Here is a 72,089-nt window from a genome sequence, read left to right as displayed (position 1 = left end):
AATGCTGATGTCAATATATTGATTGTTGCATAGAAGTAATAATGCTTTAGCAACAGCCAATTATTCGTCACATTAGCTTCCTTTCTAACCCTCTTCCACATGAGTAGCAGGCAACAAACGGCAGTAAGAGGAACAGTGAACCATCAAGTTTGACGAGAATCAATAATATTTGAGATGGTTGGAGATTGGAGTGGAAGGAAAAATATTTCCCTTTTAAAATGCCTGGGAGATGTTTATTCACGAAGTATCACTTTCAAAGTGTATGCTTATTCACAGGTATTACTATCTTTTGAATGGCTGGCCCAAATTTCACTAAAAAAATTGGGAGGTTGGTCAAGTAAATGTTCATTCACAGGTACTATGAAAGCTGGAGGCATATAAAACCACCTACAGGTGCGAGTACAACATATTAAAATATCAAAAAAATTCAGAAATTCTGAGATAAATGAGGAGATAGAGTTTTTCCTAATTACCATTTTTTTTTAACGAAGTATTACGAGCTACAGGATTTTCATTGATTTTCATAGCAATATATCTTAACGGAAAATTTTCTTGATTGTATATACGTATTATATTAATTTGAAATAAGAATACATGCCAAACTTTTAATTTCACATTTTCTAAATTCATAGGCTTTTGTTTTCAGAGCGATGTCAGTTTTAAATGCTGTTGTTCGATATAAGTAACAATTGAGAATGTTTCATTCTCCTCTTCATTTTTGTCCTTTTATTTTAATTTTAGTAACATATTTACGTTTAAAATATATTATTATACCTGATAAATCATAATCATAAAAGATATGATAAAACATAATCATAAAAACCGTACCGGTTTTGATTAAAACTTTTAAATTCACTAAAAATTATTTAAATTATTTACTAATTTAAATTTATTTTAACTTTAAATCTATTAAAGACTATGGGATTCATTTTTTTTGGTGCAAATTTTTTTTTAATGTAAAATTAGGAAATGTTTGCACCTCGAGTGATTTGATGTCTCTCATTACTTTATAGATCCAGAATTAAGATGGATCTAGAGTGGTTTCAGTAATGCACGATCACATAAAATTTGTTAAACATTTAATTATTCTGATCATTTTAAATATGCTAAATATGTGTATTATAGATCTGACCATTTTAGTTTTAAATTTGCTCAGTTACCTCAGTTTGTCGAGTTGATGGAGACTATTAATAACTTGAATGATGAAATAAAATTTTCGAATGCAAAGTGACAATGTAACAACGTTGAATGATAGAAAATGTGAATAATAAGGATGTAGTTAGTTATAAATAGATTTCATTGTGATAAACCTCAAACTATTTTCTTCTTATGTTCTTATTGCCATATATGATAGGTTTTCCATCTTTTCATATCGATCATATAAAAATGGTGTTTGAAATCATAGGCCAATCAAACCTTTAACTTGAGCTATTATAGTAAACACCATACCTTGTCTTTGTTGTTCTCCAATATTAATAGTAGTCTTCTCCAAAGTCAATCATTGTGACTTATGGAGTTTTAAACACCAAGTAAGTTTCAATGTTAGTTGTTTTCTATTGCTTAGTTTGAATGCAAAGTAACTAACAATGTTGAATGATAAAGAACAGGAATAATAAAAATGTAGTAAATTACAATAGTTTATAGTTTCAAGAAGAAAACATTTAAGGTAAGTGAACATTTTATTTAAGATGAAAATTGAAGTATTTTATTTATGGATGAAAAACGTAACACGGAAACCAAAGCATGTCATCAATAATTTTTTTGTGCTTGCACTAAATTCAATGCACACTATTAATAATATACAATGGCGAGAACATAAAAAATCTATACACGGAGATTTTCCGCTCGATCCCAAAACCAGGACTATCAGATTGATTTTTCATTATATTCCTTTTAATGTCACAATACATATATACATGCCGAAGCATTCATAAACCCCAATCCATTAACCTTAGATTAGAACATAATTGTAGTTTCCTTGACCAGATATACAAAATAACATGGGAAGAAAATCATCATGCCCAAAATCATGTGTAGGATATATGCACAAAACCATGTGTAAAATCCACGCACAAAACTATGGCTAGGTCTGCCCACCATCTTTGGGTTCGCCCACCATTCTTGGGTCCCCCAACTATTATTGGGTTTGCATATAAAAAAATCTCAGGGTGCTACCTAGGAACCCGGGGCAAGGGGGTTACTGCCCCCCTACAAACCCCCTTGGGACCCTCCCACTGCGCACAGATCTACAACAACCATTTGAAATTGAGACATACTCCTCTGACCATGCTATTAGTGCAATTCTTACCCAGCAGGGGAATATCACAATGAGGTACTTTCAGATACAGTCTGAAAGTATCCCATGTATGACAAAGAGATGTATTCTATTGTTCAGGCCTTCCGACAATGGAAGCATTACATTATGGAGAAGGAAATAGTCATCCACACACCACCGACCCCCGCAATTCATACAGACACACGGGAAGTTAGAGAACAATTGCCATTAAAAATGGTCCACATATCTACAACAGTTCCATTTAAACATCAAGTATAAGAAGGGAAACACTAATAATGTTGCAGACTGTCTCAGCGGACCACCGATTATGGCGCTGACCATTGTGCTCGACTCCTGTGGACACGAGACTTCGGGGTGGCCGCATCTTTACAAGAGTGACCCAAAATTCAGCAACACATACCAAATGCTCTTGGAAGGCAAACAAGTTCGAGATTTTCACCTCCAAGGCGAATTTTTATGCCACTTTGCACACCTTTATGTTCCTACAAGTGGGAATTCCAAGATGATTTTGGAGGCGCACTACATTTGGGTCGTTGGACATTTCAGAGTAGAGAAAATAGTGGCAGTGTTGCAGAAGTATTTTTATTGGCCGAAACTTTGACGGGATGTTGGGAAGTACACAATATCAAGCACTGCCTACACCATTGTCAAACCAACAATCAAGAAGCAAGGCCTATATACACCCCTGCCTAATCCTAGTAGGCCTTAGGAATCCATCTCCATGGATTACATGTCCGGCCTTCCTTCTACTAAGCATGACAATGACTACATGTCCGTGGTCATCAACAAATTTTCTAAGATGGTCATTCTAGCGACCTACAAGAAGAGTATCATAGCACAAGCCATTGTTAAGCTCTTCTTTGAATGAGTGTGGGTACATTTTGGGATCCCAACGTCCATTATCTTAGATCAAGACAATAGGTTTATGAGTACGTTCTGGTCAAGCCTCTGGTCGATGTTGGATACCACGCTCACTAAGTCCACAACCTTCCACCCCCAAACTGATGGCCAAACATAGGTCATCAATAGGATGATTGTGAATATTTTGAGCTTGTACAACTCGAAGCATCCATGCACATGGGATGAAAATCTCCCCTATGTCCTGCATAGCTACAATAGAGCTCTCCATAGCTCAACTTGCCATAGCCCCTTTAAGGTGGGGTTGAGATTCCAGCCACTATGTCTCAGTGATGTGACCATACCATTTGCAGTTACTCAAGCAGATTCAGCTCATGTCCAGTTCATGTTGAAAAGTGTTCAACAGGAAATGCTAAATTTAGAAAGTGCTAAAAATAGAACTCCTAAAAATAACACTTCTAAAAATAGCAATTTGGCGATTGAGCATTTTGGCCACCTTGGGTGAAAGGTGAAACTGCTAAAAATAGCATTTATGGGTCCCTTCCTATTTTTAGCAGTCCCTGGTCTAACTATAGGAAGTAAAAACAAATTTAGTCTTAACAACAGATTAAAATATTAATTAATTAATCTCCATGAGTTAATTAGTTATGGAAAATTAAACTTGAAGTCTTTGTGAGATCATGCAATTATTTTCTCCCTTGATTTAGGAATTTATCCCTTGATTAAAGGAGATAAGGTTCAGTTCTATATTGAGAGGATCAGTTGACTTAGTTTAACTTAGTCAAGTCCAGTTAGATTATTTGAACAAGTTGTTAAAATAATGAAATATAGTATGTTAATGCTTGCATGCATGTGACAACTAATATTTCAGATAATTGAGCATTCCCTCATGGATCACTGATGCATGTCAGTTCAGACAGAGACCCAGTTGAGATCAGATGAGGGATAGTGTACTATCAGATGCTTGGATATTTCTAGTAAGTATTCCTTGCATGGAGAAGGATCTATTTCCAAGAGAAATATGTATTATAGGAGACTGGAGGATTTGTGGCCTATATATTGAGGCCTAGGTAGTCTATGATATTCATCATCATAGTACAGAGAGAGTAGTATAGCTTTTGAGCTGATTCTTTTTGTAAGTTGTTGAAGATTTCCACTTGATTGATAATACAGAGTTGGGGTTTTATGCTGGTGCTTTCCCCTGTGACATATTCTGTGTTATGTGTGATTGATTCTGTCTTATGAGTTATATGTGTTCATGCTTGATGTTGCTCATGTTCAATTAAGCTTCTGCTAAGTTTATGGTAGATGTAGATCTAGTATTATGCTTCAGTACATTGCATATATCAATTGGATCTGCGGGTGAAATTTCTACATGATATCAGTGAGCTAGCTGATTTGTAGAGAAAATTCTACATGGTATCGGAGCACAGGTGATCAAAGAAGAATAGTATACAAGAAGGAATTCGAAGTTTATTATTCGGGATATAGATCTCAAGTTCTTATCACATCCATTTCACTAATGGCGTTCTATGGTTTGAGGTTTGAATATGCCCTTGATGGCAACTCAAACTATATAGCTTGGAAGGATTGCATGGAGGCCGTATTGGAAGATAGCGGCCTTAAGGACTTCATTGATCAAGAAGTCCCTAAGCCTATTGATGCTACTCAACTAGCATAATGGAAGAAGTGTGTGGCTATAGCTAGGAGAATTCTCTCGGAGGGAGTGCGAGATCACATTGTCTCGAGCCTCCATGGGAAGAGACTCCATTTGCAATGTGGAAAACATTGAAATATTTATATCAAAATAACAGTGATTAGAGGAAGCTGGCACTGAAGGACAATCTTTGAAAGATCAAGTGTGAAAAGGATGAAATGATCTCTATGTATCTGACCAAGCTCATCACATGCAGGGATGAGCTTGCAAGTGTAGGGGTCGTGACAGCTGATGATGATATGGTGAGTCTAGCAATCCTTGGCCTTCTTAAGAGCTGGCATAGCTACCAAGACTCAGTTAATGGAAGGGAGAAACTGCCAGATTGGGAACAACTATGGTTGGATTTGATGCAGGAGGAGATCAGACATAGCACCAGAGACAGTTCTTCATCCATGGAGGATGAGGAGAACTGTGCCTTAGCGAGTAAGGCAAAGAAGGGGAAGGAGAAGGTTTCTCTTTCTGAATCTAGTTCTTCCAATGGTGGGAAGAAGGTTGACAAATCAAAAGTGTGATTCTTTCGTTGTCATGAGGTGGGCCATTATGCTACAAATTGTCCACAAAGGAAATCCAAGAAGGGATCCGAGGAAGGATCTGAAGGTGAGGCACTTGCTTCACAGTTTGAGTTGGATTTCACACTCTTCGCATGCATGGTTTCATCCATGGTGGGAAGTGGTTGGTTTCTTCATAGTGGAGCTTCTTTCCACATGACCGACGACAAGAGTTTGTTCAGTACTTTGGAGGAGAAAGATCTCCATATACTCATAGTGATGGGTAATGATAAGAAGTATAGTGTCTCAAGTGTAGGCACGGTTATTTTTTAGAGGAAGCATGGAGCTTGTCTTACCTTGACCGATGTCAAGTACGTACCAGGATTGAAGAGAAACTTGGTGTCGATCACAATGTTGGACGATAGAGGCTATGATGTAGTCTTCAGTAAAGGAAAGGTTTTCCTTATACACATCATCACTAGACAGGTGAAGCAGATTGGTTCATGGGTCAAGAACATGTATGCTCTTGAGGTTCAAGATGCATGCAAAGCCTTGAGAAGCAAGGCAACTGATCGAGACTTGGTGGTTGAGAGGGAGGGTATGTTACCTCTCAACATGAAGCACCAGAAGAAGTCTCAGAAGATTGTGGAGGAGCCACGATTGGTGCAGCAGCTTCAAGAGGTTGTGGAGCAGCCACAACAGGGGAAGCTGAGAGGAGATCGAGTAGAGACATATACTCATGTAGAGGCCTCAAGTAGGGGGAAACATCGAGCCAAGTGGGCAGAGGGATCACATGCAGCCATACCTCCGGGTAGGAGGTGGGGTGATGTGGATTGATCATCCCAAGGAGGAGGGGTAGGATCCTTGAGGTACCCAACCTCTTGGATGAGAACTTGCTACGAGAGCCCCGATGTGGAGTAGCAGGAACTGACCGATTGGGTAGAGATAGATGCAGATGGAGCGGCAGAGAGAGCTACAGTGCAGGGAATCCCAGGACAGCGCATAGCATGCAGGATACAGCAATGCGAGAGGCACAAGTGTGTTGCACAGTGCTAGGTGGCACAAAGAGGTGTGCAATGGTGCGAGATGCATGGAAATGTTGCAGTAGCGCAGATGTCAGAGAGGGAGCACTTGTTAACACCAAGTAGAGCTTCAGCATCAGAGTATGTTTCTAGCCCAACAGAGTGGTCATTTGAGAGTGATTTTTGTTCCAAGAGTTGTTGGAGCAAGTGGACCTGGTGGATGTGTTGCATGCAAAACATTCCAGAGTTACAGGATCGGGTTTGAGAGGAAGACTTTCTTGTTGAGAGGGAGTGTTGAAAAGTGTGTAACAAGAAATGCTAAATTTAGAAAGTGCTAAAAATAGAACTCCTAAAAATAGCACTTCTAAAAATAGCAGTTTGGCCAATGAGCATTTTGGCCACCTTGGGTGAAAGGTGAAACTACTAAAAATAGAATCTTCTAAAAATAGCATTTTTGGGTCCCTTCCTATTTTTAGCAGTCCCTGGTCTAACTATAGGAAGTAAAAACGAATTTGGTCTTAACAACAGTTTAAAATATTAATTAATTAATCTCCATGAGTTAATTAGTTATGGAAAATTAAACTTGAAGTCTTTGTGAGATCATGCAATTATTTTCTCCCTTGATTTAGGAATTTATCCCTTGATTAAAGGAGATAAGGTTCAGTTCTATATTGAGAGGATCAGTTGACTTAGTTTAACTTAGTCAAGTCCAGTTAGATTATTTGAACAAGTTGATAAAATAATGAAATATAGTTTGTTAATGCTTGCATGTGACAACTAATATTTCAGATAATTGAGCATTCTCTCATGGATAACTGATGCATGTCAGTTCAGATAGAGACCCATTTGAGATCAGATAAGGGACAATGTACTATCAGATGCTTGGATATTTCTAGTAAGTATTCCTTGCATGGAGAAGGTTGTATTTCCAAGAGAAATACGTATTATAGGAGACTGGAGGACTTGTGGCCTATATATTGAGGCCTAGGTAGTCTATGATCTTCATCATCAGAGTACAGAGAGAGCAGTATAGCTTTTGAGCTGATTCTTTTTGTATGTTGTTGAGCATTTCCACTTGATTGATAATACAGAGTTGGGGTTTTATGTTGGTGCTTTCCCTTGTGATATATTTTGTGTTATGTGTGATTGATTCTGTCTTATGAGTTATATGTGTTCATGCTTGATGTTGCTCATGTTCAATTAAGCTTCCGCTAAGTTTATGGTAGATGTAGATCTAGTATTATGCTTTAGTACATTGCATATATCAGTTGGATCTGCAGGTGAAATTTCTACATGATATCAATGAGCTAGATGATTTGTAGAGAAAATTATACAGTTCAAAGTTAACCGGGATAACAACTTCATTAAGCACATTCAACACATCCTCCAGCAGGTCCATGACATATTTGACAAAGTCAATGCTAGGTGCAAGTAGCATCATGATCATCATCGAGTGCAACACAAGTTCCAAATGAGTGACAAAGTTTGGTTATATTTTCAGAAGGAGCGACTCGTTGGGCCCCACCGCAAGCTTCACCCACTTCGATATGGGTCGTACACCATCACCAAGGTTTTAGGAAGCAACATCTTTGAGCTCAACATTCCATTGTTCCTTGGTATGCACCTAGTATTCAGTGTGGACCGACTGCGACCATACTTTCCTTCATTGTTGGACACATCTGATGTTTATGAGCAACTGACATCGACAAAGCTCAATCCAAGCTGCATCGAGTAGGCCATAACTGACAGGATCATGGACACAGAGAAGTAGAACAATTTCTAGCAGAGGATCTAGCTATATCGAGTTGTCAAAGAAGGCCAACTCCTTCACCAGTGCAAGTGGTTCACCAAGGACCAAGTTCAACAGAAATTTCCTCACCTCATGGAGGCTTTGCATGAAATGGGGACCATTGCTTCTTAAGGGTGGAGGACTAATCCAGGTGGATATTGGTGGCCACCTTCCTGTTCCACCTAGACCTCCAGTCGGTTTCATTCGTTTCCTTGATTATAGCAGCATTTACTATTTTTAGCAATTTTTTGGGCCCTGAACTTCCAGAGTTGTTTTGACCCCCTAAACGACATTTATTTGAGGTCTCTAGCAGGCCTGTATCCATATGGAGAGGAATGCGGTAAATCTTGTAGCACTAAGAGAGATATTTTCAATGAGGTATCGTACACGCCAAACGAAGTTCATATGACCAAGTTACGACCCTAGGAAGTTGGTTGCCTAACTAACCCGAATGGGGCCCACAAACTCTTTGAATTTCATCTCCTAGGGTTAGGATTTTGGGTGTTTAGGGTTTTCCTTTGTTGTTCAATAATAAAAATACCCTTGAACCTCATTGTAACACAGTTCATAGGCATGTAGCCTCCACATCTCTTCTCAGAGATAAGCTATTATTGCTTGAGCTAGTTTATTTCCATTCTATATGTAAGCATTTTAGTTCTTTAATATTAATGAAACGAAGTTGTGTTTCTGTTACATCTCTATGTTTATGTTTATATATGTATTTTGTTGCATTCTTGCATAAGTCTGTATTAATTTGTCACTGTAAAGCTCAATCTCAGTGGTAGCAAGCACAAAGACATCAAATAGGGATATTGACATGTCCACTAAGAGTATTACAGGGTCCACTATGAAGCAGTATGAGGAAGAGCTACAAGTTGTAGTGGGTTGATCGTGATATGGAACCATATAATTTATTATATGAAGAAATAGATGAGAAACTTGATGACCAACATGTTATTAATAACAAGTCATAGGGCGCTAATAGTATTGATGGCAAGTCAGGGGTTACTGGTGGTAAGAATAAGGTTTTTAGGAGAAATATGGGCATTAAGTCAGACCTGGTTATTACCAAGTGTAAGTCAAGAGAGAATTGGACTAAGGTCACAAATAAGCCCTACTTAATTAAATTTAATATGACCCATCTAGAATATGGTGTTGTTTCCTTAATAAGGAAGAGAGTTGTGGTATCAAAATGTGCCAAATCTAAAAAAAATCTGGAAACACAGGAGACATCTACGTTTTTGCCAGAAATTTTTGAAGATGAAGATCTTACTGTCTCAACAGATCCTTCCTATGTTGTCTCCGTGTCAACTCAGTGTTGTAATGTAAAACAATAAGATTACCCTGAATCTGGAGATATTTTGGAACCCCGTGAGCTATCCACATTTTCAGAAGTTTTGGAAGATGAAAATCATGGTATCTTATCAGGTTCTAATGTTGTTTCATTTTCACCTGATAAGCATTGTGAGGCAAAGCAATCAGTTTGCAAGGAATCTGAAGAATTTTTGGAACCCCATCAGATATCTACATCTTCACTAAGGAAAATATTTGTACCATCTCAATGGGGAACTCAAAAAGTGATGTTGTTGCATAGTGAACTTACATTCCAAATGTGGTGCAACAGTATGATAATATGTTATGGGATAAGTAGGAAATAATTTGAACCCCTTAAAAAACCATGGTTATCATAAATTTGTGAAATTCTCAAGGATTGTGACATCGTTGCACATAATTCATTTTCAAGCTCAAATGACAAGTCAAATTGGAGGCCCTTGGTGATAGTAAAATATGGCATAAAAAATTCCATTCATGTCATTCATATACACATTGCAATTATTGTAGGTAATGGAGAAACATCAACATATTTAATAGAATTATATCAAAGAGACTCAAAGGGAACAACTCAAAGTTCTACTTTGAAGGTTATGGATATCACCAGGTTCCTTGAGAAGACAATTAAGGTTGAGGTGAAGGGACAACAATTGCCTGTCAATACTTTTCAAGACTATATTGGCCTATACTTGCAAACAACTTTCAAATCGAAGCCAGAGGGTTGGGAAGAAGGCCAAGGCTTGGGAAAAACATAAACAAGGAATCAACAAGCTTGTCAAGGTTAAGAAGAAGCAGGACACAATAGGTGTAGGTGTAGACAAGGCTGCAATTAATTGGACATTCAATACTTTTGAATTTGGTAATATCTTGAAAAAATTGAAAGTACAAGTTGTCGCTTCAAAAGTTGAAGAGGAAAACAGGGAGAAACAGGAAGTAAAAAAGACAAAAACAACTATTACGATCTCAAAAGCAGCTCGACCTTAAGGAAGATACAAGAAGAGAGATAGGGGAAAACTTGTGTGTGGATACACATAGAAAGATCTTCATGATATTTTTTGAAATCGATGTGAATCATCTGAGCCGTGTTCTAATATGGAAACTCTAGGGAGAGAAGTTGTGAAAGAAGAATCCATGTTGGTAGAGAAATATAAAAGAGTGCAGGTGGTTAAGGGCACTATTAAAGGACATGTTATCCTTGAATCAACATATTCAGTGGATCTGACAAAAGCTTTGTTTGAACACCAATCAGCTGAATGGTGGGGGCATAAACATGGGTTCGTCTAGGGTGGTCTTCTTGGAGCCAAGTTCGCAGTGAATAAACCTGTAACATTGAGAGAAAGTTAGTATAGTGACGTGGGAAATGGTCAAGTTTCAATCATCAGAAATTCATTTTGTGAGGAGGACAAGGAAATTATTTATAATCTTGTACAAGATAAATATACAATAGGTAAACAAAGACTGGGAATTAGTGACAAGCCTAAGAGAATTGTAGGTGTTCACTGGAAGGGATAAAAGGTCTCCTTTTTTATACAAGTGAGGACAACGAGGAAGGGTATTCTGATGAAGAAGATACTCAACAAGCTTTAGTGCAAGATACACGTTTGAAAGGTAAAAGGGATACTAATCATATAAAGAATATTGAGACTGTAATTGAAAATGATATATCTAAGGAAAAGTCTTGTGTTGTATTTGAAGTAAATAATGTCTCTAGACCTAGGATTAAGTGGAATAAAATGTGTAAAAAACTACTTCAGGAGGTTCCAAGCCAATCAATGAAGAATAAGCACTTGAAAAAGTGCATTTGGTCACAATCAAATTCCTTCTTATCTGATTTTTCTTCCAGCCGTGATGTTGCTTTGTGTTTAAGAAAAGGGCTTGAAAATAGCTCAAAGTTTGTTGTTGAAGAGGCAAATGTTGTGACTATTGGTGATATTGATGCTTGTGTGAAAGATATTAACACCACCAAGTAAAATACTAAAATCTCTGAGCATGGATTGGATAAACAATCTACAAAAGATGCTATATAAATTACCCATGGTGGTGACTCTAAGTTTCATGGCTATGATGATGAATTTGAACTGTTTCTGATTGTGAAAGGGGTTGAAAATGAGCTTCAAGTTGAAGAAAGGAAACAAAGTGGGAAACAACAAAACTTGTCATCGTTTGAGGACAAGCAATGTTGGGAAGGGGGGACTATAATATTCTCAAGAAATTAATTTCCTAAGAGACAAAGTAGCCTATCGATCCTTGTAGGCTATAGTCCTTGATAAAGTGGAAAACCCAAAAATACCCAAGGTTTGGGAAAGTTTTGGGGCAACTGGGCAAAGAAACCCGAAGTTGGGGGTTTTGAGTGAACCTCACTCAATCAATTAAGGAAGAAGATCCCCTCAAATAAATCTATATATACAAGAGGATTGGATTCATTTAGATCATCATTTGATTGGATCATTTATATTTGTTTTTCTTTAGCCTAAAACTCTTAGAGTTTTAAGACCCATTTTCTCATAGTGAAAAATTTCACCTTAATTGATAACATCATTTTATCATTCTTGTCTTGGTTTTGGCACATGGATTTCTCTCTATCAAGGAAGCACTGAAGTAGTTTTATGAGTAAGACGGTAGCAAGGCCAATTCAAACTCCTAAAATTGGGCAAAATTATCTGTAACTAATCTTCTGACCAAATCGAAAAAGAACATCTTATGAGCTAGATGTCACTTTCCAAAGATGAATCTTGAATAGATCGAAAAACATGAGGCTAAGATAGGGGATCGCCATTCTTTCTTGAGGCTAGATAATGCGCCAATGAAAAATGAAGGTTTAATCCCGAAGTAGGCTGAAGTTCAAAGGTTACATCCATGCCATTTCTCCTTAAACGAAATTTCTCTGACATAAGTCAAAGTAGCATCTAAAATCAGATGTCTTCATTAAGGTCACCTTCATTCTGTCATGTAGCCATTCGAGAGGCTGGCCTAATCTATAGTAGAATCTGAAATCGCTAAGTGTATCAGACAAGTGTTGAAGGTTATTAAGGGATTATACACTGGAAAATTTAAAATTCACGGTGACATGTGTGTAATATGTGCAGGACTCATGTGAGCATTTGCTACTTGGTTAGGAAATCTATCATGGAATTTTCTTATCTTATATTATATAAAAAATAAAATATTAATTTTCAATTTATTTATATATATATATATATATATATATATATATATATATATATTTAATTTAAAAATATTTAATTATAAAATTAATAAAATTAAATTATAAAATATATAAATATATAATAAGCCATTAGTAAAATTAAAATATAAAAAATATTATTATTTAAAATATTTTGAAACTTTAACTCTATTTTCATAATCATTATTTATATTTAAAACCATATCCATTTTTTATTTAGCGGTTCATTTCCATATAGGTTACCCTTTTATAAACTGCATGAGATTTTATATCATAAACATTAAACATAATTTAAAATTTTAAATGATTTTTTTTGAAAAAAGAAAATTATAAAATTTAAGTTATTGGTTGGTACTTCGTAAGAGGGTAAAATTTCATAGTTAAATATATTTATATTTAGATTAATTAATTTGTTTTTTCTGCATTCTATGATGTTAAATATAATTTAAAATTTCTGAATTCAGTAACTAAGTACTTAATCTAAGAACAAAAATATAGTGTAAAGATGTTTCAGAAAATTTAAAGAAAATCAAAATGATAGATTAGAAAGTAAAGAATATGATGATGATGATGATGGTTAACGTCCGCTGAGACCAAACATTGGTCTATCAGACATAAAGAAACAAATTATCGATTCTGATTTAAGATTTTATTCCTATACTCAAAAAGCTTGGAGAGAAGCCTCCCGAGCTCACAATAATTTTGACATTGTAAAAGGCTAGGAAGGTCAGTATTGTAACAAAGATTGTGAAACTAAGATCTAATGTGGTTGTACACGAGACACTCTAAGAGGAAGTGGTTTTCATCCTCGATGTTCCTATTCTCACATATATGGCAGATCCTTTCCATCCATGGTGTTTTGGGAACTGCGGAACGACCTGTTTCACTATGGAGCTCATGAGAATTCGTTATAATCTTTGCTATATTAATTTTCTTCTTTGAGTTAGTTAAAATAGAGAGATACTTTTGATCTTCTAGGGTGGGGTTGATGACCTTCTTATAATAACTTAATTTTCTTTTAGTGGCTAAATCTTTCTCACACCACATTTTTTCTTTTAACTTAGAAGTAACAATATCTTTAATGTTTTTAATATTTTGCAATGCATCATTCTCGTTGATCTCCCAATAGCTTAACCAGGCCATTGTGTCTTTATGCCACCCCCGATTGAGCCTTAGGTGATTTTGGCTGGAATTTAAAGTTAGCGTAGGAAGTCTATGATCGTCTATGTTATTGAGTTTGTGCTTGTACAACAAAAACCTCTCAATAGGGGAAAGACCTGCTTCTATAAGGAGAATAGGATAGGGTGTATCACTTTTAATTTTCAGGTTATAAGTTATAAAACGCTTCTGGATTTGCTCAATATTTCGCCATGATTCTCTGGAGATGATGCAACCCCAAACCTTACAGTCATATAAGATAACAAGAGTGACTAAAGTTTCAAAGAGGAACTTCTTTTTATCCCACATTACGAGGTTTGTTGTTTTACAATTATTTTCAAGACCAGAATAAGCTTTCCACCCCCATTAATCTTTTTCTCAATGCTATGGTTCCAGTTGAGCTTGTGATGAATATCAATTCCTAGGTACTTGTAAGAATACACTTCCTCCAAGTTATTATTGTCATACATAAAATTAGCGTAAGTGTCCTTCTTGGATTTGATAATCATAACTTTTGTTTTGTCAGTGTTAACAGCCATACCCATGGTAGAGCAGAAATCCTTAAGAAGCCTAAGTTGCTTATCAAGATCAGATGGGCACCTTGCGAAAAGAACAATATCATCAACATAGAGAAGAAGGATGATGATTATCCCAGCTAAGATCGTACCATCGCATCCTGCTTCCTCTAAATAGCCTTCGAGCTTATCGATATAAAACTAGAATGATAAATTAGAAAAACAAATTAAATATATATTTTTTTAAATAAACTAAAAGATACGTGAAAATCAAATTAAAAAAATAAATCAAAAATAAATAATTAATTAACCACTAGTTTATTTAAACGTTAAATAATATAATCAATAACTTAAAAATAAAATTGGAAAGAATAAATAACAACCAAAGAATAAATAACCAATATATTATTATTGGTAAGAACATTCTTTAAGATATAGATATATTTATAATAAAAATAAAATGAATAATTTATTATGTCATTTAATTTTGTTTTACTAAGTTTTTGACTTCTTTATATTTTTTAATTTCCAATTAAGAAAATGTTTTGGGTCCTAATAATATAGGAAAAAGTTTTGCTCGAGAAGTTGAACCATTATCCGTTTATTCTTCTAATTTTATTTTTAATTTTTTGATTATATTATTTAACATTTAAAAAAACCAAGGGTAATTTTTTTTAATTGGACTTTCTAACCTATCATTTTAGTTATTGGTTTTTTTTTTAATTGGACTTTCTAACCTATCATTTTAGTTATTTATTTTTTGATTTTTTTTTGTTTAATTTGATTTTCTAACGTATCATTTTGGTTTTGGTTTTTAAATTTTCTTTTCGTTTAATTTGACTTTCTGACATATTGTTTTGATTTTCTTTAAATTTACTGAAGCATCTCCACACTACACTATATATTTTCTAATAAAGAACTTGGAGGGTTCCAAACGTTTCCTAATATGTGATTTCAATCTAAAAAGGTCATCTCTAAACAATTTAAAATTTCTGTATTCAAGCTTTTATGATCCATAATGAATTAAACAAAGTCTTTTAGTAGAAATCACATGAGAGAAACAAAAATTGGTCGAGGCCTTTCGAATCAACAAGTGTGGTTATCATCAAACAAAGTCTTTCAAGTAGAAATCACATGACAGAAATTTTTTTGGCAGAGTTTCGAACCAACAAGTGTGGTTCATCATCAGGGCGAGATGAAGAGGCAAACCATGGCAAAGGCTTAAATAGAGAGCAATGTAGAGACATAGTTTCAAGTAACAACCATATTTGAACAATAATATTTAAATTATAATATTAATTTATTAATATATTAAAAACAAATATTATTAAGTAAACTAGTTTTTGAAAAAAATATTTAAATAATGATATTATTTCATTAATTTATTAAAAATATTAATAGGTAATGGCTATATTAAATGGCTAGTTTTTGAAAAGTAATATTTAAATAATGATATTAGTTTATTAATTTATTAGTTTTTGAAAAAATAATATTTAAAATGTGATATTAGTTTATTAACTTATTAAAAACAAATATTAATAAGTAGCCGCTATATTAGCTAGTTTTTGAGAAATAATATTTAAAATAAATAAATAAATGCAGTTGTCTTTAGTGAGACTTTTTGGAGGATTTTCCGGTAGGTTTTTCTCGTCAAATTTCTCTAAACTCCGGTAGCAATTTATTGAAATCACAAGGTTGATAGGTAATTTTTGCACAATCAAAGCGTCCTAGCGTCCTAGGGGTTTTTCAGGGTGTTGAATCCAAATATGCAGTTAAAAAAGGGTTTTTCAGGGTGCTGAATCCAAATATGCAGTTAAAAAACCATTTTAAATAATACAAATCAAGATTTAACCTCAATTTTTTCCGCCTGATTCCGTCACCGGAATCTCCAAAAAGTCGCACTAAAGACAACTCCTAAATAAATAATCAAAGTCAAACTTTAAAATAGGGGAGTAAAAAATTATAACAACGAGGGAAGACCTTAATCGAGACAAGATCATTTGATAAATGAAATAACTAATCGAAATAAAATAAAATAAAATAAAAATAATTAATGAAAAATAAATAAAATAAAACAAAAATATACACAAGTATATATATCCAAAGAAAAACTAATCAATAAATAAAACAGGGTCAACAATAAAATATGGGGCTCAGGCCTATTAAACAAATAACAAAAATACATAAAAAAAACATGAAGGATCAAGAAAATAAAATCTAATGAAGAATAAATTATCAACAATTACCATAAAAAGGATGCCAATACCTACATAGATAAACAAACAAACAAAATAAATCCAAAAAAGAAGCCTAAAAAACTAGGAGGACAAGACACTGACCCAACTTCCACTAATATTCCAGCCATCATCTTTATTCAAATTATTGGGTCCTTTTTCAATTTTTCTCATGTGATTTCTACTGAAAGACTTTGTTTAATTTAAAATTTTATAAAAATTTAAATAATTTCCTTTTAAGAAAGAAAGAAAGTATAACATTTAGGTTATTAGTTGGTAGTTTGTAGGAGGCTTTAACTTTTTTTTTCTATTTTCTATGTTGTTTTTATATTGATGTTTTAGGAGGAAAGGGAAAACCCCATAATTTTTCCTAGTCTTTGTAGATGTTCTCTATGTAATCTGTTTTTCTAATATATATATATAAAATGTGAATTTGACTTCAAAATCAATATTTTTTTGTGATTTTTATTGATATATATATATTGTGAATTTGACTTCAAAATCAATATTTTTTTGTGATTTATATATATATATATATATATATATATATATATATATAATGTGAATTTGACTTCAAAATCAATATTTTTTTGTGATTTTTATTGATTTTATGACGTCTAGTAAAATCATATCAACCTTATCTTTTAAATAATATTCCCTATAATTTAACATTTTACCTAAAAATATATGTGAGTAAATTGATCTAAACTCAAATGATTGTATAATGAAGTATTATGTTACTTACCTAACTTCTAAGTTTTCATGTTAAGGAATTGATCAAATTCCAATTATTGTACAATGGAGTATTTTCTTATTCACCTAACCTCTATGTTTCCATGTTAATGAATTAATGAAACTCAAATAATTGTACAATGGAGTATTATCCTACTTACCTAACTTTTATGTGTCCATGTTAGCGAAATTATCAAACTCAGTACAAGATCCTAAACAATTAATTAATCAATAGATCTGGCAAATTTAAGTGTGTTAATAAAATACTTTCAACAAAACACCCAACACCGAGGAATCTAGAAAGAAAAATGCAACCACTTATTTAATTAATTATGCAAATAATACATGCCATATTGATAATATAGAAACCCTTGCCAATGGTATGCAAGGCTACCCCTCAAATGAGAAATCAATAATTGTGAACACCGAGGGATCTAGAAAGAAAAATGCAGCCACTTATTTAATTAATTACTGCAAATAATACATGCCATATTGATAACATAGAAACCCTTGCCAATGGCATGCGAGGCTACCCATCAAATGAGAAATCAAGACACTGAAGTGAATTCGTGGACCCTATATGAATCCAGCGCAATCGTGGACCCTGTATGGATCCACTTGACAAATCACACCCACTTTCGTGGGCCCTGTATGGATCCAATTGACAAATCACACCCACGTGGACCTTGTATGGATCTAGCGCAATCGTGGACCCTGTATGGATCCACTTGACAAATCACACCCACGGGGTTTTCGTGCTACTCAAAGTTCTCAAGAAAAACACAATAAGATAGATAAGTTCCCCATGACCCAAATGCTTAGCTCATATCCTGTTGAATCCGCTTGGTGGACTCTCTAAAAACCTTATTTTATTATTTTCCCTAGAAAAACCAAGGCAAATCTCATAGGCAAATACCATGAGTAGATCAATGCATTTTAACCACATCAAAAAAAATATTATCCTTGTTCATCTAACTTCTATATTTCCAAATTAATATAAAAATAATTTTTCATTTTTTTTACTTAAATTCCGATCTTCTTTCAAATTCAAATAATCAAACATATTGTGATGAGAATAAAAATATAGAATCTTAGAAAGTCAAAGCTCCAATAATAAAAATATTTTATAAACTAAAAGTAAAAAAAATAATAATAATTTATAAATAAATTTTATATTTTTATAATTATTAAATTATTATGATAAAGTTGAAAAAAAATAATAATTTAGAATTAAATTTTATATTTTTATAATAATGATTAAATTATTATGATAATATTAGGATACCTGTATTTTAGTTTTGGAATTTTTCTAATCGTATTTTCAAGTCAAATGTGTTTGCTACAGATTTACTAGAATCACAAATTGAAATTGCTAACTCTTTATTTTTCGCTCCACCAAATTCATATATAATATAAAAACACATTTTAAACCATTAAAAAAAAATGGCGATCTGAGGAAAGATTTATTTGAATAAATCAGAAAAAAAAACTCATAAACACTTATAACATAAGACAACTCCCATTAGGTTAAGCCTCCGTCAGTAGGGAATCTTTTTGACAGATTAGCTTGGCACTTTCCCGGTCTCGGTTCATGGCAGCTTCACCTGGCACTTTCCTCCAGTGTCTTTCTTGTCCTCTCGGGATATTAACGAGAGCTGTAAAATTTACATATGTCTGGCGACTATCTTAAAAGAAGACTCGTATATATATATATATATTCATGTACAGGTAAGAAGCGTATGGAAGCTGTGTAACAAATATGGCGGACTCTCCGTGCTCCCCATTGCTCGCGACTGAAGACGAGGAGCAACAACAACAAAGTGCGAGAAGTAGCGACTTACCGCCCATCACAACATTCCCACAGTTTGCAAGGGAGAGTTGGATTGAATCCAAAAAGCTGTGGGCTATTGCAGGGCCTGCTGTCATCACCACACTATGCCAATATGCAATCGGGTCCATTACACTGATCTTTACAGGCCAGCTGAGCAGCCTTCAATTGGCTGCTGTATCCATAGGAATCAATGTGGTCATGGTGTTCAGCTTCGGATTTATGGTCAGTACTGCTATCAAAATCTTTTTGGTTTATGTTTTCAGATGGTGAGATATGGTATATAGGTTTTTTCAAAATATATCGCTCTCTCGCTCGCTGTTACATTTGGTTTGTGTTTTCAGATTGTGAGGTATGGTATATAGTTTTTTTCAAAATATATCGCTCTCGCTCGCTGTTACAAATTAATTTAGATAGTTATAACGCGTGGTAATGGGGAATCGAACACGTGACCATTTATTCCAGACAGTGCACTTCTGTAACTCAAACCATCTTACGGCCGGAATATATTAGATACTCATAGCACAAATTCGGCACACTAATCGGGAATCGAGCCGATTTACTCAGAATGGGCACTTCTGGAAGTCTAATCATCATACTTGCCAAAAGAGGTTGGAGTCTGGAAATCTCATAATACTGCGACAAGAGGTTGGAGTCCTAGAGGCGGGAGGAATGGTATGGGCGATTAAAAGTGATTAAAATTTGGGTAAAAAAATTCAAAAAATATTATAGATAAAATGTTTGAATGTTTTTGATAATGGAAATAGATTCAGTACCATTAAAAACTTCTTAAAAACCTAAAATTATGACATTTAGCAACTTTTACTTAGATTTACAAAAACCTAAACCCATTTTTTCAAAAAACCAAAATTTCAGTAACTTTTAAAACAAAAAAAACATAATCTTTAAACTACAGCAAAGAGAGATTAGTTATCCGTAACAAAAATATCACAAATGAAAAAGGAAAATAATTGCAAAAAGTACTGCCTTCGATCTATATAATGGTAGTTGTAGTTCCTCCCTGTTACATTAAGGGAAAAGAACTGCAAAAAGTGCTGCCTTTAGATCTATAATGGTAGTTCGTCCCTGTTACATTAACGGTAGTTTTTTAACTGTTAATATGAAATACACTTTTTAACTGTTGTAACCAATATGTCAATTTAATAGAATCAATCACACTTTTGTAGGATTTTATGTCTATTTTAAATACAGTTTGTAAAGCAGTGATGGCATTGTTTTTGTATTAGATCCATCATATTTCTTAAAAGGTGTGAACTTGTTAAGTCATTATGAGAAAGTCCTTATTGCAATAGATAGCAAGGACTTGTTTTTTTCAGCAGCCACACATAATTTTTTTTGGTTATATTTTAAAAGTTATTATGATTGGACTCTAGATTTTTTGTTTAATCCAACTCTTGCATTAGATCTACCAGCTTTCTTAAAATGCCTGAACTTGTTAGCTAAAGCTATTATGAGAAGGTCCTTGTTGCAATAGATATCAAGGATTTGTTCTTCCAGCGGTCACACAACTTTTTGTTGCTACATCCTAAAAGTTGTGATGATTGGACTCATTTACCATAAATAGGGTTCTACAATTTCTTAATCCAATTCCTAGTTTTTGCAATTTTCAACAAAAGCCCCAAAAAAGCATTAATTTGATATGAAAATGATTTATAAATTTCACTAGAACAATTCGTCACAAAAATCTTGCAATACTCTAAAATATTTTATTATGCAATTTATTTCCTTAGGTCCCAAATTTATTATTACTATCTTAATACTCAATTTTATGGAAATCATTATAATCCAAAAATGAGAGAACAAGCAAATGGGCAAGCCATCCATACAAATGAATAAAGTGTGACTTGGAAAGCCCAATACAGAGGAAAACCTAGCTAAGATGTGAGGCCTATGTTGTATTATCTTTTCTTCAATTATGAAATACATGTGACAAAGAAAAGGCACTCATGAAGGAGTTCCTTTGATATTGTGGGTTAAATGGCTATTACAAAACCTTCTACTTCCTATGCTCTTATATCTCATTCCTAAATCTACACAAGTATGGAATAAGTACACTGTTAAAAGAATGTAACCCATAAATTCCTTCCTAGTGGCTTATTATTTAACATAGTTCATAGTCATCTAAAATCACTGTTATAGTTTTTCCATGCCCCAACCCTAAATTAATGTTAAAATTTTAACCCTCTAATTTTTTTTTAAAAACTCACACATAAATAACTCAAAATGTGTAAATAATGAAAATTGAAACCATACTATAAAATCTAAAACCAATCCTCCACTTATTTTTATATAAAAAATATCAAAATATATAACAAGTTATATATATTTCTCTTACATAATTTCTACTAAATTATTTTGCTTAAATTATATATAATCCATTCTTAAACCATATAATTTTTAATATGTTTCACAACATTAACATAAATCTGAGTATTATTTTTTTCTTAATTTATCAATTAAAATGGTTAATAATTTTCATAAATTATATTATATATATATATATATATTTTTTCCGTTTTCTCCCATTTTAACAGTTTATTGTCCGATGATTGTTCATGTTTTGATATTTACTTTGTAAAGGTTCAATGGATACTCTTAGAAATACCCTAGTTATATAAGTAGGTCCGTTGACTATTTTTAGGATCACTAAATTTAATATTTAAATGGGAACAAAATAACCAATTTTTAATTACTTTCTTTCTTGAAAAAACCAAAATACAAGTCAGACACTGTACCACGCATTATTCAAATTATAAAACAAAATACAAGTCAGAAACTGTACCACGCGTTATTCGAATAATAAAACAAAATACAAGTCAGAAACTGTACCACGCGTATGGACGTAGTTTTGTGGCTGTTAAATTTAATATTAAATAATAAGAAAAGAGAGGTCATGCATTACGTTAATTTCATGGGCGCTGTCTATCGATGTCACCATTTTGTCTGGTTGGTTAATTTTGATGGGTGTTGCGTTGTTTATCGATGTTACCATTTTGTCTGGTTGGTTAAATCTAAATTTTTGTTAATTTTATGGGTGTTGTCTATTGAAGTCATAATTTTGTCTGGTTGGTTAAATTTAAATTTTTGTTGATATTTGATGATTTTCTTTTTAGTAAATTTAATTGTAGGAGTGTTTGAATCATTTTTTTATAGTGGAAATAGATTCAGCACCATCAAACCCAAAATCCTAATATTCTTTCAAAAAAATTTACAAGATTTTTTCAAAATCCTACTAGAATTTCCATTGTTTTTTTTTGGTGAAATTGAGGTCTCATTAGACTACGACAATTTCATTTGATTCCATGACGTCAACTTAAGCGCAGTTTCTACTAGATGTTGTCTCGAGTTCTTGTTATTTTGGTTTTCCGCATAATTATGCTTCAATTTATGATGTAATTGAAAAGATATTACCTAGTGTAGTTAGCTTAGCTAAATATTTTGTTTGTAACTTGATACAAAATTTTATATTAATAGTAAAAAGGATTACATTGAGTACACATAGTTAACAACAAACCAAAATAATTGACCTGAGAAATCTTGTGTAGGTGGATATGTTTTTTTGTAAGTTGATACAATTTTTTTTATTAATAGCAAAAAGGATTACATTGAGTACACATAGTTAACAACAAACCAAAATAACTGACATAGGAAATCTTGCCTCCAACCAGGTATGACATTTTAGACACGGTTTCATCAAACACTAGAGGAGAACAAGGGTTTTTCTTTTTTCCCTTTTCTCCTATGGACATCTACCCATCCTACAAATTTATCAAATACAATGGAGGATAATTACATATCCTCATTTTTCAAAGAAAAATCCATCTCTACCGCCTCCTCAGAGTGCGGGACATCCCTGTCACTATCTGAATGATAGGACTCGTGTGGTTGTTTCTTCCCACTGGTTATAGCCATGATTAATGTTGATGACTTTTCATTCTCCATCACCGGAGGATTCTTCTCCACTGTGGGTGGGCGCATATCAACCGTGGGATGCATAGAATCTTGCGAGGCTAAAGAATGAGGAAATGGTTTTTCTTGTTGAGGGTTGGCCTTCTTTTTACTTGTCGCGTGCGTGGCGTTTGAAGCTACCTTTTGACCACGACATCCATAGTTGTGTTTTCACAGCTCCAGTGATCTTGACACCCCTTTAGAGGCAAGGCATGCAGTGTGAAGATGCTTGGGCTGCTGACAATATCTGCATCTAAAATATGTGTTTTCATAGTTTAGAGGTTGATGGTGTTCCTTGTCATTCCATTTTAGGATAATTTTATCTGAGAGACCTACACTTAAATCTAGTTCAACACTAATGCAGACAAAAGAGATGAACCTGTTAGCTAGTCCCTCACTATCTATTTTGACAAAGTGTCCAAGAGCATTTCCAATAACTTCAAAGAAATTCGACCTACGCCATTGCAGGGGTAAGTTTGGGAGTCTTACCCAAACCAGAGTGGCCAGAGTGTTCATGGAGAATGGGTTGAACTTTGGAAACCATGGTTGAATTAAGAGTTTTGCATAACCCTAGAGCCAGGGACCTTGGTAAAAAATCCTTTGTCATTCTTCAAGGTCCTTGAAGATGACAACAAAATACCCTTTGGAACAAAATAGAAGATCTATTTTTTGCATTCAATTATGAAAGACCCAATCCTCGGAGGCGGAAGTCGGAGGCCAAAATCCATTAAAACAACAGATGACCACATGTTGACCATAGAAATGAATCTGCATCTGGGTGAAGATTGTATTCATCTTAAGAACTGGAGCTTGCAATGAATGTTCAACCACAAAGGCCTGACCAACAAGACCCTTTGAAGGTTGGGAGCTAGAGCCTGCATTGAGAGCCTCTTTAAATGAGAGGGGTTTTGAGGCAGAGGATGTCCCATTTCCTTTGGCACCTCCTCTCAGTTTGGCAATGAGGGAAATAGAGGCATCCTTCTTGATGCCATAATCCTTCATAGTGTTCTCCAGATTTAATTGCCTCCCCCCTATAAAGGAGACTCATACTCCCCCTTGTCAATTTATAAATTATGTCTGCAACTGAAGATACAACCTCCCCTTCATATACCATGAGACATAGTTTAGGTGAACATTATTCAACGATGTATATCCACCTTTAAAACATATTTAACCTTATTTCTTAATGTGGAGGCTTCAACCTCGCCTCAACAAACTGCACCAATTGACTAGACCAACGGGGTCTCTGCTCCCATTCAAATCTAAAGACTCCCATGACCCATATTACATTAATACCAAGGCGAGAATTGGCCTATAACAATATACAGTAGACCCACACAGAGATAACAACCATAATTCTTGAATACAAACCACATCATGGGCTTTAACATCGCAAAGGGTCTACCCAAAAACCAAACATACAACCATACAAAATTGTCATGACCCATTCACAAGATAACCAAGCCAGGATATCTAAACCAAGATTGTGGCATTGTAACCAGCCATTGACCATATGACAAGGGGACCAATAGAGATGACAAATGCACTTTAGAGTGGGCCAGGAACCACCATGCAGACCAACATAAAATGAGGAGACCAAAAGAAATGCCAAGCGCACCTTAATCCAATCAAGGTCACTAATCATTATCAGAGGAAGAAATATTTGTTGGAGCCCTCACAGTAGAACCAGGATGATCCATCAGGTCACCCCCATCTAATTCACATGCAATATGGCTTTCTACATGCGCTAAGCGGGAGTTAATTATGTCCAAGAAAAAATGTTGATTCCTTAGCGTTCCCTTGATGTCGTCTAGGGATGAAAAAGCATTGTACTTCTCCACTTGCCTGTCCTTTTGGACCAGGCCTAAAAGGGTCTTCATTTTCCAACGAGGAGCCATGGAGTTTAAGTATCGTTTCTTCTTGCCCATGGTATGCCCAGGGCCATGAAACTAAGATGACATATCCTCCATGACCTTCGAATCATAGAGGGATTGTATTTCAACCCCCGCTTGGGTCTCAAGTCTACGGATTGCCCTTCGAGTGTTCGAAGAAATAGAGTTGAAAGAGGCGGCAACTGAGTCATGAGCAAAAATTCTAGCTCCTTGTTTCCCATGTTGGACTCTACCACCAACCCTCTCGGCCTACTCCTCATCCTCTATCTCGATGGCATAACTAAGACAGGGGCACACTGCCTGTTGCTGTTATGAATACCTTTCCCTACAAAACAACAAGAGAACAAATGAAACCCACCACCAACAAGACCGGGGAACCAACAAACTAGATCATTACAAGACTCTAGACACTTGCCCTAGACTTTACAGATGATCCGACAATAGATATAGAAGGTATAACTTCCTCCCCCAAACCCTTTCACCATTGACCATTAAATCCGAGAGCAACAACATTAAGACCAGAGGACCACAAAACCTAAAAGTATGCGGCTACACACTAAGCTCTACTAACCAAAGCTTATCCAGCCAAGGAACAAACCTAGCCCTACAAATCCCCCACAATTCACTTCAACCTAGAACCACATCCCCAACTCAAGCCTTAAATAGGAACCACAGACCAATGTTGTAAAACAAATTGGTAGCAAACCTCAAATTGATGCTACATACCTGAAATGAACTCTGAAACGCAAAGATTTATGCCTTAAAATTCCAAACCTAGACACTAAAGGCCGCCAAAAGAAGGAGACCAAGCATAATAGATAAAAAAACAAGAGAATTCTCAAAGTGTAAGAGACTAGATGCCCTCGAAAAAACTTTTGGAAAGCAATCTCCTAGCAGCCGAGCAAAAGACCAAACATCCCAAGAGCCTAGTGCATTTAACCTTCTCTTACGCAGATTTGCATGACCGCCTCTCAAACCTTCGAATCCAACCATAAAACATATCACAATGATACTTACACATTCAATTTTAGTAAAGTGTCTAAACCAGGAGGTCGAGGATCTTCCCCCGACTCCTCTCCATTCACCACAAGATGTCTCAACCTCCATCCAAATTGTTTAATAGAAACCACTACCAACTAAAACACTGCATATGCATGCATGCGAAGATTGACCATGACCCCCTTCTTAAATGCTTGATACGACTATGGGATAACAGACGCTACCTATAAAACTTCATAATAAAACTACATTTACACTCATCAAGAAAAATAATAAAGTAAATATTATTAATATTAATTTATAGAAATTTCAAGTAAAAAATCATTTCAATTCTTTAAACACATTATATTTTTTTCATATATGTATTTTTAAAAAAAAATCATTTTAGTAACATAAATAACAAATCATTACCGAGTATCTTTTGAAACCCTTAGCTTGTAATTTGCTTATCAAAATCAAAAAAGACAACCACATTTTCATTATTTTATTTTATAACGAATCCGATATGCAAGCTCCTGTCATTTCTCGGGTACAGTTTTGTCTTAAATTTAGGGTGATATTTGTCAAACATTCAACTTGACTTTGAAATCAACATTAAAGATAAGGGAAACTAAAATTTTGCCTTTTCGCATACATAAATCACATTACTAAAACATAATATAAACTAAAATTTGTTTTTTCCAAAGTCCTCCTGTTAAGATTTTAAATTTTCATCAACGAGATATATGTGAATATTATATCTATCTCCTTTTTTTCGCCTTTCCTTTTTATTTAGTTATCAAAATGAGAAAACGAACAACCATCTTTCAAATCAAATTGGATATTTTATACTATAATACATAAAATTTTAAAAATAGAAAATTAAGGTTAATTTGTTTTGGTAGATTTTTTTAGTTAAATATTTTCACTAAGTTTTAGTTTATTTTGGTGGAATTTTTATTGTTAAAATATTTTTACTATTAAAAAATTATGAGTTAAATTCTCTTCACACTCTTAAAATCATATTATATAATTAAGTCAATCCACTTAATATAATTATTTCAAATCTTTTCCAATAATTCTACCAATACATTTATTGCGAATCTATTATATAGAATATTATAAAATTATTTAATTATAAAAATTTATCAAATATAAATAAAATTAAATCCTTATATATATAATTATTTCAAATCTTTTCCAATAATTCTACTTAATACATTTATTGTGAATCTATTATATATAATATTATAAAATTATCTAATTATAAAAATCTATCAAATATAAGTAAAATTAAATCGTTTGTTATATATATATATATTATTTAATTATAAAAATCATATAATTTTTATTTATACAGAATTAATAATATATAACTAGTAAAATTAAATTGTTAAATAAATATCATATATATATTGGTCTAGGGAATCAGCAACAGGCTTTTCTGTCTTCGGCATGATATGTGATTGATTGAGACCACTACATCTATAACCACCTAGATGAACTATGTAGCCCGCGATATTCAGCCACATATCAAAAATCCAGAAGATTTGGAAAAAAAAAAAAAATCTCACTTACATTTTCATAAATTTACCAAATAAACTCTAAACATAGTTAAATATAATATATTATTAATTAAAATAAAATTATAAAATTATTATATATTTAAGTTCAAAATATTTTACTTATATTCAATTATTTTATTAATAATTATTTATATTCACAACCATATCCATTTTTATTATTTTAATATAATGGTTCACTTTCTGATAGGTTATCACTTTTATAGAATGGTATGAGATTTTATATTACCTATTCTGGTTTTCTTAAATTTTTAGTTAATTAGAAATAATAATAAAAGCTTATCTCACTCAATTAGAAATAATAATAAAAGTTTATTTCACTAGTAAATAAAAATAAAGATCCGTAAATAAAAATAAAGATTTTTTAAAATTTAGTGTAACAAAAAAATTGAAGTTGTTTTTAGTATGATTTTTTAAGTTTTTTCCAAAATAATTTGAGATGAAATCTTGATTTATATTATTTAAATTAAATTTTTAACAAACAAAAAAAATTAAAAATTAAAAAACAGATACCTAAAACTAAAACAATATTTTTTTATAACGTAATAACTAAGTAAAGAAAAAAACAGACAAACCAAAAAAAGAGTATAGTGCCAATGAGACACCATCATTCTCTATATAAGATCTCTATATTATTGACACAACTGGATGGTTAACAGAACCTCCCTCTTCGCCATGGCTTGGCGGTAAGAAACCGTTACTGGTTAGAGTTGAAATAGCTTCAACTGCCTAAAACTTTGTGAAACTAAAATATAAGGCGCAGCAGACTTGAAATTTAGTTGCGGATGAGGGGCAACCATAGAATTTGGTGGAATGGTTGGTTAGGATTTCTTCCGTTAAAATATAAAATTTCACCACCCTTACTCTTGTTATTCAAAACCTTATTCTTCTTATCCACTTAAACTGGAACTCTAATCCTTATCAAATATGAAATATATCTTATTTTTATGGTTGTGGAGGAAAGAAAAAGACTCCTGTGTTATCTAGTACACTCGTAAATAAAAAGTTGTTAAATAGAACGATTTTACTTAATCCCATAGTTACCAAATTCACCCCAATGGGGGCAAAAAGTTTGGAAATTCATCCATTCCAAACTAACAACGAATAGTTCAACAAAATTTGATTCGGTTTGTTCACATTTTGGGTAATTTGAGCGACTTTTCAAAGAAAGCCATACTTCGTAATATAAGAATGTTTCTTTAGGAGTTTTTTATTTTTGGGTCCAAAATGAAACCGTTAGATATGCTTTGGTTTTATGAAGGGATTTCTTTGTTAATGTTTTGTGGGTATATAATGTTAAGGTGTGAACATATAAGGTCATAGGGTGTATGTAGAAAAGGAAGGGAAATATAAATATTTGGTGAAAGGGAAAAATTCAATTTTCATTTCACTTTTTTAGGGTTGGAAAGCTGAGAGTGTTCGAAAAGAAAGAAAAGAAAGAATAGGTTAAAGTGAATTATTATTTATTCTTTAAATATATTTATATTTGGACACATTTTCCATAAATAAGTTTAGAATAAATGATTTTTAAATATGTATTTATTTTTGGATAAGAATTTTGGACAAATAAGTTTTGAAATGAAAGAGTTAGACTCTTTAGATTTAAGTGCTTGGAAATCGTTAATGCTATTATATTATTTAGAGTAGTTTTTAAGATGTATACTATTGAATTTTTTTCGAATTGAAAAATTTTCACTCGAATTTTTATCATATCGTATCGAGTTTGAATCTGAATTTGAATTCGAATTCAAACTTGGTAACTATGCTTAATCCAACGTGGAACTAAAGCCATCATACTCTGTAAGTGGTACAGAATCAAAACATGTCGCGCAACCAAATAGGGAAATATTAAAAATGAAAAAATACCTACTCACACGGTAAGTAGGGTTGGACTTACCCTATGGCTTCCCGATCAATCACTGTAGAACCTTGCTAAGGGTAAATGATGAGAGAGAGCTCTACCAATTTAGCAGTTGATGGGCAAGCCGAACCACCTGATACATACGGATTAGATCAAATAATATGGGATGAATAGTTTGTTGGAGAAATAATTAACAAGGATTGCAAGATGCAATGGTAGTCCCTTCCCGGGAAGTTTAACGGAAAGACAATCAGTTGTTGGAAAATATTTAAATTTAAGCTTAAACTATTATAAAGATTTATTTTTAGGTGTTTTAAATTTAAATTTATGGTTATACCTTATAACAAAATATTGATAAGCAACCTTTTTAAAATGGTTGGGTTGTTTTTCCAAAACAAGAAAACTTGTTATTGTTTTTAGATCTTTGAGCATTGCATCTGCAATGTTGGAGTTTTGCAAACCACTAAGGTCATGGATTTATTGTAACATTATTAAAATAGTTCTGCATGTTTGTGCAACATATATGTAAAAAACTGTAAAACATGAGATATTGGAAACCAAATAAACTGTATATTAATTGTTCTCAATCAATGATGTACAATCTAACATATTAATACATACAAGAAACATTTGAATTAGTTTCCTGGTCTTCTTGGACTCCAATAACTACTCAAATTAACCCAATCTTTAACCTCAAGAATTAATTGTCTAACATTCCCCCTTTAATCTGAATGGATGTACCAAAGTCCAAGAATGAGAGCTCAAAATGAAAAAATGCATCTCAGCCAAGAGTTGAATGTCTCTCAAGAAATGGTTTTTAAGGATGACCACAAACCAATATGGGAGAACTCAAGGTCTCAACCAACACCAACTCTAGAACCTTCATAGTAGTTCTCAGAACAAAAAAAAATGTAGTTTTAAAGTGACTACAAACTTTGGAACAATCAATGTAGTTCCTTGAACAATTCTGAATATGGAAGTGTCCATTCACAAACAAGTCAATCAACAAAAACTGAAGTCTCACAACTCTAGCTCTAACTAGTACATGTTGTGGCTCAGCGGATCTCTGACTCAGGCTCGCTTGACATCTCGAACTTGAACCTGTAGTAGACCATCAACAATTCCCCCCTTGTCAGATATAGGGTGAGAAGTATTCTTCATCATTGCAAGGTTGGTCATCACTCTCGAACATATTCTTCGATATGACCTGTAAATCTTCTTGAATGTTTTCGTCCAATCCCAAGAAGCAATCCATCTGAAATTTAGTTGCTCTCTTGAAGTAGTCTTCTTTTTGGAACATCTATTTATATGGTGATTGTGCTTTCCAAAATTCTCACATGGTTGAAGATCGAAACACTGATATTTCACATGGTATCTATTAACTTGTTCTGGAACAACACCGTCCATAAATCTAGCACTTCGAAATTGCATACATTTAGAAAAATCAGGTACGTGAAAAGATACATCCAGGTTATCCTTGTTATAACCCAAACTAGTTTTGTGTTTATTATGTGTAATCTCTTCCCACGGTCTTATAAAAGTTTTGAGAATGATAGGATTCTTATCTACATGCAAATGACTGTTGCATACCCTCGCTTGAACATTACTATCTGTTGCATCCAAATTTGCTTTTGAAATCACTTCATTTCTCTGATCTAATGGATGATCAGGCCCAAAGAAATTGTTGTTCTGAACAAACACCAGTTCATAATCACAATTTTTCTTCTGAAGTTCGTCTCACTGTAACTGCGACTCTAGCTCCAAGAATTCAATTTTGCTTTTAACATTTTGCAAACATGATTGGATGTCAGAGAGCATGCCTTTGCTGACTTGGACACTATTATGAATAGTATATAACATTAGATTTCTTAATAATTGTAGCAAATCATTGACTTTCACCATTTTCTCCAACAAACAACTTTGAAAAAGGGGTGTCGGCCACTACCGAAAATGCACCCGTGTACAATACAACAACGTTGTGATAAAAGTGAAACTATTGCAAACAAAATTATGTCCTTTTCTTGCTGAGTATGACAACTTCTTTTTTAATACTGACATTGCTATTCAAAGAAATATATCTAGAATTATAGGCTTTCAAAGAGATATGCTACCCTCCAAATATTTGGGAGTACCTCTAACAAACAAACTCTGAGTAAGGCAGTTTGGGAGCCTGTTATTAATAAACTCCAAGACAAAATCCGGAAATGGACAAATAGGTCTTTGAATTTAGCAAGTCGACTAGTGCTCACAAAAGCTATCCTACAAACTGTCCCCATCTTTATGTTTTTAGCCCTTCGAGCTCCTAAAGGAGCTATGCAACAATTCAGAAATATCCAAAGAGATTTTCTTTGGGGCAAAGGGGAAGAGAAAAAAATTTGGGCTTTGGTAGCCTGGGAAAAGATCTGTAAACCTAAGACACATGGACGTTTGGGACTTGATTACCTTGAAACACTAAACAAAGTTTTGGGGACAAAACTATGGTGGAGATGGCTAAAAGAATTGGCTTCCCCTTGGGCCAAAATTTGGAAACAGAAATATGCAAACAATTGGCAAGAAAGGGATCATATTAGAATGTCTGGGCTCATCAAAGGCTCCCACATTTGGAACAAATCTTGGGAGAATAGAGCCATTGTTCAGAAACACAGTTTTTGGGAAATCAGAGATGGAAACCTTGCTTGGTTTTGGGAAGATAATTGGAAACAGGAACCTAAACTGTTAAGAGAAGAATTTGCCAATCTCAAGAACGATACTGACAACAAAGGGTTACTCAGGGTAAATGACTTCTGGGATCAGGATAGAAGTGAGGGAAAATGGAGAATATGGAAGAACCTGGTATACAGTGATGACTCCCCATTGAAGGCACAGGCAGAAGCTTTAACAACCATCTTGGAACAGAGAAATATTCTGACATCAGCATCTTCAGACCAACTGAGATGGGGAAAAACAATGAAGGTAACTTTAACCTCAAAGAGGCCAAGCGAATAGCCCTTGGGCTTGACTTTCCAAACCCTGATAGGGTATGGAAGGACCTATGATAGAACCAAAGCTGGATGAAAATCAAACTGTTCACGTGGTTAGTGCAACATAAAAAAATTCTGACTTGGGAAAACCTTAGGAAAAGAGGGGTATCTGGTCCATCTAGATGCCAGCTATGTGAATTACAAGAAGAAACTATGGATCACCTACTCAACCTCTGCCCATTCACATCCACCTTGTGGAATTGGGTAGCTTCAATATTCAGACAAACAAACAGGGACATGGGCAGCATCACCAGTACTTTGAAGAACTGGAGGAAAAATTTCTCTGATAATGAAATAATCAACAAAGCTTGGGCTTTAGTTCCAGGCTTTCTAATCTGGGATGTTTGGAAAGAACACAGCAACAGTATATTCAAGAACAGGAAAGGTTCTTCCCAGAGCATCATGGCTCAGAGTATAAGACAACTCAATGAGACGGTAGAAACCCTCATAAAAAACCCCCTGAGAACTAACGTAAAGATCTAGATGTGCAGATACTACTACATTTGGGTTTACAGGGGCTTTTCCCCCATCGCAAAAACAAGAATGTAAGTCATATAACAACTGATAAGGATTTCTAGCAACCTCCCCCTCATGGTTTTATGAAATGCAATATAGATGGGGCCTCAAAAGGAAACCCTGGCATGGCTGGTTATGTAGGAGTCATAAGAGATAAAAAGGGTTTCATGAAAACCATCTTTCATAGTCATTTGGGGAAAGCCATTAATAATATGGCAGAGCTCATGGCCCTTGAGCAATGCTTAGAAATCTTGAGGGACTCAAATCTACAAAATACCATAATTGAAGTTGATTCTGAATTGATTATCGATTCGATCAAGAAAATTTGCTATGGCTCGGCACTAGACAAAGTATTGAGACATTGGCGGCTACTGCAAGTCTATCAATGTATTCAATCCCACCTATAGAACATGAGAACCCTTAGTTTTATCCATGTGCGCCGAATAGCCAACAAATTAGTGGATATCTTGGCTAATGAGGTGTACTCTGTTCTAAGAGCAATAAAAAATATGACTGGATAGAGACCCGCCAAGGAAGATTGAGGGAAGAGTGTCTCAGATAGGCGATCTCGGACAGGGAGTTCTATCAGAGCAGGGGAAACAAGCATGATGAAGACTAATGGAAACAAAGGAATTTTGGTCTACACGGTGAAGCAATTCATGGAAATATGCGAACAGGATGTCAGGTACCCAGCGTATATCTATCTTTGGTCTTCGGGCAGGAAAATGTACCCAGAACTCTACAAACCTATGGTTCTCGGGCGGGATACAATATATAGGACAAGTCTTCATATGAAACCGAAATACACTAAATATTGCCTTTTAATTAGCTATGCCGGGAGCTTAGTTAACGTGTTGGCAGAACGGCGAAATAGATGCAATCCTATGAATTTAGCGTGGCAAACAGCAAGGCGGTTAACATGCCAAACAGACCCAAAATTTACTTAAGCGGTGGCTTTATTAGGCTTCGGGTCCGAAAGTGTTGATAAATCCCATGCTAGTTACTCAACATGGTTGGGATCGCCCGCATCCGGTGGATTTCGGGCAGATAACATGCTCGAGGGTTATCCTCCTAGGCAGACCCGAAATCTATTATATCGCTGACTCAATATGCTTATCGGGTCCGATTTAAAGATTAAAGGGTATGCAAGAAGGCTTTCTGATATAGCTTCTTGACCGTTAGATCTTTGGAGGCAGATCGCACGGTATTGGCGAAAGCTTGCTTTACGGAGGTCACGATGTAATGTTTTGTGGGCCCTCGGCCCGGATTGTGGGCCTTTGGCTCGATAACCAAGGCTTTGTGTGGCTCGATAAATTTATGGACCACAACTCCTTTGGGTATAATGTACATTATGTAATTTTTTTTTATGATATAGTTGAATAGAAGGACCTACTCTCACTTCATCGAAAAAAGAAACTTCAGAAATCTTGCATATATTCAGAAAAATATTGCAAATACTATTTAGTAAAGTTCCATATCTTCAGCAAATCATTTACTAAAATTTAACAAGCTCTTCCAACGATGGTTTGCTAAGTAGGGCATTGTTACTTGCCCCCGCCACGATTTAAGCCTCTTTAATTATGTTTGTGTTTGTGGTTGTTCGTATGACTTTAGTATGCAACTTCAACAAAACAAACATCCATTCCTCACAACTCCTTGAGCCAACAGATTCTAATTTGAAAGTTGTAAGCTATCCCTCACCATGATTCAAGCTTCTTTAATGATGCTTATGTTTATTGTTATGCTCCTGCCATTACTGTACAACATTAATTAAACAGACACCCCCACTCAAGACTCTTTAAGCCAACAAATCTTGATTGTAAGTTGGCTAGACTAATTGTAAAATCTCCCATATTGGGGAAGGCCAAACTTGTTGCATTAGGATGATTGAAAACTAGTCTTAAAAAGGAAAAAAGTTAACGAGATAATTCTAGTTTTCCATTTATATTTATTGGTAATGCAAAATATATTTATAGTGTACAAACATTGATGATACCTTCAACTTGTTCATAGATTCGTAAATGAATTAGGTACCGAGTGAATCAAGGTATATTCCATAGATCATGTTAGCAAAATAAAAGCTATAATCAATGAGTCATGTAAGAAGTAGGGAAATCGCTTTGAAATCTCTCATATACTAAACAATCCTTTGACAACACTAAATCCAAATTTCTCATGAACAAAGAACATGATTTGGATATTGACTCTACATACAATAGAACTTGCTACAAATTAATAGAATTGTAAAAAACATGCTTCATGGTGTTTGTGGATGTATACAAAATAAAATTATAGACACTTATGATTAATTTCAAAATGAATAATCATCATAATACCTTGACCCAAGTTTGGTTCTATGACTCGAAAGACGTAAGACACTGTTGAACCAAAAATGCAATAATGGAAATCATCCATGGCTTCTAGAGAAGTCTAAGTTGTCTACTAAAAAGAATCCGGAATTGTGAATAGATGTCATTTCGAAAAGATAAATGGATATTATACATTTTGTATATGGGACTACTAGTGGATGTCATTTTTGGAAGATAATATGTATACCATACATTTTTTATTTGAGAAAATAAGGTATAGATGATAGGAATGCCAACAAGGTGTTGGTTCATTGATTAGGTTTGCGAAGTATTTAGTTGTCCACCAGGGATCCACACTCTTGCTGGAGTTTGTACATTCCATCCATAGAATGAGTTTCAAAGAGCTAAGGTTGGATGCAAGTGGGCTATGATTTCACTTCTTCATGGATCAAGGAAGAGGATACATTGTCCAAAAGCACCCTCAAATTGTAATGAAATGGCCTATTATTACATGGAAGAGGAGACTAAGAAGGGTGGAAGAGCAGAGGATTATTGAGATTGCAATGAATTGATAATGAAATTGATAGCCATCAAGTTTACTAGATGCCATTGCCAAAGATACACCTAATTATGTTCATGGTCTAATGAAATGATGGAATTTGAGTTGGGTAGAATTACTGTATATTGGAAAATTTTGATTACTTGGAATGATAGCCTAAACCACCTCTCCCATGACTGATTCGTTTAGCTTCATGATACATGCCTTAAAGATTTCTTCTCGAAAGGGAATAGAGACACGTGTGCACAACACAACCAAGCTCTAAGTTGAGGCATGAGATGAATTTTTGTAGTAATGTGGGCTTCTCATGAGCCTAAAGAACCAAGTATGGTTATTCCTTTCTACTGTTAACCGTGAGAGAAGTTTACAAATATTAGCCCATACAATTCAACTATAAGGGAATTATCAGTGATCAAATTCCGATAAAGATAGAAATAAGTGGAATCATATGCCAAGAAAGGCTTGAAAATAAACTTCATTGAAGATTACATTTTGTAGATACTTGGTTCGGGGTATGAACCAAGCTAGAATTTATAGATTTATGTGGGGCTAAAGAAACTAAAATCAACCTAAATGGTAAAGTTCCACAATTACTCTCGAATGAAGGTCAAATTGTTGTTGTGAATACCTAGTTTCAACACTTAATGTTTCCACCATTGGCACAATTGATAACATTTGTTTGTTATGTAGATTACGATGAAAAAAACCTTGGTTATTAATTCAAAAGGGAGGTTGTGCATGGCCAAGCAATCTAAAAAGATGGAAACATGTTTACGATGTTGGATTTGTAGATAGAGAATGTGTCATGCAACTTAATACTCTTTTTACACATGGAGAAGCACACCACCGCAAAAGGAATTGATCAATCATAAAGGAATTTGTGGGCCCATCTTGTGACCACTTGTTAAACCTACCATAAGTCCTATAATGCGTGTTCATTAAGGAGAACCTACCATATGAATGTAAGCTACTTGGAGAACCACTCTTCTTCTCCTTTCTATCCATCAGTTTTCCATTTTCAATTATGCAGTTTGGTCAAAATGGGGTTCTATGGAGAAACCATGATTTTTTTGGGGGCTTCTGCTAGTATCATGTAGTGATAGCAATTTGCAAAATGATGGTACCTTTGCATATATGAAAAAGTCATATATAAGGCATAAGATAATTATCTATCACTGCTTCATTCCAAATTGTCGGCCTCTACTATATATCCTGAAGCATGTTTGCAGGATGGAGGGGAGAGAGGCAAATATTTCTCATCTATTTTTAAAAATGAATCATGGATAATGTGCACCATTTTTTCGCTCAAGTGTAGATGGTGCCACTATTTAGGTGACATTATAGTCTCAACATTATTGGGTGGAAGCAATAGGGATAGGGGCAAGGACAAAGACTATGGACAGGGACCTCTCAATGATTCCATCTTTTAGGTCATCCCCTGAGTGAGCTACATGAAGCAACTTTGTTGTAAGTTTTCTATTGCATTCTTTTCCCTACGGAAAAGAGTAGGGATGAATAAAAATCAATTGAGCTAGTTGTTGTTTATGAACTAGATATATATTGTTTCATCTATGAATTGATGTAGGTGCGTCATTTGGATATACCACATTCTCAATGTCATATTGGCAATTCTTTTATGATTTGGGTCCCTTTTTGAAATCCTAGTACATACATGAGGAAAATTGGAAATAAAGTAGAAGATGCAAGGTTTTGCGAGCTCAATTTTGTAAGTATTATTCATTTGTGGGAGTTGAAAGTTTTATCTAGAAACTTACAAAGTTTACTAGCCTCACTGGCTCACTTCATAATCTGTGTCTGTTAAGTCAAGACCCACTCACTGCTCCTTTTAGACACTTCTAATTGCATCTAGTAAATAACTCAACTATCTTTGTTAATTATGATTCCATAGATCAAGCTTTTTGTGTCAATTTTGCTATAATTGAAGCCAATTATTTGAATAATATCTTATCTTGTGCACAAAATAGGATTTGAATGTTCATTGTTTTACAAGCTATGTTCATACAATCTAGTAATCTTAAAACACATCTAGTAATCACAATGCAAGTTGCAAGTTTTATTGACTTACCAATTTTCTACGTCATCTTCATTTCACCAACTAATTAGCTAAAATAGCTCTTGTTCCATTGGAAACATATCCAACATCATTAACAACTTCTCTAAAAACATCACCAATAGAGCAACTTTTTGTACATGTCAATTGTCATAATAATGAAAGGATGTTGAATGGTACGAAGATGATGATAGGTTACTAAAGGAAGTTAGTCGGTGATGCGTGACATGTGAAGCTCTCTAGTGCCAAATTCGAGTGTGTTGAAATGCCAAATGCTATTTTGTTGAATGTAGATGAGATGTTGCATTGAAACTTATAAATAGCATTGAAACAATGGTTTTATAAGTGTTGAAAGATAACACGTATTAAAAATTTGGTTTAAAACATTGTATCAAATTTCAAAACATAGATTAACCTAAGTTTTGAAAGGAAATAAATGCAGTGGGAGGAGCCAACATAGATCACAAGGCCTTACTGGGGGAGAAATACCATACCACGTGCATTCATTTTGTGAGATATATATTGAGGAAAACATTACATAATATATTGAGCATATAATAGGGGGTAAAGGGTTTTTATATTGGAATGTATAAAAAATGGAGCTCAAAGTTAATTGAACATTAGAAAGGGGTATAAAAAAATGTTAATGAAAAAATGGATACCTACAATATCTAGTGAAAGTAGGGTTTTTTTTTAATTGGGAAGATGTATTGGGTTTGTATTGGTAGGGGGTTAAATAATGTGATTTTTATAACTATTTTCCAATATGTAGTCAAATTAGAGGTATTGTTTAGCATGCCACGAACATGCGTGATATGTCAAAGGTTCATTGAGTGAAGCTCTTGTGACTTAGATTAACCTAAGTTTTAAAAGGAAACAATTGTATTGGGAGGAGCGACGTCCGTAATAAGACTTTGAATTTATTATCCAATCATATGTGAAATAATAGTTTTTTTCTTAATTATATATGCAATGAAATGTTGGTTTCCTATGTTAAACAATGGACATGCAACAAAACATGGTAAAGTCAATTTAGAGTAATAGTAAGTTAACGAAATATCTATGGCTATGGTCCCTCTTTGCCTTAGGCAGAGACTAATAATGGGCCAGGAAAAGGCATTTACTATGATCAATAAGGAGAATAGTCGAGTTGAATATGAAACTTTGTAGATCAAATCAAACCTATCAGAGAAACTTATCTATCTTAGGTGACATGCATGGAATACCAATTGGTACATCTTCATTTATAAAGTGATCTCTCCCACTCAAATTGGGGATGGAAAAGACACACCACACCTGGATAATTGGGGCACAAAATACCTATTATATGATTATCCCAATCCGCCTTTCATCTAAATGGAAAAGACTCACTACCCCTAGCAAATTAGGGTATATAGATTGAGATATCTCTTTATTCAGTGCACCAATTTTTTATTTTTTATTTTTTATTTTATTTTTTATTTTTATTTTTTTATTTTATTTTATTTATTTATTTTATTTTTATTTTTATTTATTTATATATATATTTATTTTTATTTTTTATTTTTTATTTTTTATATTTATTTCCAGAGATATTTGTCTTGCATTTTCAATAGTTAATTCAACTTGTTTTTAATGTAAGTAATGGTTAAAAATTGATTATATATATATATATATATATATATATATATATATATATATATATATATATATATATATATATATATATATATTGATTTTATTGTATCGAGAGAGGAGTTTCTCAGCTACTTGGTAGGGAAATGGCAAGAAATGTTTCTTTAATATTGTTTTCCCCATTTCTATTTAAAACTTTGAAGAATATATATATATATATATATATTATATATATATAATTGTAATGAAGGATAATTAATATCCATAATAGGCATGGGTACGTGCCAAAAACCTTTGAAGATAAAAATTCACAATTCCATGTAAAATTCTAAAGAATGATTAGGCATATAACTTAGTTGTAAAGCATTACATACTTAGTTGGAAAGGTCTTAAATTTTAGGCCTTTTTGGAGACTATAAAAAATGAATAGGTATATATATTTGTAATAAAATAGTTTACTTTATGGGGGAGATCCATGATTCAACAACACTTGGAGATACAAATCTACTCTTCTATATGTAAAACTCTAAATAATGAATATGCATATAACTTTGTTGTAGAGTAGCCTTAGATTCCATATAGATTAGAGTTTTTAGTGTGCTTTTACAGGTCATATCTTGCAATAGTAATTAGAACGCACATATAGCTTATATGTAGAGCATTGTACTCAATGAGGGAGATCTTGGACTCCATCTAGAGTGGATATTTATGTGTCATTCATGAATAGGAAAGTGCTCACCACCCAAAGACAAATTACTATCTATGAACTTAGTCATTACGACTTCCTAGAAGGTCACCCATCTCAAGAGTCCTTTGCCCCAAACACCATTAACCATGGAGTTTTTCCATATGGTCAAGGTCATTTATATTGTTACAACATTTGCAAAACAGTAGCAACTATTGCACCTTATCGATTGTTCATTTACCCTTTACTCTTTGTTTAAGCACAGGGGGATTTCACAATTCAACATATTAATATCATTTTTGGTATTAAATGGAAATTTTTGTGTTTCCTTTAACAATTAATAAACACATATTATAATTTTTGTTAAAAATGAAAAAAGGCAATGACATCTTAGCAACCAACACTTGTGATAGATAAGTTTATTCAGTAAAATCCCTATAGGGCACAAACATGAGATCAATTGGTAATCTTATCTCCTATGGGCTACATCGACTTGTGTGACTGTAGGAAGTTCCAATTTCAATACCAAAATATCACACCAAAATATGCACTAATGTTTTTAAGATTTGTATAAGTGGAAATAACTTCTAGGTGAACATATCATGTGATTATCCTGGAGTATGTCAGTAGACTTGATGGGCCCACAAGAGATCTATCCTAGATAAATAAGTTCCAATTAAATAAAAAGAAAAAATCTCCATAGTCAAAACTATGTGAACACATATCATTTGTCAAAAATTCCATTTGGTAATACATTTAAAAATCTATAATCTTTACAAGCCACTTGCCAAAAAAACATAAACCATATAAAATATTTTCATAAAGGCACAAAACATATTAAACACAAAAATCCATAATTATTAATTAATAAATAATTTATATGAAACTCATATAAGAAGGGTGATTATCCTAGTCAGGTTAATAAAGTCTCATCTATCATTAATCCACTCAATGTCTAAGTTAGTGCCCCCAACCATCTATGAAAGAGATTAATTCTCCATGTCTCAAATTAAGCACATTGTTAGGAAATCAATCCCCATAACTTGACCATTTATGCCAAAAAGTCGTTTTTGGAAGTTAGATAACCATATTTTCAAAAGAGATTAGATCCCATCTCACAAATTCCCTTAGGATAAGTATCAAAATTGAAAAGGAAAAGAATTAAAGCCATAATTATTTATATAAAAGATATCATCATAATTACCTTTATATGGATGGTTAAGATATACTCCTTATCTCTTAACCATGGCTTATTGGTAATGAGCCATTATTATTTAGAGTTGAAATATCATCATAAGGACCTCTATATGGGTGGTTAAGGTATACTACTGGTCTCTTGGCCATGGCTTGATAATAAGGAATAATTATCATTTATATAGTTGAAATAGTATCAATTCTTTATAATTTTCTGTTGGTAAGGAATCATTTTCATAGTGTTTAGGATTTAGTTATGGATGCACTTTTAAACCTTTATTTTCTTGATATGATCATGAATATTATAAGGATCGTAGTGGATCTTTGTAGGGGCTATAATTTTAATGTATTTTTCCTTTTTTTGGGAGGTATTTTAATAGTCTTTTTGTTTAGAATTATTTGGTTATTTTTTTATAAGCTATGTATTGAAGTGTATTTCTTACCCATAGTCTTCTTAATAAATCTTAGATTTGAAGAGAAACACTTACTTCAACAGATGGTTGTAGACCCCTCAAATACTTAAAGAGTATGTTTGAGTTTTTTGGGAAATACATCCAACCTCATTATCATTGTTTTGATTGGGTGATGTACTTTTACACATTCCACCCATGCCTCTACTAAGTGACACCAAGGGATCCATTGGTTCTATACATACCAAATAGGATAGGATTGGGACTCGATGAGGGTTTTAAACACTTTACACTTACTTACTAATAGATCACCCTGCGGTTTTAACCACTTCACACTTAGTTACTAATAGATCACCCTACTGCCTAAGTGCACAAGGGCTTCACTAGGGGAGCAATACCATACCATGTGTGTACATATTGGGGGATATATATTGAGGAGAAAATGACATAATATATTGAACATATAATAGGGGGTAAAAGGTTTTTATATTGGCAGGTATAAGGAATGGAGCTAAAAGTTAAGGAAAAAATATAAAGGGGTATAAAAAATGTTAATAAAAAAATGGATACCTACAATATCTAGTGAAAGTAGGGTTTTTTAAATTGGGAAGGTGTATTGGGTTCATATTGCTAGGGGGTTAAGTAATGTGATTTTTAGAGGCATTTTCCAATATGTAGTCAAATTAAGGGTATTGTTTAGTATGCCACGAATACATGTGATATGTTAAAGGTTCATTGAGTGAAGCCCCCTACTTAAGTGTCTTTGTGTGGTTTTCCCATTTGGTTTGTTCATTGTCCTCTAGTTTCAATAAGGAAAATCAAATATTTCATTAGTCATTTATATTATGGACACTAAAATACACTTCTAATTGTTGAATAATGATTCAAATTAATAGCATTGATCTCACCTTGGTAGGATTTGATGTCTATTTTTGCTTTTGCTTTAAATAGAGGTTGTGAAGGAATGATGGTATTGGACTTTGTTTTCTCTTTCTTAGGCTTGTTCTTCAACTCCTTTTAAATAATGATATTTTTAGAGGTATTTTCCAAAACGGAGTCAAATTAAGGGTATTGTTTAGTATGCCACAAACACACGTGACATGTCAGAGGTTCATTGAGTGAAGCCCCCATGTCTAAGTATTTCTGTGTGGCTTCCCACTTAGTTGTTCATATCCTCTAGTTTCAATAAAGTTAATGTTAGAAGTTTTGCATACCCCAACCCTCAATTAACATGAAAATTTTGATCTTTTAAAATATTTTTGAGAATCCAAAAATAACTAAAATTTAAATAATAATTAAATAATAACTATTTAATACTTAAATAGTAAAACTAATTTCTCCCTATTATATAAAAAATATCAAAATAAATAACAAATTATATAATAATTCATTATAACTCCATATAAATTTTAACATATATCCCAACTTTGGCGTAAATCTTAATACTATTCTTTTTCTTATTCTTAACCTATCAATTAACCTCGTTCATAATTCCATAAATTATATTTTATATTCTTTTACAATACTCCATTTTTGCCCTTTTTGCTTATGTTCTGATATTTACTTTGTAAAGGTCGTCCGTTGACCATTTTGTTAACACTAAAAGCTAATATTGAAAGGGTTATACGGAAACATTTAACTATTTTTTAAAATATACACTCACATTATTTCTGGAATCAAACAAAATACTAGTCAGCAACTTGTACGACGCGTATGGACAAGAAGGTGAACACTAACGAGCTTGCTATAGGGCATTAAATGCCTGCTTAACTGTAAGCCCGATAGTTTTTTAAAACACTCTGTCTCACTGAAAGTGATATGGCTATCAAGCTTACAGTTAATCAGGTGCTATAGGGCATTAAACGCCTGCTTAACTGTAAGCTCGATAATCATATAAAACACTCTGTCCCACCGAAAGTGATATGGCTATCGAACTTGCAGCTAATCAGGAATTTAATGCCCTATAACAAGCTCGTTATCCAATGACAAGAAAGAAGAGGTCCCCTCTTCACGTTACCATCCATACAGGGCATGTATTACGGTACTTTCATTTGATTCCACCGCGTAATTTACAACTGGATGTTGGCCAAATTGGGCAGTCACCTGAGGACTTGAGTAAATGTGTTCAATTACATTGTCTAGCCCAGCGATTAGGTCAAAAAAGCAGAGAGCAAAAGCCTACCAGGAGGCAGTCAAGCTGGGCAGCAAAATCCTCAGCACAATTAAAAAAAACATAGCAGAGATCAAACAAAAGTAGAGCAGAGATCAACAAAAACAGAGGAAGTTTCCAGAAAGGGTGTTTCGTAAAATAACAAAGGAACCCTTGTTAATAATGGCTCTCTGCTCAACACATTCGAATTTGATTGGTCCATTATGCACAGTGATCTCCGCTTAGATAACAGATCCACCTATGAGTTTTGCTCACTGTAGATGTGGCAGAAAGATATCGATTGGAAAGCCTCCTTCATTGCTTGGATTTGCAGGATCCAGTTTGAAAGTGACGACACAGTGAGAGAGTGCACTCCATTGATCCAGATATCGATTGGAAAGCCTCCTTCATTGCTTGGATTTGCAGGATCCAGTTTGAAAGTGACGACACAGTGAGAGAGTGCACTCCATTGATCCAGATGATGGTGACTTTAGAGATCCCTGCTATCACAAACTAGTCCACAACAAGCCACAGGGCACATCTAAGAATCCCCAAAGGGTCAGGACTTTTCACGGGTATTGGAGACCAGACCAGCAAACCAGAAAAAACAGTAGGATCGCGAAGGACAAAGCATAAGCAGAGCTCCACAGCCACACATCCCTCTATCTGAGGCTCCATCAAAGTACCCAATCGGGAAAACATTATCAAAGGGCTTGTGTGCCCACAAACACCTGTGGCAATTCATTTGTGTGGCCCAATCTCCTTGATACCCCATCCGCCGCTCTCGACAGGTCTGCAAATGGAAGGCAGGGAGGACAAGTGGATTTTTGGTTTATGCCCAGCACCAGCCCAAATAAAATCATCGATAATAGAGTTAATGCGGTGTATGATGGCCGATAATAGAGTTAACGCGGTGTATGATGGCCATGGGAAGGTGAAATATGTGCATCCAATATACTGATATACCCTGTAGAATAGCCATATCCATAACTACTCTTCCACTGGGTGAGAGCCATTTGTTTTCCCACGTTAGAAGTTTCCTTGCATATTTCTCTATTATCCAATTCTAGTCACCCAGTTTATAATTGTTGGGTTTTAAATGAAACCCCGGGTATTTGAATCCACCATCCACTGGTCTGATATTAACCCTAAATAGATCCACAATTTGCTTGGCTTTTGCATCCTACAAGCAGCTGACACCAAGCTCAGATTTGATCTTATTCATGTGAAGGCCATAAGCTTTACCAAAGTTTTCCAAAATCTGGAAAAATACTTGCCATTCTGAGAGTTTGGTCTCCCCTAGGGCAAGGAAGTCATCCAAGAATATTAAGTGGGACAACCTGCTGTTAGTCGTGACCTTGGAGCCCAAGAATCTGACAGCATCATTTGCTACTCGAATTGCCCTGCTCAGAGCATCCATCACTAATATGAAGAGTAGTGGGGAAAGTGCACATCCCTGGCACAACCTTCTGCTAACGCGGAAGAAATCTGTAGGGATCCGGTTGATCAGCAGTGCAATGTTGGCCGTGGTGACACAAGCCATGATCTAGTCGATGTGCCTTCTATGCTGTCCAATTTTGTGGAGGATCAGCCGTAGGAACTCCCAATCCACCTTATCAAAAGCTTTGATGAGACCAATTTTCATCCAGCAAGCTTTCAATTTTTTGGACTTGATGGAATGTATGCACTCTTGTGTAATGTCGACCGCATCTTGTATTCTTCTGCCTACAAGAAAGCCAATTGCTCCAACATAACATGTTCAGATAACAACAGCTTGATGTGGTTAACTATGATTTTGGAAATAATTTTATACGCAACATTACACAATCATATTGGTCTGAACTCAACAAACATGTTAGGTTTAGAAGTTTTAGGGATAAGAGTGATGAAGGAAGCATTAACAACACGTGAGATGTGCCCCTGCTATCTAGACTCCTCCACCATCGCAGCAAGATCAGAACCCATCAGCTCAAAAAAGGATTGGAGTAGTTCCACTGGCTAACCATCAGGCCCCAAACTTTTGTCCTTAGCAAGCTCGTTGAGTACCCCTCTCAATTCTGTTGTAGTAATAGGTTCATCCAGACGATCAACGTCACCTGCTTCCACCATGCAGGGAACAAGTTGACTAGGTCCATTTGTATTACAATTTCTTGTGTCTCTTGTGCCTTGTATAGGTTGGAAAAATATATTATAGGCTCCTACATATCCTCCACAGATGTGTGAATTCCTCCATTTTGATCCCAAATGTGCCATATTGAGTTTTTGCATTTTCTCATGGAGGCAGCCATGCGGAAGTACTTAGTGTTCCTATCCTCACCTTGGACCCAAGATTTCCTGCTTTTTATCCTCCATTCCTCCTCCTGGCATTTGAGAATTTGTTGCTTCCTGCTCAAAAGATCAGTTAGGATACTCTGGCTTGTTTCAGGGAACGTTCCAGCCAGTGTAGGGTCCAACGAGGTATCAATCTGCCTTTCAATTTCAGAGAGTTCCCTAGTTAACTACCTTCTCCTTTTACTAACCCATTCTTTCACTGCCACTTTCAGCCTACTCTATTTGGTGGTCATCAGTTCCATCTTTTGACACGGTCCAGGCTCCGCCGCTCCAGTGGCTTCATCCTAGACGTATGTACTAGATCCTGAAAGTCTCTTTCAAGAAGCCACATATGATTAAACTTAAAAGGTGGAGCCTTTGGCACTGATTCTCCATTCCAATCCAAAAGGATAGCATCATAGTCTGGATAGCCAAGGAAAGAAGTCCAGGATTTAGGGGAAATCAACCTAGAGCACAGCGATGAGTGGACAAGAAAGCGATCCAATTGCTTGGCTATATATTCATCCCTAAAACGACCATTTATCCAGATTGGGCTAATTGGCCAAGGCACAATGTCCAGAAACAATTGTTGGCTGAATAACATACTAAAGTAGTCTGACAGAGGGTCCACATTGCATTTCTTTCCCCAAATCTCCTCAGGATTCCAGGTGAAGTTGAGGTCTCCCCTGATGATTAAAAAGTGAAGATATAGAATTCCGCTAGCCTCCACCTTTTACAGAATTGATTTCTATTGGCGTATTGAGCATATATGTTACAAATTCGGTCTCATTGTAGTGATTCCTTTTAAAAGTTTGATAGGATTATGCCAACATATGATTTGTACGCTTTGAGGGAGAAGGGTTTGGGGTTCCACACAACGATCAAACTTCCTGTGTTGCCTCTGGCACTGGTAGCACATACCGCACAATTCCGCATGAGCCCTCTTGATCAACATGGGATCCCGGGTCAATTGGGGGTAGAGGGAAACTTCCACAGATTCCGCAAAACGCTCGTTGAGATCTCGACTCTTGTCAATGCAATTTACAATTTCCTTGTATTTAACACCCTTCCTTTTGTTTGAGGCACCACACTTTTGCCTCCCATCTCCTTGAAGTCCTATGCCGTCATTGAAGAAAGATCTTTTGATGGTGAGAGGTTCTAAACCAATCTCACTTATGCCCACCATATTTTCCAATTCATGATCCTCCGAAGAAGGTGTCGATATGTATTCTTTCTCATCGCATATACGAGCAGCGGAGGATGTTGGATGTCTCTGATCCACATGTAAAAATGGTGCTTTCCCTTTATTTTTTGGTTCATTCCCAGCAAGAGTTCTGATGCCGCAGGTTTTTCCTTTAATCGGATCTTTGTGTGGAGGAGTATACTCACCACACTCAAACCTATAGTCCTCGCTTCCCAGTTCAGTCTGTGTTCCCATAAGAGGGCGGTGTGTTGAATCTTTGACAGGGACGTCCTCAAGTGCCTGCAAGCTCTTTTCGGAAATAGCCTCGACGTCCTGATGGATTTTCATTGCATAGGAAGGTGTCATGTTACTCAAGTGTCCCGATTCCTCCTTAGGTTTCTCTCGCCTCCGAGTCTTGATGAACATTCAACAATTAAGTGACTTAACTTATGACATCCCAAGAATCTAAATGGTATTCCACAGTGGTCTATTTGTTGCCGGGTTGAGAAAATGACCTAGTAGATGTCTAGGGCCTTAGGAAGCCCCCTGGTATAATCCGCTTCAATCAACACCCAAGCCACTCTTTTGTCTAGGAGTCCATTGCACCTCTCAGCTATGTAGTGAAATTTGCCTATTTTATTGGCAATCTTCATGATAGGTTTTTTGACCATAATTTCAGAGGTAATATTGTGAACTTAGCTCAAATGAATTTATTTTTTTGCACCTCTTTGACAGTTTCAAAACTTTGCTGTACAGATGAAGGAAAGAAACAGAGAACAGCAAGACAAGAAATCGAATGCTCAACTGAAATTTGGATCGGATTGTTTTTATTTCACAATGAGTTTCACTGCTATACATTTCATGGGCAAACGATAGTTTTATAGTTACATAACTGATTAATCGTTACACACTTATTCATTACAAACAACTGTCTATACCTAACTGACTAAATCGTTGTCAAACTAACAAACTCCACCTTGACAACAATTTTCCCATTCATCATCTTTCCTGCAAGCCAAGAGAAGCTAAACACCACCGCAGCTTCTCTATTGTAACTGGCTTTGTGAATATGTCTGCACAATTTTCTCGTGTATGGACCTTTTTAAGAGCTACTTTTCCGCCATCGATCACATGTCTCAGAAAATGATACCTTACATCAATGTGCTTGGTTCTGCTATGATAGGCAGGGTTTGTAGCCAAGTGAATAGCGCTTTCACTATCACAAAGTACATTCACTTTCTCTTGCGTCCTTCCAATCTCATCGAGCAAACCCTTTAACCAGATTGCTTCTTTACTGGCATCTGAAGCAGCTATATATTCAGCTTCGGTAGTGGACAATGCAACCGTGTCTTGAAGCTTTGACATCCAACTAATTGCTCCACCTGCAAGAGTAAAGGCGTAACCTGTAGTAGATCGTCTTTTGTCCAAATCACCTGCATAGTCAGCATCTACATATCCGCAGACTGATCCTTCACTACCATTAAAGACGATGCAATGATCTCTTGTGCCTCTTAGATATCGAAGCACCCATTTCACTGCTTGCCAATGTTTTTTACCTGGATTTGCCATGAACCTGCTGACAACTCCAACTGCATGTGAAATGTCAGGTCTTGTAAATACCATCGCATACATTAAGTTGCCTACAGCATTTGCATATGGTACATGAGACATATACTGCTTTTCTTCATCAGCTCTAGGACTCAAAACCGAAGAAAGCTTAAAATGGGAAGCTAGGGGAACATTAACAGGTTTCACATTATTCATAGAGAACTTTTCAAGTACCTTCTCCACATACTTCTGCTGTGATAACCAAAGCTTACCATTTTTCCTGTCTCTGTGTATCTCCATGCCCAAGATATGTTTTGCTGCTCCAAGATCCTTCATATCAAACGCCCTAGAGAGTTGAGCCTTTAACCTGTTGATCTCTTCCATGCTTTTGCTTGCAATAAGCATATCGTCAACATACAAAGCTAAGATAATGAATATGCCATTGAAACTTTTGAAGTACACACAATGATCATACTCACTTCTTATAAAGTTCTGGCTCACCATGAAGGAATCAAACTTCTTGTACCATTGTCTGGGAGACTGCCTCAGACCATACAATGATTTCCTGAGCTTGCAAACTAATCTTCTGCTGCGACCTCGTACAAAACCTTCTGGTTGTTCCATATATATCTCTTCGTTCAAATCACCATGTAGAAAAGCTGTTTTAACATCTAACTGTTCTAACTCAAGATTAAGCAACGCAGTTAGTGCCAACACAGTACGTATAGAAACAAGTTTTACAACTGGAGAAAAAATCTCATGAAAGTCTATACCTTCAACTTGAGAATACCCTTTCGCTACCAGTCGCGCCTTATACCTTTCAATACTACCATCAACCTTCCGTTTCAGCTTGAAGACCCATTTACATCCAACAACACTTCTCCCTTCAGGAAGCTCTACAAGATCCCAGGTATTGTTCTTGGCTAAGGAGTCCATTTCTTCTTCCATAGCCATTTTCCATTTCTCGCTATCTATATCATCTACTGCTTCCTGATAACAAGAAGGTTCCTCATCTTCAGTAACCAAAGCAACAGATGAAGCAGAATCTTCATACCTTTTGGGAGTTTTCCTTTCCCTTGTAGACCTTCTCAGAGCGACTGGTTGCTGAACTGGTTCAGAAACTTGCACTGGTTCATAAGCTTCAACGGCTTCCTTTGTGTCTTCAACACCTTTGTCTCCAGAAGTCTCTCCTTCCTTTCGACTGTCATCGAAAGATCTAGCCTCCAACTAAACTTGTTGACTCGGCGATACCTGTTCCTGTTCAATTCTTTCAACATTTGATTTTAACAAAGAGGATTCATCAAATGTTACATCTCTACTAATGACTATCTTCCGCAATGTAGGATCCCACAACCTATATCCTTTCACTGCATAGTCATACCCAACAAAGACATAACATTTTGACTTTGGATCTAATTTTGAACGCTGATTTTTCGGAATAAGAGAATAAGCATCACAACCAAATATCCTCAAATGAGAATAGTCACAAGACTGACTTGTCCAAACTTCTTCAGGAATTTTACAATCAATTGCTACTGAAGGTGATCTGTTAACTAAATAACAAGCAGTAGATACTGCTTCTGCCCACAACTCCTTTTGCAAGTTAGCATTGTTGATCATGCTTCTAGCTCTTTCCATAAGAGTTCGATTCATACGCTCAGCAACACCATTTTGCTGAGGAGTATAAACAACAGTTTTGTGTCTAACAATGCCCTCATCCTTACAGTATTGTTCAAACTCAACAGAAGTGAACTCACCACCATTGTCAGTTCTTAGACATTTAATAGATTTGCCTGTTCTTTTCTCTACCATTACTTTAAATTGTTTAAAGACATTGAATACATCAGCTTTCCTTTTTAGCATATAGACCCAAACTCTACGAGAGTAATCATCAATGAACGTTAAAAAATACAATGCACCTCCATATGACATAACAGGGGAAGGCCCCCACAGATCAGAATGAATGTAGTCTAAAACATCTTTACTATTATGATTGCCAACTTTAAATCTCTGTTTACACTGTTTCCCATACACACAATGTTTACAAAAATCTAAATTCAAGGATTTCAGACCGGGAAGAGATTTACGTTTCATCAGTATGTGAAGACCTTTCTCGCTCATATGACCCAAACGCTGAAATAATGGCAGAGATTGTAGGAAGAATAGCAAGAAAAAGGGAGAAGACCAAGAAATAATAAACTGAATTTGTATCTGTGCTGGATTTCCTTCGTACTTCTTCAGACAGAAGAGTTCCCACGACTGATTCAAACTTCAAAGAATCAGCAGAGCTGAAGCTGATTGAGGTTACGAAGTGATCCCATGATTCAGGCAGAGAACACAGCAAGGTTATGGCTTTATCTTCTTCCTGTATTTTGACTTCCATATCTGTTAATTGACAAATTAGTGTATTAAAAACATTCAAATGTTCTGCAACGCTTGAACCTTATTTCATTCGAAGACTGTATAACTGTCGTTTCAGATAAATTATGTTGGTTAATGATTTTGTCATATAAAGGTTTTCAAGTTTTTCCCACAAACCTGACGCCGTAGTCTCTTCAACGATGTTGAAGAGAACTTCATCCGCTAGACATAACCGGATGGTACTGAGAGCTCGGGCATCCAAGTCCTCCCAGTCTGAAGTAGTCATGGTTGTAGGTTTCTTAGTAACCCCATCCAATGCCTTGTGCAACCCTTGTTGCACAAGCAGATCCTTAACCTTCAGTTTCCAAAGAGCAAAATTGCTCTTTCCGGTGAATTTCTCCACCTCGAATCTTGCATTTGACATCTTGGCCATTTTTCCTCCTTCCTAGGGTTTCAGTCTTTCTAGGGTTTTTGCTTATTAAAAAAAAATAATCTTAGCCTCTGGTGATTTAAACACACAATAAAACCCTTCCTGAACCCTTTCTTTTCCTCCAACTTGTATAAAAAACCACCACTTTTTTAAAAAAAACTTGATCTGATTTCAATATTTCAATCTGTTGTTTTGTTTCAAAACAAAAAATCTGCTGAAAATAAAAAACCGTTCTGGAAATTTTAATAAATACCCGGGTTCAACAGGCAGCAGCAGCTTGATGGGGTTGCACACAGGCAAGTCACTCTTGCATGCGCAGATCTGGCAGCACTTCTGGCTGCAACTGTGGCAGCAAACACGCCTCCTCCTTCTTCACGCTTCCAAGCTTCTGGATGCAGAGATGAGTGTCCACCCTCAGGCATGCAATGTGCAGTTCTTTCACGCAGATGGCAGCGTAGAAACACGCTGGCAGCTTCCAAGCTTCTGGCCGGTTCTTCAACGGCTCCTCCTTACGCAGATTTCTGCCAAACTCGGCTCCTCCTTACGCAGTTTTCTGCCCTTTTTTAATAAGCGGCAATCTGCACGCAGATTTCTGCCAGACTCTTCACTTTTGCCAGACTCGGCTCTTTCAGACTTGTTCGTTTAAAAAAAAACGCAATGTCTTTTTCTTCGAGGGCAGCGTCTTTATCTTCGACGGCTCCTAGGCAGAGTTACGGGCTCTGATCCTGGGCAAACTTTCGCTTCTGCTCCTGGCAGACAGGCTCTGATATCTTCAGGCAACAAACCGCTCACTTCTACTGGCTGGTTCTGCCGGCTGGCTCCGCTGGCTAGCTCTGCTGGCTGGCTCTGATACCAATTGCTGTACAGATGAAGGAAAGAAACAGAGAACAACAAGACAAGAAATCGAATGTTCAACTGAAATTTGGATCGGACTGTTTTTATTTCACAATGAGTTTCACTGCTATACATTTCATGGGCAAACGATAGTTTTATAGTTACATAATTGATTAATCGTTACACACTTATTCGTTACAAACAACTGTCTATACCTAACTGACTAAATCGTTGTCAAACTAACAAACTTATTGTCTATTTCTGTAGAACTAAGAAACCTCTTCCCTTCACCCAGGGTATAGATCTAATGTTCTCTGCATCCTTTTCCTTCATGAAATGGAAACCAAACCACCCATTTAGCAATGCACTTACTTTAGGACCATATTCAATGATTGTAGACAAGCTTTTATCTATCTGAGTCCGTCATCTAACATCCATTCATACTAATATACTCCCACCTACCTACCTACCATTATTCTTTGGGACCATATTCAATGATTGTAGACTAGCTTTTATTTGTCCAGTCCTTCATCTGACATCCATTCATTCTAATTTACTCCCACCTACCTACCAATACTCTTGGGATCATATTCAATGATTGTAGACTAGCTTTTATATAGTCCTTCAGCTAACATCCATTCATTTTAATAGACTCCCACGTACCTACCAATACTCTTTGGGACCATTTTCAAAGATTGTAGACTAGCTTTCATCTATCCTGTCCTTCATCTAACACTTGACTTATGACATTGATATCACCTTGGTAGGTTAATTTAACAATTAGATAAACAATTAATTAAATTTGAATATTTAAAATCTTATTTTTTCTAAAACTTGTCTTATTCTAATATTTATATTTATATATTTTTATTAAATAGTTAATACTTTTTATAACTAACTATCAACTTAATAATAATTTAAAATTAATTTAATATTTATATGTATATTTAAAACCCCTAAGAAAATTCAGATGTCCCTTTGAATTTTAATTTAATAATAATATAACTAACTAGCTATGAAATTAACTTATTTTATGCCTTTGGTTGTCTCACTGTCCCCCAGTCGTATTTAGCCGTTAGTCAATATAGCCGTTGCCTGGTCAAGAATTATAGCCGTTGGAGGTTATGCTTGGACTATTTAACACACAATGCTTTATCTGATTCTTCAAATTGTCTTGAGGATTAACCATAATGGTTGATTCGAAACGCATCGACAAATGAAATATTATGTGATTTCAACTTGTCGTGAGGATGAACCACAATGGTTGATTCGAAACGCATCGACAAATGAAATATTATGTGATTTACGTTGAAAAATCTCTCATAAAAAATAATATTTTATCATTATTCATCTCGACTCTGAAATCACATTAAAAATAATATTAACAAAAAAATTAACCTTTTCAAAACATGAAATCACATTAAAAAATAATATCAACGAAAAGTTTACCTTTTCAAAGACATCGGGTTATATGTCAATGTCATATATATCTCCCCGATACAAGATAAGAGCATCTCTTTTTTTAATCACCTTTGTTTCTTATTTTTTTTTTTTCCGAAGGTGGCAAAACCTATCAAACTCAGGTGTCAAACCAACAGTGAGGACAGCCATCTCTCGCTGCTATCCGCGAATGTCGGTTTGACTCATCACTGTCATCAAGGAAAACCACGCCACCTGTAATAACCCGCTGGTGGTTTGTAAGGGAGCAGGCTTTCACTCCTGCCAGATGCCTCTGGGTCTTGGGCCGTTAACCTGTTTCCTTACGTCCGAGGAAGACGAGCTCTTAGCCAAGCAGAAGCAGTTTTACGGCATACTCCAGGCCGAGACCTTTGTTTCTTATTTAATTATCAAAATGAGAAAATAAACAATTATATTTTTAATTAAATTAATTCGGAGAATATATTTTTACACTTATTTATAATGAGTGAAATTTTCGAATAAAATTGTGCGCAGGATTTTTAATTTCGTCCAATATTTTAGATGGATATTCTATTTATCTTCAATTTTCATGTTTTTAGAATGTTCACCTTAAATATTAGACAAAATTAAAAAAATTCAATCCTCACCGTAAATCAAATTTTGGGAAAAAAGGAAAATTCTCTGCACAATCTTATTCTAAATTTTCATACATAATAATATATTAAAATTATTTTTATTTTTATTTTTATTTCAAATACCATAAAAAAATTAATTATAAAAAATAAAATACATATAATATAAATTTTAATTACAATTAATAAAATTGGATTCCTAGATATATAATAGGTCACGAGTAAAATTAAAATATAAAGAGACTTACCATTTAAAATATTTTAAGTTTTTCTCTTTTTAATAATCATTTTTATATTTAAAACATTTATTTTAATAATCGTTTAAGACTTTGATAAAATAGTATGAACTTTTACGTTATACATTTTTTTTAATGAGATTAAAAATATTAAAAAAAAATATTTCAGTAAAAAATTATAATATTTAGGTTATTAGTAATTTGTAAAAGGGTAAAATTCTATAGTTAAATATTTTTATATTTTGAATAATTAAATATGTTTTTTTATAACCAATTTTCTAAATAAAAGTAATGTAAAATGTATTTTAAGATCTCAAAACATTTAAGTCAAGATAACACCAACAAAAAAACATTATCTTTTGTAATTTTTATTGAGTTTATTACCTCCAACAAAATCATGTAAATTATATAGTTTAAATGTTATCCCTTGCAATTTAACATTTGAGTTTATTACCTCCAACAAAATCATGTAAATTATATACTTTAAATGTTATCCCCTGCAATTTAACATTTCACTTGTAAATATATGTTAGTGAAATGATCTAAGCTCAGATGATTGTGCAATGGAGTATTATACTAAGTGCCTAATTTCTATGTTTTTGGGTTAATGAATTTATTAAATTCAAATAATTATACAAAAAAGTATTATCTTGTTCACCTAATTTCTATGTTTCCAAAGTGATATTAAGGTAAGTTATCTAATTTTTTAATAAATTCAAATATTTTTTCAAGTTCAAATCCTCAAATTTATTGTATGTTTTGTTAAGGCACTTTTTGATGTGCAGTTAGTCTTCAATTCCCCACTTGATGGGTTTGATATATTGGACATGATGAAGATGTAGGTGTGATATAGTGGACATGATGAACATGTAATCCTACCAACTTACAAAACAAAAAAATCCTCAAAAAAATCAGACTGAAAATAAAATAAAAACCTCAATAATAAAAATATCTATATCTATATCTATATATAATTTACAATATAAAAACATATTGAATTTTAAGTATAAAAAAATTAAAATCATAAAAATTATGATTTGAATTCAAAATGAGAGTCTAACTGTTATGCTTTTTTGTATTGAAAGTTATGGAAATTCCAGTGATATTTTGAAAAAATTTAGCGGGAATTTTTGTGAATCCAAGTAAAAGTTGTCAAATTTCATAGTTTTAAGTGCTTTAGAGTTTTTGATGGTACTGAATCACTTTCCACCATCAAAAACACAATTCAAACACTGTCTGTATAAAAATATTTAAATTTTTTTTGCCGAAATTCTAACCACTTATAACGGTGCAGGGAATTCCTCCTCCGCCTCCTTAGATGACTCATTGAAAATTAATGTGATTCTGACTAAAAATGATTTGATCCACGGGGCGCTCAGACCTCCAAAAACGTAACGTCTATGGGATAAACCTGTGTCAGTGGAGAATCTTTTTGACAGCCTAGTTTTGCGCTTTCATGGTCCCCTGGTCTCGGTTCATGACAGCTTCGCCTGGCTTTGTTTGTCCACTCGAATATCGCCCGCCCTCAGGTACTAACGAGAGCTGTAAAAGTTACATGCAATTTTTGGCGACTATCTGAAAAGAAGATTCGTATATATATATATATATGCACGTACGGGTAAGAAGCATATGGAAGCGGTGTGACAAATATGGCGGACTCTCCGTGCTCCCCATTGCTCGCGACCGAAGAAGAGGAGCCCGAGCAACAAGTAAATGCGAGAAGTAGCGACTTACCTCCCATTACAACATTCCCACAGTTTGCAAGGGAGAGTTGGATTGAATCCAAAAAGCTGTGGGCTATCGCAGGGCCTGCTATCATCACCACAATTTGCCAATATGCAATTGGGTCCGTTACACTCATCTTTACAGGCCATCTGAGTAGCCTTCAATTGGCTGCGGTATCCATAGGAATCAATGTGATACTAGTATTCAGCTTCGGGTTTATGGTGAGTACTGCAATCAAAATCTATTTGATTTGTGTTTTCAGATTGTGAGGTATGCCACAGTATTCTCAAACTATATATTTGTTTTCTATTAAAAACCGTCATGATACAAAATACCTATCGCTATAACTATCATAAATGAAATGGAAAAAGGCTCAGGACTGCTAGCAAATTAGTGTAGGTTAATTAAGACGCCTTTTTATTATTAATTACATTAAAATATTTTCTTAAATATTTGTTTTACGTTTTTATACTGTAACCTAATTTTTTCTAAGAAAGGGTAATGATAAAAAAATTGCTTCCATAATATAGAAACAAAGTGACTTTATTGTATTCCAAAGAGGAGTCTTAATTGGACAGAAATGTTTTTGTAATATCACTTGCCCCCCATATATATATATATATCTTATTTCGTAATTAAATTGCAATAGAGCATAATATTTAGTATTTATAATATATATTATATATTAAAAACTGTGTGAGATAAAATTTTATCTATTTGAAATTTTAAAGAATGATTAGGTATATAGTTTAGTTTTAAAGAATGATTAGGTATATAATTTAGTTGTAAATTATTATATTTTTAATAGGAGAGATTTTAGATCTTAGGTATTTTGGAGACTATGAAGAATTGAATGAGCATATAGATTTTCTATAAAGTAGTTTTTCATATTTGATGAGGGAGATCTTAGATTCAATCTTTCTTGGAAATAGAAAGCTACATTTTTAGACGCAGAACTCTAAGGAATGAATAGGTATATAGCTTTGTTATATAGTGGTTTAGGATTCCATATAGAGTAGAGTATTTTGTTTGTTTTTAGAGTACATGTCTTGCAAATAGTAATTGAGGTACACATATAGCTTAGATGTAGAGCATTGTACATAATGGAGAGATCTTGGACTCCATCTAGAATGGATATTGAAGTGTCTTTCATCGATCGTCACCCAAAAACAAATTAGAACCTATAGTTCAATACTTGCACCTAGTCATTGCAACTTCCTAGAAGGTCACCCATCTTAGGAATCCTCTTCCCCAACCACCATTAATCATGGAGTTTTTCCCAATTCTTAAGACCATTTAGCTGGCTACATCATTTGCAAAAAATTAACAAATACTACCCCTTATGGGTTGTTTATCTAAAGCTCCTTTGAATCTTTGCTTAATCACAAGGGAATTTCACAATTCAACATACAAATATAATTTTCAGTACTAAATGCACATTTTTATGTTTCCTTTAACTGTTAACATACACATATTAAACATTTTATTAAAAATGAAAAAAAAGACATCATAGCAACTAACACTTGCAATATAAGAGTTTATTCAATAAAATCCTAAAGGGCACAACCATGAGATCGGTTGATACCCTCGCCCCATCTGGGATACATGGACTGGTGTGCCTCTAGTAAGTTCCAAGTTCAAGAACAAAGGTTCACACCAAAATATCCACTAAAGGTTCTAGGGCTTGACCAAGTGGAAACTGGTGTGCCTCTAGTAAGTTCCAAGTTCAAGAACAAAGGTTCACACCAAAATATCCACTAAAGGTTCCAGGGTTTGACTAAGTGGAAACAACCTCTAGGTACGCATGTCATGTGATTATCGAAGGGTATGTCGGTAGACTAGTCAAAACCCATGAGAAATCTAGCCTAGATAATGAATTGCCAACTAAAGAAAAAGAAAAATATCCCTAGAAGTTATCAAAACTATACAAACACATATCCCTAGAAGACAAGTTAAGAAACTCCTCTATCGGCTAATATATCCCAAGAACCATGTCCTTAGGATGAGGGACTAGCTGAAGAATGCCTTCTTAATTTCAGTGAGTGGTTTCCAGATCTATCCAATAGCGAGTGGCTCTATTCTGGTTTCTGTTTTCTCAATATCCTATGCTCTTATGTCTCCACCCGTTTAAGAAAAATCTTATGACATTTGATTAATGCTAAATTAATGCTAAACTCTGAGACAATTTGGCTTCAGTTATCTAAAATCGATAACATTCAAGGTTTTTGTGCTAGATGAACTGAGTAAATTTATTTTGGAGGTTCTCATGTTTGTCTTTCAAGTAATCTTAGGATTTCGTAGAGCAGTACTTGTACATATTACGAATCCTAGGAAAGCAAAATATATATTTTTCCTTATGAAAGGGAAGTTTTTCAGAATGCAGTTCAATAACTTATGTGTGGCAATTTCATGGTAGGAATTTCATGAACTTAGTGGAGTTGGAAATAATCAACAAGACAATGTTGTGGCAACACATAATTCTCAATAGTGGTCAAGAAATCATGTAATATCTGTACAGTTTGAAAGAGATTCCAGTTGAGCTTCTACTCCCTGCTTTTCAATTAAACAATGGAGTTTCTAGTCAAAGGAATGGATGATGCTTGAAATATTGTGACTTTTAAGCAGAAAATCATAAATGTTTAGAGCTTTACTTCAACTTGTAATGTCTCTGAACATGGGATATTTGCTTTCCACTTTTGTAGCTCGGAATGGGGAGTGCATTGGAGACACTTTGCGGCCAAGCCTTTGGGGCAGGTCAAATTCACATGCTTGGAGTGTTTATGCAACGATCCTGGATAATTTTGACTGTAACTGCGATATTATTGAGTCCAATTTACATTTTCTCTGCGCCGATTTTGAAGCTGGTGGGGCAGGCTGATGATATTTCTGATCTCGCTGGACAATTTACCATTTGGACACTTCCACTACTTTTTTCTTTTGCCATTAATTTTCCAGTTCAGAAGTTTCTTCAGTCCCAGAGCAAAGTCATGGCCATGGCTTGGATTTCTGTAATTGGGTTGATAGTTCACGTTTTCCTTACCTGGCTATGCATATCCAAACTGAAATGGGAATTGGTTGGAGCAGCTGTGTCACTGAACATAAGCTGGTGGACACTGGTTATATGCCAGCTGGTTTATGCAGTTCGTTGGTGTCCTGGTGCTTGGACTGGACTGTCTGTTCTGGCTTTCTATGAGCTGTGGGCATTTATTCGGCTCTCCTTGGCTTCTGCAGTTATGCTATGGTTAGTAACAGGATTTAATTAGTTACATTGGGCTTAAAATTCAGTATTTACTCACATTCTCTCATTCCTTCTTCTTTTCTGACATATGGGTGGTTTGATGATCATTTCAGCTTGGAGGTCTGGTATTTCATGACACTAATTGTTTTGACCGGCCACCTAAAGAATGCAGAAATCGCAGTGGACTCAATCTCCATTTGGTAAGCAGTGTGTCCACTGCTTCCTATGTCTGCACTGGTGGGGTTTGCTTTCTCTTGAGGCACAAAGACGTTTGACTAATGAGCTTTTAGGGTTTCTTTATAGAACTTAATCCACCAGACAGAGTTTTTGGAAAAGAGCTGCAAAATGCCCGAGGTCATTAGGTGTTGAGTTAGTAAGGCTCGACATTCAAATACACTACCTGCACTTCTTTATTGGCCCAGGTTCTGGCATGGCTTTGAGGAATATGCACATTTTCTTCCCTTATAGAGCCACTCTAGAAGAGGAAGATCTCCCTAAGCTAAGGAATTACCCTGCAACAATAGATATAGAACAAAACAGTGGGAAGTGCATATAGCCACCAGAAGCAAATTAGTCTAACCTTTGTGTCTCAACAGAAGCTAAGCCATAGGACATGTATGGGTTCTTTAGCACCTTTTTTCAAATGATATAGGATTCTCTCTGGTAACCTTGTTATAGTTTGAAGTTATTGTTCTCAAGTTTGACCGTTGTTTCACCTTTGAAGTATTTATAACCATTCTTCATTGAGCATGAATTTGGATGTGATACCCCTTTTAAGTATTTCTAGCCATTCTTCTTTCAGCATGGATTTGAATGGAAGGGAAGCCATGATTTGCATTGGAAAAACCATTGGTTCTTTCAGCATGAATTTCAATGTGATTTTCCTTTTGAAGTATTTCTAACCATTCTTTCTTTCAGCATGAATTTGAATGTGATTTCCCCTTTTGAGAATTTTTAAGCATGAATTTGAATAGATGGAAAGCCATGATTTTCATTGGAATAAGTTATAACCATTCTTCTTTCAGCATGAATTTGAATAGATGGAAAGCCACGATTTTCATTGGAATAAGTTATAACGAATTTGAATGTGAATACTACTTTTAAGTATTTCTAACTAATCTTCTTTCAGCATGAATTTGAATGGATGGGAAGCCATGATTTTCATTGGAATTAATGCTGCCATCAGGTAAGCTAGCTGTTTTAGTTCCACATACCCTCTTTATTTCAATAATATCATTTTACAATTATTTTTCCTGTTTTTGTCTGAAACAACATCCCTACACGTTCAAATATGGCATGTCAGACCTTATGTAGATGGGACAACAGAACGTTCTAAGCCACAAAGAAATGATGGCTTTTCCCATGTCTTGGAAGCCCATTGCTAACAAATGGTTTACTTTTGTCTGTAATTTCGATGTTGTATCCTGCTTTTCTCTCTTTCAAACTTCAATTTTCAGTTTACTCTATTCAACACATTCTGCAGCGTGAGAGTTTCCAATGAACTAGGTGCTGGCCATCCAAGAGCTACAAAATTCTCTGTTATGGTTGTGGTTGCACAATCACTATTGATTGGCATTATTTGCATGGTTATAGTTCTTCTCGTGAAGAACAAATTTGCCGTACTATTTACTGACAGCGAGGTGGTCATGGCAGCAGTGTCTAAATTAGCAATCTTTCTTGCAGTAACAATGCTTCTAAATAGTGTACAGCCAGTTCTATCAGGTAATATTTTGTATATGACTTGCATTCAATCCTCTTATATTTGATTTTGATTTGAGTTAGCAATGCTCATATCTCCAACATAATTCCATACTTATTACCATCTACTTGCTTGGAAGGTTTTCACCTCTGGTTATAAATTTTCAATCATCACTTTTTTTCAATCATAATGGTCCCTCCGATCCAGAGCACTCCTCTCATAACGCTCAAATAAAGTAGATTAGTGATTTAAAGTCAAACCAAACAATTATCGGTCAACCCTATTGGTTTCAAGGTGTAATGTTTTCAAGATACTCATGTTTTTCTCTTGGAAATGTTATCAGGTGTGGCTGTTGGTGGAGGGTGGCAAGGTTTGATAGCCTACATAAACTTAGGATGCTATTACGTTTTTGGTGTACCTCTTGGTCTACTTTTGGGCTACAAGTTTGACTTAGGAGTAAAGGTGCACTAGGCATTCCCATGTTTTGTTTTTTATGCTTTGTTCGTTATGATTCCAACACACTGATTTTAGCATTGCAACCATTATCGGAGTAGAAGGCAAGACTAGTAGGCCTTCTCTGGTCTCTCTATTCCAAGCTTTAAAAATTGATCTTCTTGTAAGCATTGCCGTCAATGAAAGCAAAAATTTGTTCAGCCATCTAACTTTTTGTGTCAATTTGATGTTGAAATGAGGTTGAAATAAGGGAGCAGGGCATTTGGAGTGGGATGCTTGGTGGAACTGCTTTGCAGACCTTGATTTTGTTATTGATTGTATATTTCACAAACTGGAACAAAGAGGTATGAACTATGAAATGATCTTATGAAAGCTGGAGATGAACTTATGGAATAGTTGTATTTATTTTGTATTTGTTTATATGTTGAACACTTCAGTTCTTGATCTCCATGGAAATGCAGGCCTCTGCTGCCGAGAATCGTATCAAGTTATGGGGTGGTAGTGTAGTCGAGGCCCTCAACACAGCTCAGTTGATTTAAAATCGGAGCATAATGCTGACGTTAATATATTGACTGTTGCATAGAAGTAAGTAATAATGCTTTAGCAACAACCAATTATTCGTCACATTAGCTTCCATTCTAACTCTCTTCCACATGAGTAGCAGGCAACAAACGGCAGTAAGAGGAACAATGAACCATCAAGTTTCAAGAGAGTTAATAATATTTGGCATGGTTGAAGATTGGAGTGGAAGGCAAAATAGTTCCCTTTTAAAATGTCTGGGCGATGTTTATTCACAAAGTATCACTTTCAAAGTGCAATCTTAGTTTAGTTGATGTTTATTCACAAGTATTTCTATCTTTTGATTGTCTGGCCCAAATTTCACTAAAATTTGGGAGATTGGTCAAGTAAATGTTCATTCACGGGTACTCTGAAAGCTGGGGGCAGATAAAACCAGCTTCAGGTGCGAGTACAACATATCAAATTGTTTCAGGAATTCTAAGATAAATGAGGAGATAGATTTTTTCTCAGTTGTATGGATTCTTAATTACCAATTTTTTTTAAAAGTATTACAAACTACATGTTTTTCATTTATTTTCATAGTTATTATATACATATGGAAAATCTTAATGGATTTTATATGAAATCCATTAAAATAAAAGTAAAAGATGGTAATGAAGAATCAACCTACTAAATTAGTTATATTAAAAAATTAAATTAAGAATTATCATTTTAAATAAGCCAAGTAAATAAAATAGAATATTAATCAAATTTCATATTTTCACGTTTTAATTTTATATTAATAAAAAAGATTACAAGTTAAATATAATATTAAATAAAAATTTAATAAAAAACTTAGAGAAACAATCTTAAAAGTTGTTTATTTAACTTTATAAATAATAATAATAATAACAAATTAAATAAACATAATTCATGTATAAACCATTCAAAATAATTAAAGCTTATTAATTTACATTCTATTTAGATACTAACGATTTTAAAATAATTTAAAATTATATATTTAAATCCATTAAAATTATAATGCCCCGCTTACAACTATATTAGATATCAGTTTCAAAATCTTTGTTGCAATACTGACTTTTTTAGCATTTTATGTTGTCAAAATTAAAGTGAGGTTGGGAGGTTTCTCTCCAAGCTTTTTGAGTATAGGAATAAAATCTTAAATCAAGCTAAATAATTCATTTCTTTAGGTCCAATAGACCGAAGTTTGGTCTCAGTGGACGTTAACCATCATCATCATCATTATCATCATTATCATTAAATAAATTAAATAAGTCAAACATCAAAATTAAAATTTAATATATTAAATAAGTCAAGTGAATAAATAAAACATTAATAAAAATTCATTTTTCAAAGACAACTTTAATAACTAATAAAACCCTAATTTCATAGTAAAATCAATTAATTCTAAATTAAATCATCTAATAAACAAATAAATAAATATAAATTATAATTTTTTCCCCAAATATCAAATGAACTTGGCCGACTAATTTTTTTCTTATTGATCATTTCTATAGACATACATAATTTTAGCTCTACAATACATCATTAATCTTATCTTAAACTATTAGCGTATCCCCTGAAGATGAATTCACATGGAAGTCTGAAACGTTGGGAACGCTGGGTTAATTAAACTTCATTAACAGGTTATTTCTCTTTTATCTAAAAAATTCTCTCCATTTGTATGGATTCATTATTTAGAAAAATTATTAATTACTTAAATTATTTACGAATTTAGATCTATCTTAATTCCAAATCTATTAAGTACTAAGAGGGATGAATCTTTTGAGGTGCAATTTTTTTTTTGAATGTAAAATTTGAGGAAACGTTTGCACCTCGAGTGATTTGATATCTCTCGGCGCTTGATAGATCCAAAGTTAAGACAAATCTAGACTGGTTTTTATGATGTGTGGTCACACACAATCTGTTAAACTTTTAATTACTCTGATCATTTTAAATATGCTAAATATATCAAATATAGATATTACAATTTTAGTTTTAAATTTGATTAGTTACCTCAATTTGTTGAGTTGATAGAGACTGCTAATAACTTGAATGAAAAGAAATGATGAAATAAATTTCGAATGCAAAGTGACAACGTAATAACATTTAATAATAGAAAATGTGAATAATGAGAATGTAGTTAGTTATAAATAGTCTTTATTGTGATCAATTTCAAACTATTTTCTTCTTCTGTGCTTATTGTCACACATGTTAGTTTTTCCATCTTTTCACATCAATCATAGAAAAAGGGCAGTTGAAATCCTAACCCAATCAAATCTTTAACTTGAGCTATTATAGTAAACATCATACCTTGTCTATGTTCCTCTCCAATATTAATAACAACCTTCTCGAAAGTCAATCATTGTGACTTATGGAGTCTTAAACATAAAGTAAGTTTAAATGGTAGTTGTTTTCTATTGCCTCGTTTGAATGCAAAGTGACTAACAATGTTGAACGATGAAGAATAAGAATAATAAAAATGTAGTCAATTACAATAGCTTACTGTTTCAAGAAGCAAACATTTCAAGTAAGTGAACATTTTATTTAAGACGAAAATTGAAGTATTTTATTTATGGTTGAAAAAAATGTAACATTGAAACAATAATTTTTTTGTGCTTACACTAAAATCAATGCACACTATTAATTTGATGAAATTAGTGCACAACATACATCTAGTTTGTAATATTCCCCAGAAATTAATTGCTTAAAAGACGAAGTAGCCTATCGATCTCGGTAGGTTATAGTCCTTGGTAAAGGTGAAAACTTCAAAATACCTAATGTTTGGGCAAGTTTTGGGGCAGCTAGGCAAAGAAAAATAATGTAAACTTTGAAACGAGAATTGATACTATTATCCGTTTCTTAGAGATAGCAAAAAAGTGACTCGATTTGAAAAGGGGCGATGCAGAACACACATGTTTTTTAGAGCATAGTTTTTGGCACTTTAATTTATTTTTTATGTACTGTTGACACTTAATAAGAGGGATTAGGTGTACAATTGTAATTAATGTAAATAAATAATAGAGAGGATAGAGAGTCATCGAGAGATGAACCGAACAGTCACTCCCTCTTGTATATAATAATGAACAACCTGAATAAATAATATGAGTTTTGATTTGAGGAGTTACCTCCGGTCTGACATGGTATCATAGTAGGTGTCATTTTTTGGCTTCCTTTTTAATTTTTAACTCTTATTCTGTTTTGCATTTGTTTTGCATCTTTTGCAGGCTGACATCTCTGTCAAAACCCTAAGAAATATCATTCATTGTTGTTGCGTCGAATGGTGCATTGAAGCCGAAGGAGAGCTTTCGTTCATTTATCATTTAATACATTCGTCGAAGGTGTTGTAATGACTTGGATTTCCTCCTACTCTGAGTATGGTATATATACCCTTTCGCATTAAAGAACCATATATTCTTTTCCGTATTCACATATATCCTTTTTCGTATTCTCTTGAGCCGGACCTCAAGTATTATAAACCCATATGTATGGATGTATGTATGTATGTATATATATATCTATATATATATATATATATATATATATATATATATATATATATATATATATATATATCGTCGGGTTTGCTTTTTAATTGCATATCACATATCACTTGCGCGACAGTTACCCACCCGAAAAGTGCCTTTTAATCTCCACCGTTGATCATCACCTCAAAATCCGATGGTTTATAGCGATTGCGGGTGCATTAGTTGCATGAGAGTTACCCGCCTGATACAAGCAGTTTTTCTCTCTCCCCTAGTCGCTACATGTCAACCGCTTAGTGGAATCGGGCACTCCCCTCTCAATACCACGTGCCGTTCTTTATTTGCCCGAAATTTCGCTTGTAACCCAAAATCCGCCTTTAGTCGTGGTTATCGCCCCAACTTGTTTTGCTTGTGATAATCGTTGATATTCTACCATTGACGGCTCCACAAATCGGCTTCTAATGACTGTTGATTCCTTTTTGCTTGAACAAAAGTTCATCTCCTCCATTCATCTCTTAACACCATTCATCCCTCCTCTGTTCATCTCTTAAAATTCAAACTCTAGTATACGGGTGAAAGAAGGCGATACCAGGTTGAACAGTGTTGGTATAACGATATGCATTCAATCATATCTATTGTGGGAATAGTTCTCACTGGCAAGGAGAACTATCCTGAATGGTCATGGAAAATCCAAGACACTCTCATTTTTAATGAGCTATGGAAAGGAGTGTGTATTGGAGGAGGAGACGAAGTGCCAGTCCAGCCTACCTCAAACAAAGAGCTCATCATTTGGGAAAATAAGAACAACAAAGCCTATGCATTGATTGCAACATTAGTAAGTGAAGAGGTGCGTCGACACATTTCGCCATTTTTAAATGCATTCAAAGCCTTACAAAAGCTGAAGGAACTCTATGACTCACACTTTGCACTTGAAGTTGTTCAACTCATGATCAAACTCTTCACCCCTGAATTACAAAATAATGATCCTCTTGCTCTTGCATTCGAAGTGAAATCTATAATGCATGACATCAAAGTCACTAAGGTTGAATTGGATATTCCTCTGATCACTTTTCTCAAGGCACTTTATCCTACTTACTCCAATTATCCCGAGTCATTTCAACCAAATGGAAATCTCAAAGATATTACCTTTGACTCTGTAAAAAAAATTGTTGAAAGAGAGAAAGCTCTTGGAAAGAAGACAACCCCTGAATCTTCTAAAAAGGCTGTGTGCCTTGCTCATAAAGAAAAGAATCTTGCCCAAGATTCTTCTAGAGGAAGAGTGGTCGAAGAGGAAGAGGAAGATATTTCAGAGGCAGGGGGGGGAGCTGGCACACTTAAGGAGAAAAGTCAGATTTTCACTGCATATGCTGCAAAAGAAATGGATCACATGATGCCTCCACATGCAAGTTACCTTGGGACAAAATTGAGCAGCAAAGAAACCAACTCAAAGGTAAAACTAATGACACAGAAAAAGGTAAAGCACCTGAATCTACTCATTATGTTGTGGCACAATGTAATATTGGAGTAAATGAAGACTTATTTAATGCTTCACTTGCTTCTTCGAAAGATGATTGGTTGCTTGATTCAGGAGCAACTTGTCACATGACTCAGAAAAGATTTTTTGAAGAATTTACTGACAATGTTGATGGAGCAGTATGCTTTGCAGCCCAATCAAAACTCAAGCCATCAGGGCTTGGCACAATCATGCTTAAATTACCTGTTCTTCTAGACTTTCTTCTACATAATGTTCTATATCTCCCACAGCTGAGGAGAAACTTGTTGTCCTTGGTCCACATCCGCCAGCAAGGTCACTCCATTCATATGTTTGATGGCAAGCTTAAGGTGAGAAAAGAATCTAACCACTCACTTGTCATGAGAGGGATAGAAGAAGAAAGGCTTCTCAAGTTGCAGGGTACCTCTGCTCGTGCACAACATTTCTCACATAATTCTCATTATGAAGCAGGTACACTTCCATCAAGTTTATTATGGCATGCTAGATTTGGACATTTGAACTATGACAACCTCCGCTTGTTGAAGAAAAATGGTGTTACTGGTTTGCCTAGGAAAGCATGGCAAACTGTCCTTTCATGATTCACACTCCAGAGCACATAGAAAAATTGAACTCATTCATTCAGATTTATGTGGTCCAATGCCTGTTCCTTTTGCAAATGGAAATAAATATATGATGGCATTTATTGATGACTACACCAGAATGTGTTGGGTTTATTTATTTAAGAACAATTTTTTTGCTTTTCAAACATTCAAGAACTTTCATGCATAGATTGAAAATGATGCACAATCTCATATTGACTCCATTCACACTGATAATGGAAAATAATACACGTGAAATTAATTCGAAAACTGTCTTCGCCAATATGGGATCAAACATATAACAATTGTGCCTTATAATCCACAACAGAACGGAGTAGTTGAAAGAATGAATAGGACAATTTTAAATATGGTACGCTCCATGCTGTTCTTCAAAAATGTAAAAACGATGTTTTGGGATGATGCAGTTCTATGTGCTGTATATATAAAGAATATATGTCCATCTAATGCTATTAGAAACAAGACTCCTTATGAAATGTGGTATGGGCACATTCCTTCGGTAAAGCATCTTAGGGTCTTTGGTTCCACTTGTTATGCCTTGATACCAAAGGTACATAGAAACAAACTTGGTGCAAGAAGTCGTAAGTGTATCTTTGTTAAATTGGAAACTAGGGCCAAACTCCATGTGGGTTAGCTTATTTATGGCAGCTGATATTTTTATTGGATCCCTCTCGTCGAGAGGTGTAGGATTGATCCAAAGATCATCAAATTCTGATAAGTATTTATGGAGATATAAATTTATTTTGATATGTAATTATTATCAAGCCTACTAGCTCTTATGTAGGCTCTAGAAGCCCAAACGTCATGTCTATTCAACCTCTACGTTTTTAGTATAAATAGAAGAGAACTTGAAGACATTTTACACACATCTCTTGTGATCTCTCTCCACGTGTTTGGGTTTTGTGGACAAAGAGATCTAGAGGAGAATACATTGTTCTAAAGGCTAATCTAGCCTTACCCTAGCTGCAATCAAAGAAGGCATAACTGCAGTCTGATTGGAGCTCAAGTGCCCTAGCTGCAGGTCAATCAACAGCCCTAATCTATGTAGTCAAGGAGGTTTCTATAACACAGTAAAGGGAGGCTTGAATGCTGTCAAAGAAAACCCTAAACAAGATCTAGCCGCAGTCATAAAGGTTATCTAAGCCGTAGTTGGAAAGGCCTGAACCAGCCGTATGTGAAGGCCTAAATCCATAGTTCTAAAGAGCCCTTATATGTTGTCCAAAGAGGCCCTTACACGCTAAATAGAGGTGCCCTAAATCTGGAGTCTATTGGGCCCTAAATCTCTGTTTTATTGGGTGCAGGTAAGGGAATTTCTAGTGAAGGACGAAGGGGCATTTAGGTCACTCCTATGACTATTTTGGAGTGAAAATTAACCAGCGGAAAGGCCACAATAAAGGAGACAAAATTCTGGGCTGTTTTGAATATTATGTGTGGGCTGGAAACTCTGTTTCAACAGGCTGTGGGTATAGGAAGCCACTTTTGGTAGGTCGCAGGCCCTAACCCCACTAAAAAGGCATTGCGTGGGACTGTTTTGGGGCTAGATTGAGCCCTAATCAACAGCATGGAGGCAGAGGACTTATACAAGGGTAGGACGCAGTTTTTGAAGGCTGTTTGGTGACTTGGTTAAGGGTTGTTGTAGCATATGGATGCCATAACAAGTCATAGTTAGGAACATCAGCGAAAATAGATTGGAACAACAATTTGTGCCTTGTGTTGGGTCAAGGAAGTTGACCAGTTTTGGATTAGATTGTTGGGCAACCTGTGGGAGAAAATTTGGAGGCTTGATTGGGTGATCGTAAACTTTCATCAGTGTGGATCTGACAGTGTTGTAGTGTTGTAACATGATGATGCAAAGGCAGCATGATGACGATGATTCATACCAGCATGGGCAGCATGAAGTATGAAGTCATGGACAACTTGATGTATGGGCAACACAGTGATCATGAGAAGCATGATGGTGCTACATGATAAGGTGCAGCAGATGAATGAAATGGATATGTGAAGTTGTCACCTAGGAGATTCAGTTGAAGCAGAATGTCTTCAACTGATCTCATCATTATAGGAAATGATCTATGCTCAGATCCAGATAATTTAAAGTGTTGACTTCTGTTGTAAATGTATTATCTCTCTCTCTCTCTCTCTCTCTCTCTCTCTTCTCTGCTAAACTTTGAAGATAAAAGAAGATTTTATCAAAGGGTTTCCCCACACATTGTGGAGTTTGTCCCTGGATAGCACCACATCTTGTGTCCTCTTGTCTTGGCTTGTCTTCTGCGATTTATATTCATGTTCTATCTGCAGTTTACTTTATGCTGATGTGATTGCTAATATGAAAAAGAAATTAAATAAATTGCTCTAGCATAGAACATACCAAAAAATTAACAATCTTCCTGGGGTATTCAAACACCTCCAAAACATACCATCTCTATGATGAAGTCAACAAAAAATTTGTTGTATCTAGAGATGTAATCTTTCTTGAATCATCCAAAACTGACAATGTTGTTGAAAGGCAACTTGATCGCTTGGATAGATTCACAAATGCAAAATCATTTCAAGAATTTGATAATCAAATTCCACATCTTGAAGGGGGGATTCCTATACTAGATCAATATGTGGAATCTTCTTTTGAAGCACTCTCTCCCCTACATGAAACTCCAACAACAGATGATACTTTGAGTGATGTGATTGAAATAATTGGGAGACTCAATTTTGATTCAGTCCCAACTCAATCAATGGAGCAGCCTGGATCATCTGAGAAAGGTCCCCAAAGTGGCTGACAAAGACACTTGAAAGTGTTCATCCTAATGAGGTTGGAAAGACAGGACCTAGAAATTCAAACCGAACAAATGGTGGTAATGTAGATGACTCTGATTCCCTTGTTGATATGGATGTTTCTTATGATTGTGAATTCAATTTGTCTACAAGTTTTGAACCAACTTCCTTCAAGGAAGTTGCTTCTCATGATGAATGGAGAGAAGCAATGTAAAAAGAGTATGATGCCCTGATAAAGAATGGCACTTGGAAGCTGGTTAATCCTCCAGTGGGAACTAAACCAATTGGCTGCAAGTGGGTCTACAAGAACAAATATAAAGCTGATGGCTCACTTGACAAGCACAAAGCCAGGCTTGTGGAAAAAGGTTTTGCACAGAAGGAAGGGGTCGATTATGAGGAAAATTTTGTCCCCAAAACAAAATGGGTTACCATCTAGACACTCTTTTCCCTAACAGCTCAGAATGGTTGGAAAGTCCATCAAAATGGATGTAAAAATTGCTTTCTTGAATGGAGATCTAAAAGAAAATGTTTTTATGTCCCAGCCCGAAGGATTTTCTGTGAAAGGACATGAACATAAAGTATGCAAACTTGTGAAATCCTTGTATGGCCTCAAACAAGCACCACGAGCTTGGTATGAAAAACTGACTGAGCATCTTCTGAAACTCAGTTTCAAACATTATGATCTTGATGATGCAACTTTGTTTTTCAAGAAAGTTGGCAAAAAAGTGGTATATCTTGTGGTATATGTAGATGATCTTTTGATGATAGGGAATAATGAAAGCTACATTGCATCCATAAAGAAGGAATTGAAGAAAGGTTTTGAAATGACTGATTTGGGCTATGTTCATTACTATCTTGGTATTGAAGTAACTCAACATCTGAAGTCCATATTCCTTTCACAAAAGAAGTACATTGGATATCTGTTGAACAAGTTTGGCATGAGTGAATGCAATCCTCTGACTACTCCAATGGAACAAAACTTAATGCTCACATCCATTGAAGGAAAAGAATTTGAGGATGCAACAAAGAATAGACAGCTTGTAGGAAGTCTTAATTACCTAACTACTACCAAACCAAACATTTTGTTTGCTGTTGGAATCCTCTCCAGATTTATGCAAAAGCCTTGTGAGGGACATTGGTTTGCTGCAAAATGAGTTCTAAAGTACTTGAAGGGAA

The 72,089-nt window shown here is 34.8% G+C and overlaps 2 protein-coding genes across 7 annotated transcripts in view; both read left to right on the top strand.

The window, feature by feature from the left end:
- Positions 1-33, top strand: part of LOC149148810 (protein DETOXIFICATION 35-like) — a 3,193-nt gene extending 3,160 nt beyond the window's left edge. Inside the window, exon 7 of the mRNA XM_089442281.1 lies at positions 1-33. This exon is cut by the window's left edge and continues 90 nt beyond it. Coding sequence (XP_089298407.1) covers positions 1-33 — 33 coding nt within the window.
- A 19,013-nt stretch (positions 34-19,046) lies between these two features.
- Positions 19,047-63,059, top strand: LOC149148809 (protein DETOXIFICATION 35-like). 6 transcript variants are annotated; one of them, XR_016262237.1, is made up of 9 exons: positions 56,551-56,862; positions 59,344-59,882; positions 59,993-60,079; positions 61,009-61,065; positions 61,363-61,601; positions 61,922-62,040; positions 62,282-62,375; positions 62,493-62,616; positions 62,696-63,059. XR_016262237.1 is itself a non-coding variant. In XM_089438075.1 (9 exons), the coding sequence occupies exons 1-8, from the start codon at positions 56,566-56,568 to the stop codon at positions 62,568-62,570; spliced, it is 1,503 nt and encodes a 500-aa protein (XP_089294201.1). In that variant the 5' UTR covers positions 56,551-56,565; the 3' UTR covers positions 62,571-62,616; positions 62,696-63,059. The 6 variants fall into 6 exon arrangements, 5 of the variants coding, with proteins under 5 accessions (XP_089294202.1, XP_089294201.1, XP_089294200.1 ...); XM_089438075.1 differs by having other exon boundaries at positions 62,289-62,375; XM_089438076.1 differs by lacking the exon at positions 56,551-56,862 and adding an exon at positions 19,047-19,378 and having other exon boundaries at positions 62,289-62,375; positions 62,493-63,059.
- Positions 63,060-72,089: the final 9,030 nt, after the last annotated feature.

This window comes from Pinus tabuliformis, chromosome 9, assembly GCF_031772625.1.
Source record: "Pinus tabuliformis cultivar Carrire ecotype Pingquan chromosome 9, CPIR1, whole genome shotgun sequence".
Taxonomy (NCBI): domain Eukaryota; kingdom Viridiplantae; phylum Streptophyta; class Pinopsida; order Pinales; family Pinaceae; genus Pinus; species Pinus tabuliformis.
Note: the sequence above shows the minus strand (reverse complement) of the source record. Positions and strands in the feature narration are given on the sequence as shown.

Coding starts and splice junctions, on each gene's coding strand:
- LOC149148809 (XM_089438075.1), top strand. CDS start 56,566: ATGGCGGACTCTCCGTGCTCCCCATTGCTCGCGACCGAAGAAGAGGAG. Junction 61,066..61,362: donor GGAATTAATGCTGCCATCAG/GTAAGCTAGCTG, acceptor CACATTCTGCAG/CGTGAGAGTTTCCAATGAAC. Junction 62,376..62,492: donor TCACAAACTGGAACAAAGAG/GTATGAACTATG, acceptor ATGGAAATGCAG/GCCTCTGCTGCCGAGAATCG.